The sequence below is a fragment of the Oncorhynchus mykiss genome, chromosome 12, assembly GCF_013265735.2.
Source record: "Oncorhynchus mykiss isolate Arlee chromosome 12, USDA_OmykA_1.1, whole genome shotgun sequence".
NCBI lineage: Eukaryota > Metazoa > Chordata > Actinopteri > Salmoniformes > Salmonidae > Oncorhynchus > Oncorhynchus mykiss.
In genome coordinates this window covers 21428683-21500771 of record NC_048576.1, presented here as the reverse complement: position 1 = coordinate 21500771, position 72089 = coordinate 21428683, and the positions used below count along the sequence as shown (strand labels likewise).

The following is a 72089-nucleotide window of genomic DNA, read 5'->3' as shown; positions in this document are numbered from 1 at the left end:
TCTGAGCCAAGCAGCAATGATCAATCAGTGAAGAGGAACAGTGTGCATTATTTCCTGCCCTGGAAAATGCTATCCACAGATACTGTAGCTAATAATCCCCAGGAATGTCCACCAATTAACAATGGTGTGCGATTGTCAAATTTATGACAGGATTTGTGATAGGTGGTCATAGAGGCCATCTTTAGTTATAATTGATTGAAGTTTACATGTGTTGGACTAGAACGCAGATTATATTTGGTATATTCTGGAATTAATTTAGTTATACTACATCAAGGGTGAAATTCAGAGAACCAATACATAGAACCAAATAAATACTAGTTAGCTTTAGGTGTACTGTATATAGTCCTTGTGAGGACTCTCTATTCCATTTAAGGTATTCTTGCAAAGACTAAAATATGCTAAGTTATGTTTCAGATTCACAAAGAACATTGTTCTACTGTATTTTAAGGTCTATTACTGAGTATGACTAGGATACTCGTCCATGTTGAACGATACAGTACATTTTAATTTTACAGTCGTCTTCCTTCACAGGCCCTCTTGCTTTTCACCCCTGACCGTTCTCTCTGTGGCCTCCGACCCCTGACCCCTGTGTCCAGGTCACCAGGTAGATCCAGGAGCATGAGCAGGACTCTGAGCTGCGGGAGCAGATGTCTGGTTATAAGCGCATGCGGCGGCAGCACCAGAAGCAGCTGATTGCCCTGGAGAACAGGCTGAAGGCGGAGATGGATGAGCTTAGGCTCCGGTTGCAGAAAGAAGTGGAGACCCACGCCAACAACACTTACATAGAACTGGAGAGACTGGCCAAACGTCACGCCGTTCACACAGACAAAGAGGTGAATGATGTACTGTCGCCTGGTAGGACAGTAGGTCCTGATTGGTATGAATGAGGTGTAAACTGAATATGTTCAAACTCCTTGATTAGATAGCATCCTTAGAATTTTGCCATTTCAGCATAATGTCAGAATTTTAAACAGAACATGGAAGGGAGGTGATAAACCTTTAATTCTGGAACATTTAATATGTTCCCGTACAGTTAAAGGCAGCTACAGCAGAGGAGAAGAGGATCCAGCAACAGATCATTGCCCAGCAAAAGAAGGAGCTGACCACCTTCTTAGACAACCAGAAGAGAGAGTACAGGCTCTGTAAAGAGAAGATGAAAGAGGTAAATGTATGAATCATTAACAAATGTTTCCTCTTTGTTTGTGTGAAATTGTTTGCATTTTCCATGCATTCCATTCATTTTCTCCATTAAATTTTTAATTTTACCTTTATATAACTAGGCAAGTCAGTTAAGAACAAATTCATATTTTCAATGACGGCCTAGGAACAGTGGGTTAACTGCCTGTTCAGGGGCAGAACGACAGATTTGTACCTTGTCAGCTCGGGGATTTGAACCACTAGGCTACCCTGCCGCCCCATGACCCACTAAGCCCTGGTTCTTGTCTGGGTGTTGCAGGAGATGAATGAGGACCCCAGTACACCCAAGGAGGAGAAGCAGGAGCGTCTGTCCAGGCACAAGGAGACGGTGCAGCGCTCACAGGCTGATGATGAGGCCCATCTCCTTGACCAGCAGAGGCTGGTCTATGACAGAAGTTGCCGGGCCATGAAACGCAGGACACTGGTCAGGAGGCACGAATTTGAACACGAGCAAATGAGAGAGGTACAGTTGCTCTCTGAGATTTAGTTAGCTAACAGGAACATGCAGGGTCCATGATGCTGATAGATGTGTGCTTTTATATCCCTTCTTTATCAGTCTGTTGTATGATTGCTTTCTTCAACTTTGCCTCATAGTTCCTGGTAAAATAATCATCTCAACCTCTTTTGTTAAATGGCCTAAATTGCACTGTACAAATCTGAAGAACTGTATATTTAAAATGCAATGGAAAGATGAAGAATATGTCCCGTCCCAGGAGCTGAATAAGAAGAAGACCCAGAAGGAGATGGAGCAGGCCCTGATGATCCGACAGGACGAGTCCACTCAGGAGCTGGAGCGCAGGCAGCTGCAGACACTGCAGAGGCTCCGTGTTGAGCTGATCCGCCTGCAGCACCAGACCGAGTTGGAGAACCAGGAGGAGTACAACGGCCGGCGGCAGAGAGAGCTGCACAGGAAGCACGCCCTAGAGCAGAGGCAGCAGCCCCGGAACCTCAAGGTGCATAGAATCTATACTGCAGCTGTTGCACTGTAAATTTGGTACATCTAGTACACCTGTACATCTAGGCAAAGACCCTTTAGTTAAAGTTGTACCCCTGGTCAGACTGAAGCTCAGCCGGCACCCAAAACTGGCAAAATGATTGTTTCTTACTGTATATTTCTTACAATTTTTCTTTCCATTTGTCCTTCTGGAGATGTTGGAGATGCAGATCAAGAAACAGTTCCAGGACACGTGTAAGGTGCAGAACAAGCAGTACAAATCCCTGAGGAACCATCAGCTTGAGGTCTCTCCTAAGAGTGAGCACAAAGCCATCCTAAAGTCACTGAAGGAGGAGCAGACACGCAAGCTCGCCGTGCTGGCCGAGCAGTACGAGCAGAGCATCAACGAGATGATGGCCTCACAAGCGGTAAGGGGACTTACCCTGAACCTCCAAACAGTCACATAATCTCTGCTGGGACATGCATTATATTTTTTGCCAACTCGGTGGCCTTGTGGTTAGAGTGTCCGACTTGAGATGGGAAGGTCGATCCCCGGCCGAGTCATACCGAAGGACCAAATAAATTGGACCTGATGAGTCTGCTTGTCACTCAGCATTAAGGAGATGGATTGGGTTAAGGCCCTGCGATATACTAGTGTCCTGCCCAGTGGTGTATTTGCACATCAAGCTGCCTCACGCTTCAGAAACAGGAGATAAGCTTTTGCTCCTCTGAGTTGTTCCAGCTCGTGCAAGGCTACTTTATTTACATGTATTTTTAACCCCTCTCGCTCTCGTCTCTGTGGTCCTCCAGATGCGTCTGGAGGAGGAGCAGCAAGGAGAGTGCCAGGCATTGAAGCAGCAGCTGCAGCAGGAGATGGAGCTCCTGGATGCCTACCAGAACAAGACCAAGGCCCAGACAGAAGCCCAACACGAGCGGGAGCTGCAGAAGCTGGAGCAGGAAGTCTCCTTGCGCAGGGCCCACCTGGAACAAAAGGTATGTTTTGATTATTTTATAAGTAACACAGACTCTTTAAACTGACCACTTCACTTATTTTATTGTTTAATATTCAACAATTGTGGATTCAGATTGAAGAGGAGCTGGCCTCACTTCAGAAGGAACGCACTGAAAGGATCAAGCACCTGTTTGAACGGCAAGAGAGGGAGATGGACGCTTTCGATGCAGAGAGCGCTAAGCTGGGGTTTGGGAGCTTAGGATCACTGGACTTCCCCAAGGAGGACGACAGATGAAAATGGATGTGTGTGTGGAGGACTCTTCGCTTCTGGTGTATGGTGTAGACACGTGCTTGCACGGTTTCACTGTCGACTTGACCATCGTCAACCTCCACAGTGACAACGCTGGATAACTCTCTCTCTCTCTCTTTTTCTCTCTCTAGTCTTTTAGATACCACATTACAGCATAGTGCTGTCATGTGCCAGGGGAACTACTTTTGTGCAATTTAAAAAAGGGGGAAAATAAAACAAGATTAATTCAAAACACAAGATTAAACCAAGACAAACCAAGAAACTAATTCTTATCAAAAATAAGAACTCTTTCCTCCATGCCATCACAGCTCCTTTTGGTATAAAATTCAGGAAATTTTAGTAAAAATGAGCACTTTGATATGTTTAAGTATTAACCATGTTCATATAATGCTTAATGCGTATGTCACATGGAGGGGCATTGTGGAATGTGAGCTGCGGACTACACCGTGATGTTTAGCGGCTTCATCTTTCTTCTCAGAGAATGTGAATAATACTGGATGTGAATACTGTGAGCTAAAACGAGGGTATGGGGACGGTGTCAGATGTATGTACACAGTTTTATGGAGAGCTTTTACTTAATTCCATATTGAGCTAAAGAATATAGTCCTTCACTTTTTTAAACAATTACGATATTTATGTTCCATTGTTCAGTATTTAGGATTGATTGGCATCAGTTTGATCAAGGTGTGTATTTTATCACAATGATTCAACTCAGTAAAACTGCTTATTGTTGCATGCACTTTAAAGACACATTCAGGTTGTGAAGTAAAGCATGAATCTGTCAAGAGATTTTAGCCGTTTGTAAATAAGTGGTCATAGCATTTATGTTTTAATGCCTATTGATACTGAACATAAGCGCCATATTAGATATGACAATTTCACAAATGCCTTTATTTAAGTTGTGCCTATGAAGCGGTTTTGATTTGTCGTTCGTTCATGTTTGTTTAGCACGGCCAACACCATTGTTTGTTCCATTCCAATTTGTGAATCATTTAATGTTCACTAATCAAAGGTCTTGTAAAGGAAATGGTGAGAATTGTGCTGTATAACTTTTGATATAAATATTTCTATTTGAGAACCTAACTAGGAGATACAGAAGATTTGGTCGATTACTTGATGAAGGAACTTCACATTATAATTTGGAATGTTTTTTTTTTGTCACAAATAAAACTGACATGGTAATACAGTAGATCAACATACTGAAAACGAATCACTGCAGACTTATCAGATTGTATAAAAACAGTTTAATGTTATCACAGAATTACTGTAAATACATATTTTTTAAAGATGTCTGGCAGGTGGTTGCTTTGTTCTGGGTTGCATTCAAGTCATAGCTGTTTAGCTACCAGATGTACAATGTTTTGCAGTGTTCACGGTTGTTATTTCACATAAGGTTGCACAATGTGTCCATTACAGTGACTTGATTTCTACTATCACCATCAGCCTTTGTGATCCTGTGACACAGACAGAAGACCAGATTGAATGTCTGTCTATGGATGTTACAAACTATTTCAAAGTGTCCAGGGTGAACAGTTTCAAAAGATTTCTTGAATGCAACCCTGGTATTTTGACAGTTGCCTCCAAACTCTCCTGTTCCCTATACATTGATAAGTGATGGAAATCATGCTCTTCATAGTGGTGGGCTGGGCAAGTGAGATTGAGAATGGTATAATATCTGACACAAATGCAAGAGAACTAACTATGGAATTCGAAATACATGAATAAACAACTAATATTTCCAATGTGAACAACCCAGTATGGCATTGTTGATACCACCCAGACTTATGGCTCCTTGCAAGAATTCAAGTGTCAAAGTTATTTAGTAGGCCTCATTTTTGGAATGATTTGCTGTAAATTACTCCTTTGAAAGCAAAATATTTTGAGTTTGGAAGGTTTTTCAGATTGTAACTTTTGTTGACAAATGGTTCCATATGATCCATATGCTATTTTCTCTGGGTTGGTTGAAAATGGTTTAAACTTGTTATGAACCAAAGTGTTTATGTGGACTTCAGTTATAAAGAAATATGTATTTAGCTAGAATAAAGGGGACTTTCCTAAACTAAGCCATGCAGCATTTCCTGTGTGGCACAGACAAAATAAAAGAGATTCTCTTGAAACATGATGACTGCATCAACATCCTGCATCCAATTTCAGTGCATGAATGTGCAATTATTTGATTCTTTCCTGTATTGTTACCATATGCGTTATATACAGTATACACCAGGACATGACAAAGTGTTATTGACCAGAACAACCGCATACTGTAAGGAGTCACAAGAAATACAACAAATAATAATAGCATGTCAGGTTCACTAGAAGGGACACTCCATAGTTCCCACAGTGCTGTGTGTTATGTTGGTGAAGGAAGTTACACGGCAGTGCTTCCTGTGTTTCCTCGATGCCCTGTGGTCTACCATTTACCATGCAGACTGTGCATCTCTTTTGATCTGGCTGTAGGGGAGGGACATTCTCACTGTCTTCAAGTCTGTATTCACTGGCAAGAATTCAACTGTAAGTTCCTCGAAGTGTTGACTGGCTGTGGTATCAGCAGCAGCCTTTTAAAAGTTGGCCAAATGGAAAGTACCCTGGGATGAAGGGTAGAGGAGTTGTGGCGGAGGCACTTTACACTTACCTGAGTTGTGCTGACAGGGATGTGGTCGTATGAGTTCCCCCTCACTTTTCTCAAGCAGTCAGTCATCTGATAGAACTAGAGTCCCTGCTGATGTAGATCAGAATAAAATGCTCACCTCCAAAAACATTGCTGAGTTGAAATGGGGACATGTGAATGATAATCATTAAAGGGAATGAGTGTACATAAGTAAATGCATTCTCACGTAACACACACACTGGGCAAAAACTGGTTCAATCAACATTGTTTCCATGTCATTCCAACAAACAAATTCAATGTGATGATGTTGAATCAATGGGGAAAACTGATTGGATTTGAAAAAAGTTGTCAATTGTAAGAAAATGTAGTATTATTTTCACCAAACCTAAACACAATGACAGTGAAGGTTTCACATTGAATTCATATTAGTTGACAACTCAACCAAATATATATCAAAACTAGATGTTGAACTGACGTCTGTGCCCAGCGGGCAGTGACTTAACAGGAACCAGGATTGAGATGTCATGTTATTCATATAGCATAAAGCAATGGTGTAGGTCAGTGGTTCCCAAACTTTTTATAGTCCTGTACCCCTTCAAACATTCAACCTCCAGCTGCATACCCCCTCTAGCGTCAAGGTCAGCGCACTCTCAAATTATGTTTTTTTTGCCATAATTGTAAGCCTGCCACACATACTATATGATACATTTAAACATAACAATGAGTGTGAGTTTTTGTCACAACCTGGCTCGTGGGAAGTGACAAAGAGCTCTTATAGGACCCGGGCACAAATAATAATAATAATCAATCATTTTGCTCTTTATTGAATCATCTTACATATAAAACCTTATTTGTTCATCAAAAATTGTGAATAACTCATCACAGGTTAATGAGAAGGGTGTGCTTGAAAGGATGCACGTAACTCTGCAATGTTGGGTTGTATTGGAGAGTCTCAGTCTTAAATCATTTCAAATCAAATTTTTTAACAATTTCACAACAATTTTCCACACAGTCTGTGCCTGTATTTAGTTTTCATGCTAGTGAGAGCCGAGAATCCACTCTCACTTAGGTACGTGGTTGCAAAGGGCATCAGTGTCTTAACAGCGCGATTTACCAAGGCAGGATACTCTGAGCACAGCCCAATCCAGAAATCTGGCAGTGGCTTCTGATTAAATTACAATTTTCACAGAACCGCTTGTTGCAATTTCGATGAGGCTCTCTTGTTCAGATATGGGTAAGTGGACTGGAGGCAGGGCATGAAAGGGATAACAAATCCAGTTGTTTGTGTCATCCGTTTCAGGAAAGTACCTGCGTAATTGTGCAAACAACTCATTCAGGTGCTTCGCTATATCACATTTGACCTTGTCCGTAAGCTTGAGTTAATTTGCACACAAAATCATACAATGATGGAAAGACCTGTGTGTTGTCCTTGTTAATGCAGAGAGAGAAGAGCTCCAACTTCTTAATCATAGCCACAATTTTGTCCCGCACATTGAATATAGTTGTAGAGAATCCCTGTAATCCTAGATTCAGATCATTGAGCGAGAAAAAATATCACCCAGATAGGCCAGTCGTGTGAGAAACTTGTCATCATGCAAGCTGCCAGACAAGTGAAAATGATGGTCAGTAAGAACTTTAAGCTCGTCTCTCAATTCGAAAAAACATGTCAATACTTTGCCCTGTGAAAACCAGCGTGATTCTGTATGTTGTAAAAGCATTACATGGTCGTTGTCCGTATAGTTGCATAGTGCAGAAAATACATGAGTGTTCAGGGGCCTTGCTTTAATAACACAGTTAACCATTTTCACTTGTATTGTCCAAAATGTCTTTCAAGCTGTCAGACATTCCCTTGGCAGCAAGAGTCTCTTGTGGATGTACAGTGTACCCAAGTGGCGTCGGGAGCAACTGCTTGCACGTGCATTACCACTCCACTATGTCTCACTGTCATGGCTTTTGTGCCATCAGTACAGATACCGACACATCTTGACCACCAAAGTCCATTTGATGTCACAAAGCTGTCCAAAATATTCTCTCCTATTGTCCTGGTTTTAAGTGGTTTGCTTAATTGACCCCCCATAAACGTAACAGACGTATACCAGGAACTGTGCCAGGCCCGCCACGTCTGTTGACTCATCCAGCTGTAACGCATAGAATTCCCTGGCTTTTAAGCGAAGCAGTAATTGTTTCAAAACATCTCCTGCCATGTCACTGATGTATCGTGAAGCAGTGTGGTTTGATGAGGGCATTGTCTATAGTTCCTCCAGAATTGTCCCAGCAATATCCACGGCAGCAGGAAGAATTAAGTCCTCCACAATAGTATGGGGCTTGCCTGTCCTTGCCACTCGGTAACTCACCATATAAGACGCTTCTAGCCCCTTCTCATTAATGGTATTATTGTTGCTTTTATACATGTCTTACTACTCAAAAGCAATCTTCATTATTGCAAAAAAAAATCCTGTGGCTTATTTTTCAAATTGGTATGTTTTGCTTCTATATGTCTGCGCATGAGTGAAGGTTTCATCGACTTGTGAGATAGTACTTTTGCACATAAAACACACCGTGGCTGAGGAAAGGCACTACTCCAAATATACACTACCTTTCAAAAGTTTGGGGCCACTTAGAAATGTCCTTGTTTTTGAAAGAAAAGCTATTTTTTTGGTCCATTAAAATAACATCAAATTGATCAGCAACACAGTGTAGACAATGTTAATGTTGTAAATGACTATTGTAGCTGGAATATCTACATAGGCGTACATAGGCCCATTATTAACAACCATCACTCCTGTGTTCCGATGCCACGTTGTAATAGCTAATCCAAGTTAATCATTTCAAAAAGGATAATTGATTATTAGAAAACCCTTTTGCAATTATGTTAGCACAGCTGAAAACTGTTGTCCTGATTAAAGAAGCAATAAAAATGCCCTTCTTTAAACTAGTTGAGGATCTGGAGCATCAGCATTTGTGTTTTTTTACAGGCTCAAAACAAAGAACTATCTTCTGAAACTCGTCAGTCTATTCTTGTTCTGAGAAATGAAGGCTATTCGATGTGAGAAATTGCAAGAAACAAAAAATCTCATACAACGCTGTGTACTACTCCCTTCACAGAACAGCGCAAACTGGCACTAACCAGAATAGAAAGAGGAGTGGGAGGCCCCGGTGCACAACTGAGCAAGAGGACAAGTACATTAGAGTGTCTAGTTTGAGAAACAGACGCCTCACAAGTCCTCAACTGGCAGCTTCCTTAAATAGTACCCGCAAAACACCAGTCTCAACGTCAACAGTGAAGAGGCGACTCCGGGAGTTCCTCTGTCCAGTGTCTGTGTTCTTTTGCCCATCTTAATCTTTTCTTTTTATTGGCCAGTCTGACATATGGCTTTTTCTTTGCATCTCTGTCTGTGATAAACTTGGATTAGCAACGTGCCATTGGAACACAGGAGTACTGGTTGCTGATAAATGGGCCTCTGTACGCCTATGTAGATATTCCATAAAAAATCTGCCGTTTCCAGCTACAGCTAGTTTCTGATCAATTTTATGTTATTTTAAAATGGACAAAAAAAATGTTTTTCTTTCAGAAACAAGGACCTTCATAAGTGACCCCAAACTTTTGAACGGTAGTGTAAGTGAACCCCAAATCAATGTAGTTCTCATCATATAAGAACCTTTCGATGGTCCAACTCTGTCTGTTGTTCGGTGCTTTCCCGGGTAAGGGGGCAGTAAGTAGCTCTTCGGCTGCATTAGATTCACAACTGTCAGTGTCCATGCTAGCTGGGCTAACAACAAATGTAGAATTACTCATGATAGCATTAGATGTGCTCGTGGAAGCAGAACAACTTGTGTCGTCGACAGGTGCAGGTGTAGTACTGTTGGTAGTAGGAGTACTACACCTGCACCTACTGGTAGTAGAGCTGGTATGTGTCTCTTTGGCCTTACTTTTTTTTAACCATTCATCAATTTTCGAGCAAACGGAATGAGCAGCAGCTACGTTTGGCTACATATGGACCGTTAGTGGAATTCCCGCGAGAGAGTAACGGTTAACGTGATTGGATGTTAATTATTTGACTAGGCTACCTGTATTTGACATTGTGTTGTTATTTCGCTGAACACTAGGTTTAATTTTTGCCAGTGAAACAAGGCTACTCAGGAGAGAACCCTCCCCCCCTCTGTTTGAAAATGTGAGCCACATTTTATTTGGCGTACCCCTGACGGCATTGCTAGGTGATTATGTCACCCCACAGATTTCAAAGTCTGAGTCAAGCGGAAATGAAGCAACATGCATCATTCTTACATTATGTTATGAGTGAGCAAAATGTCTCTCAAAAATAAATGACTGTTTTCAGTACATGTCCCACTTTGGTGATTCATTTCACAAATGTCATCACTGAAAATTCATAATTGTTTGGGTCATGGTTGGTTCATTCAAATATTTGGGGATTGTGGTTGAAAATGGAGAAGCATGCTTTTTTTATTGGCTATAAAGAACAATCTGATAAGTAATTGGACAATCCTCATCTGATGAAAAAAGGGCCTCTCTGAAATGTGATTACCTATAAGGAGTTTCCTGACAAAATAAACTTTTATAGGTTTCAACAGCCTTCGAGGTGTGGCTTGGTTTGGTGCTGGGGACAGAGACCGACACTACAGGTAGAAGAGACAGGGGTTAGTTGCCACTTTGTGTATTTTTCAGCACCAGTATAGCTTACAAAACTATTTATTTATTAATATTTATGGCTCATAACTCCATGTTGAAATAAGATACTCTATGAGGATAAAAAGGGCCCCCATCTCAATCCTGGTTCCTGTTAAGTCACTGCCCATTGGGAACAGAGAACAGTTCAACATCTAGTTTTGATTTAGATTTGGTTGAGTTGTCAACTAATGTGAATTCAATATGAAATCTACGAAAAAGATCACTGTGTTTTTGCATTTAGGTTAAAAGTTGAGTGAAAAAAATACTACATTTTCTGAAGTTGACGACTTTTTCCACGTTGATTCAACACCACCACACTGTATTTTTTGTTGTTGAAATTACGTGGAAACACAGTTTTGACAAGCAGGTCCAGACCGGAACCAATCATAATATAATACTGTTGATTACAGTAAAGAAAATAAAAGTAGTGTATTCAGTACAACACAGTAAAGACACTCAAATTAAAGTATAGTTCTGTACAGTACAGCAAAGTAGGATACAGTACAGTAGAGTAGAGTTCAGTATAATGTACTGTATTGTATCCTTCTGTACTCTACTGAATTAAACTCAACTGTACTCTGTTGAATTCAACTACTGGACTGTACTGTGCTGTCCAAGCATTTGAAACATAGATGTCTTTTCAATGTACACAAAAATAAATATACTAGGAGTCTTTTCAACGTCATTTAGCTTACTTGGTACTTTGTTACAATGGGGATGGTTGTCAGATTGTGACATGCAATCCCAACATCAATGTGACAACTATCCCTCAACCACACCCCCAATGCTAATTATGATGCTAGTTAAACACATGGATTGACCTAGGAACTCACAAATAGGTTTTCAATAAAGCACTCCCTTTACTCTTTCAATAATAGTAATTGTTTATGGATAGTCCCATAATATACCTACAGTGCATTTGGAAAGTATTCAAACCACTTGACTTTTTCCACGTTTTGCTATGTTACAGCCTTATTCTAAAATGGATTTTTTTTTAAATGATTCCCTCAATCTACCCCATAATTATAACGCAAAAAGGAAAATAGTATTTCTAATCAGTATTCAGACCCTTTACTCAGTACTTTGTTTAAACACCTTTGGCAGCGATTACTGCATCGAGTCTTCTTGGGTATGACGCTTCAAGCTTGGCACACCGGTATTTGAGGAGTTTCTCCCATTTGACTGCAGATCCTCTCAAGCTCTGTCAGGTTGGATGGGGAGTGTCACTGCACAGCTATTTTCTGGTCTCCCCAGAGATGTCCGATCAGGTTCAAGTCCGGCCTCTGGCTGGGCCACTCAAGGACATTCAGAGATTTGTCCCGAAGCCACTCCTGCGTTGTTTTGGCTGTGTGCTTAGGGTCATTGTCCTGTTGGGAAGGTGAACCTTCACCCCGGTCTGAGGTCCTGAGTGCCCTGGAGAAGGTTTTCATCAAGGATCTCTCTGTACTTTGCTCCATTCATCTTTCCCTCGATCCTGACTAGTCTCTCAGTCCCTGCTGCTGAAAAACATCCCCACTGCATGATGCTGCCATCACCAAGCTTCATCGTAGGGATGGTGCCAGGTTTGCTCCAGACTTGACGCTTGGTATCCAGGCTTGACGCTTGGTATCCAGGCCAAAATAGTTCAGTCTTGGTTGATCAGACCAGATAATCTGGTTTCTCATGGTCTGAGAGTTCTTTTAGGTGCCTTTTGACAAACTCCAAGCTGGCTGTCATGTGCGTTTTACTGAGGAGTGGCTTCCGTCTGGCCAGTCATCCTTAAAGGCCTGATTGGTGGAGTGCTACAGAGACGGTTGTCTTTCTGGAAGCTTCTCCCATCTCCATAGAGGAACTCTGGAGGAGTCACCATTGGGTTCTTGGTTACCTCCCTGACCATGGCACTTCTCCCCAGATTGTTCTCAGTTTGGCCGGGCAGACAGATCTAGGAAGAATCTTGGTGGTTCCAAACTTCTCCCATTTAAGAATGGATGGAGGCCCATGTGCTCTTGGGGACCTTCAATGCTGCAGAAATGTTTTGATACCTTTCCCCAGATCTGTGCCTCGACACAATCCTGTCTCGGAGCTCAATGGACAATTCCTTCGACCTCATGGTTTGGTTTTTGCTCTGACATGCACTGTCAAATGTGGGATCTTATTACAGACAGGTGTGTGCCTTTCCAAATCATGTCCAATCAATTGAATTTACCACAGGTGGACTCCAACCAAGTTGTAGAAACATCTCAAGGATGATCAATGGAAACAGGATGCATATGAGCTCAATTTTGAGTCTCATAGCAAAGGGTCTGAATACTTAAGGTATTTCTATTTTTTATAAATTTGCAAATAATTCTAAACACCTGTTTTTGCCTTGTCGTTTTGGGGTATTGTGTGTAGATTGATGAGGGGAAAAAAACAATTTAATCCATTTAGAATAAGGCTGTAAAGTCAAGGGGTCTGAATACTCTCCGAATGCACTGTTTTTTGTACTGATATATAGGTTGTTGTGTGACATTTTAAATGTATGTATTTCAGTCCTCCACTAATAATGTTCTGTACTATGTATTGTTTCATGTGGACCCCAGGAAGAGTATATGATGCTTTTGCAGCAGCTAATTGGGATCCTAATTAATACCAAATACCCCTCCTAGATTTTGAGAAATAAGCACTGTGATAACCAACCCCGGGCTGCTCTAACAATCACGATGTGGTAATGTTGTCTCATGGCCTAATTTGGTGACTCTGACCCATTCTTTACTCTGTCTTTTACGCACTGGTGAAAGTCTCCTGTTGAGAAACTCTTCCTGTGCGTTGACAGCTTCCCGTAAGGCCACATGCAAGGGTTTCACATGAACCTGAAAATGGTCTTAACTGACGTAAGCAACCACTGTGCGCTCACTCTGTTTTGTTTCCTCTATTGACAAGAGCACAGCTTTACAGTATTTTCGATACTCCATGCACCTCCTGTGTGTAACTACAAGGTAATCAACAATGTATGATACCCAAACTCAAACTCAGATTGCAACACTGCATGCATCGATTTACTGTAAAACCTCACAACCACTTACTCTAGGTGGCGACAGTACTATCTACAATGAATTGTGTCAGTGGGTTGACCTTTTGTGACTGATATAAAACAAATGACAAACAACCTCACATATGCATAGGTTATTAAATTAATATTTGTTAACTCAGCATTTACAGTACCTCAAATAGTATAATCCATTGACAGTTATGCTGTTTGTAAATGTATGTGCTCAATATACACAACTGAATACACCTGCAATGCATATTTGTTGTAGATAGATCTGGTATTCATTTAGATTTGACATCAGACAGAGAAAATAATTCATGTCTGAAAAAAGAAATTCTGGGGAAATTGGGTTGCTTCACAAAGAAAGAGCCGAGCACGTCATTTCCTCCAATGACAAATGCGTGGTTTCAGTCTTTTAAAAGGTTTTTCAGGGGAGTGATCATGACTAGTTTGTGTCTGACACTTGGCCTATGTCACTGTATGAGAGATGAGTGGTCATGTAAAGAATATGTATCCTCAGCTGTCCATATCACAAGCAGCAAGTAGTAAGTACAATTACATTATACAACCAAGATAACTATATTTCATATTCTCTAATTGTAAATTAAACCATCTGCATACTATACTTTACTGTAATGTCTTCAGTATTTATAGAACATCAATGAGCAGACTTTGAATGTATGATGCTGTGCACATAATTGCATATTGATTTTTGTTTTTGTGCATGAATGACTGTACTCAGTGCACAGGTGCAAGCTTAGTACAGATGTAGGATCTTAAATTTGAGCCAGTTTGATACAACAGGGGTTGAAACAAATTCTCAGCAACAAAAAAGCGATCAAATTAAGATCCTACATCTGTATATGTACACTCAACTTTTGGGTCCTTTGCTCATGTATACATTTTTCATATTGTAACCGTTACCACAGCTACTTATCACAACATATCTATTTCAGAACTTCATACTTCTAATTTAGATTTTCATGTAACACTGCTAAGGTAGCATGATTAAGTGTCTGTGGTAGAGGTGTTGGCGTCAAATCACATCTATTTATCTAAGTTGTCACAAAATGCTTAAACAGAAACCCAGCCTAAAACCCCAAAGAGCAAGCAATGCAGACGTAGATTTCAAATTGTGTCATTTCTTGCTCCTCAGCATTGCTCTCCCTGTTACTGGTGGCTGCCATTGATTCAATGAATGCTGGAATAGCATGTAGAAACCAACAATGTGAGAGTCACATACAAAGAAGTTTCAAGCTAACCAGACTCATACATATGGAATCTGTGGACCTCTTAAAAATATATGTAAGTAGAAAATCAATGCCATAACATTTATCCAGAATTATAGCCTAGTGTAACATGCATACATTGTCCACAGTCTAATGGGAAATGTAAAACTGCTTTAAAGCTACATTATTGACAAATCATAACGCATTATACTTGTGCTTCCAACAACTTCCTGATCTCCAGAAGGCCAGTCAGGGAGACCTGTCAGAGCTGTTCTGCCAGATGCCAAACAACATTGTTCCTGACCCAAACATCTCTGGCCTGGACCCCTCAGAGCGGATGCTGAGCATCTATTCCCACTGTAAGGCTTTCCTACCACACCTGAAGAGAGTCACTGAGCAACAGAGGGACTTACAGCCACCCTCCAGCCCCCTGCTAAACAACCTCACCACTGCCCAGTACCGCACTAGTGGTCTGGCCAACCAAATAAACTGCATTTACCAAACCCTCTTTCCAAACCTGCCCATCCCACTTGAACCTGTAGACGGACCGACATCAATACACCCCTCCCAAAACGTGTTCCAACAGAAGGTCTATGGTTGTGTGGTTCTGAAGAATTTCAAGGAGCTGCTGTCACAGATCAGACATGAACTAAGGACCATAAAGAACCAAATGTGCAAAAGTAGGACATTTGCATACACAAATGCACTGTTCTGAGGCCACCTTTCTATTCTATTTTATTTATTATTTATTTGTACACGTGTTCAGAAGTTACGGAAGCTTATTGCTGCCACTGAAAAAAAAACTGTCCGCACAAATGTTCGACTTTGAATAACTTAAATATATTTTGTTTGTGTTGAGAATGAATTAACTTAACTTGTGTGTTAAAATTGCCCTGCAGTATTCTTGTAGACTACTGTGAGATTTTAAAATGAACGTCTTTTGTCAAATCTGAGTCACTTTGATAGTTTTGTCCATTTTAAGTTTTGTGAGCAAATTAAAAATAAGTATTCTCGCAGCCTGTGCTCAAGTGAAGTCTATGACGTTAGCCTTAGACTGCAGAACTTCCACACAGTGGTCCCAACATGAGATATGCCAGGGAGCAATTGAGACACAGTCTGTGATCTCATCTCACAGTGACACGTCTTGAAGACTAAACAGCATCTGATAGGAAATATTTTGTGAAAGTGGCGGGCTTCTGTCTGGCCAGTCACAAGGTGTGGGTGTGTATGGGTCAGATTGTGTGTGTGTTCTGGGGTGATGCGTTCATAGATGTAATGGTTCTCTTCATCACTCCCTATAAGGCAGACCTGTACTGGGACGAAATTCAAGCGTTTCATGATTTTACATTCCATAAAAAACGAATTATCAATAGATTGTCAGTTTACTTTATCAAATGTCAATTACAACCAAGTCTGTTGCATGAGCGTTGCTTGGGAGGAAAAAGGTAGTAAGTAAACTTTTTGCAGTTGACACAATGAATGTAACTGATAGTTTGTAATAGTGTGCACATCTGTAGATATACTATCCAAATAAGCAACAGACAAATGCCATCAGAAATATTCTAAGCTTTCCTTAGATCACAAGCTCATGCAAAACTGGAAATTGAGGAGGGATACACTCTAGGTCATGAATCAAGTTCCCTGTTTCAACCCATAACTTTATTTAAAACCAAGAGACAATGGGGTAAGTCTGGGCAACAACTGAAACCATAAAACATTTACTGGAATGAAAGGTCATTGACACAGATTCCATTTGTGATTGAAACAGACTTGATAATCATAAGTCTTCAGGTGAACCAAAGCACTAACTGGCTTTCTCTTTATCATGTTGTTTTCTATATCCATGAAAATGTGAAAAGTCATATACATACAGGAAAAATGGGAGGATGATAAAAGCTGCTATAAATCAGCTAAAAGTCTGTCTGCCCATGAGGGACAAACAGAAAAAAACTCCCTTCAGATAAATTGAGCACATTTTATGGGAGTACCAGGAACTCTACAATAACATGCTACTTTGGCAGTTAATTATGTAAATATTGCATGTTAACTGTACTGTACTGAAAACTACAAGTGAAATCAAATTACAGGCAACTGTGCTAATCCACCACTCATTTACAATAAAATAGAATAACATTTGATCAACTGGCTAAAAAGTAACCTTTATTTAACTAGGCAAGTCAGTGAAAAACAAATTCTTATTTACAATGACAGCCTACCGGGGTACATTTTTACCTTGTCAGCCAGTAGCTCTGAAAGTAGTGCCCACGAGCCAAAAGTGGTCCCTGAAAATTGCTTAATACGTCACATTTATGAAGAGATGATTGTGGACTACAGGAAAAAGAGGATCGAGCACGCCCCCATTCTCATCGACGGGGCTGTAGTGGAGCAGGTTGAGAGCTTCAAGTTTCTTGGCGTCCACATCACCAAACAAACAAACAAACATGGTCCAAGCACACCAAGACAGTCATGAAGAGTGCACAACAGAACCTATTCCCCCTCAGGGGACTGAAAAGATTTGGCATGGGTCCTCTAAAAGGTTTTACAGCTGCACCATCGAGAGCATCCTGACGGGTTGCATCAGCCTCCGACCACAAGGCACTACAGAGGGTAGTGCGTACGGCCCAGTACATCACCGGGGCCAAGCTTCCTGCCATCCAGGACCTCTATACCAGGCGGTGTCAGAGGAAGGTCTTAAAAATTGCCAAAGACTCAAGCCACCCTAGTCATATACTGTTCTCTCTGCTACCACATGGCAAACTGTACCAGAGCTCCAAGTCTAGGTCCAAGAGGCTTCTAACCAGCTTCTACCCCCAAGCCATAAGTCTCCTGAACAGCTACCAAGACTATTTGCATTGTCCCCCCCCCCCCCCTACATGTATACATGTATATATTACCTCAATACCGGTGTCCCCGCACATTGACTCTGTACTGGTACCCCTGTATATAATGTAACCCCGCTATTGTTATTTACTGCTGCACTTTAATTATTTGTTATTCTTATCTCTTACTTTTTGGGGGGTATTTTTTTTAAACTGCATTGTTGGTTAAGAGCTTGTAAGTAAGCACTTCACTGTAAGGATTGCCAGTGTGTGCGTGTTGTATTCTGAAAATAAAATTTGATTTGAGCACCACATCAGTACTCTCTCGCGCCGCTGTGTGGCGAGGGTCTGAAGCTCATCGGCCAGAACTCAAATTGCTTGTGGGCTAGCCCACATGGGGGTAAATGTAGGGAAAATGGCACAGCATAGCTTCCAGAAAAACAGTTGATTTCAAACTAGGGATTTCTGTGGCTTGTGAGTTAAGACAGTAATTCTGCTCATATGAACAAAACATTGACACATTCAGCCCAAAGCGGAAAGTTTTAAAAAGTACAGAGTCACCAAAGATACAGAGAATGTCTTTAAAGGTTTTTTAGAAGGTAATTACATAAATTCACTATGATTAATATCACTTTATTGGTCAATTCCAAACAAGGTCCAACTAATATAATATATAAAGCTTCCAGAAAAACAGTCGATTTCAAATGAACAAAACATTGACACATTCAGCCCAAAGCGGAACCCCCCCCCCCCTCCAAAACATTGACACATTCAGCCCAAAGCGGAACCCCCCCCCCCCTCCAAAACATTGACACATTCAGCCCAAAGCGGAACCCCCCCCCCCCCCCCCCGGTTGCTGGCTCACGCCTCTAGCCCCAAGGCTATGTGCTGCCCCCACTTGATTACAAAGCAAATTCAAGTTTCATTATAGATCCTTCTCCAAGGCTGTCTGATAATACAATTATTTTCTTAAAAGCAAAACTAAACACTCCAATTCCTACAGTACATAATCATTCAAAAATGATACACTTTTGGTGAGCGGTTTCCTATTTTAATGTTCTCAATAAAAAGAGAAGGCCACATCATTTACATTATTCCTTGCTACAATAACATCCCAAATCGGAATGAAAATATCGTATTTTACAGTACAAATATACAGTGTGTATGGAAATTCAAACACCAAGACATGCTAAAAATCTGTAGATGCAACAAGATATCGGCAGGCTGCAGTATTTGCTGGTGCCTACTTAAAATACATTTGATCTGCAACGGATTAAGGCCAAATTAATTCAATGAATGCATGCCATTTAGTCCACAGGAGGCTGCTGAGGGGAGGACGGCTCATAATAAATGGCAGGAATGGAGCAAATGGAATGGCATCAAACACATGCAAACCAAAAAATAAAATAGGCAGTATAGAGATGATTAAATGTGGGAATGGGATAGACTTCACATTCTTTGGTCTCTAGAGGGCAGCACAGACAAGTTGCATATCATTGTTCCCATTTCTAACAGTCAACAAATGCGTGTTTGTGTGGGCTTGATTCTTAAAACATTTGCACAAGTCTAACGCACATTTTACTTGAAACTACTATCTCAATATGAGGAGGGTCTTGCCACAGGACATGTGCAGTATGCTATACTGCTAGGCTGGTCAGTTAAACTTTGGAAATAAGTACTTTGTTTCTATTGGTCAGTGACTTTTTAATGAACATGGAAATTCTAACCTGTTTTGATTCCAAACAGCAAAACAGTTTAGGTGTGCATGACGGTATAGAAGAGACGTGCAAATGTTTGTAGCTTATTCCACACAGTGCCCTAGATATACTAGGAGGTAAATTGCATTCACTTCAATCATGGAGCTGCTATCGCTTTATTACTGGCTTATTACATTGTTATTACTGGATTGTTGCATTATTATTGAATTTATTATTGATTCATGGCATTTAGAGCATTGTGAATACTCTTGCATAAAATATGATAGATACAGGCATGCTAAATTCATAACATACCTACTGCTAATCTGTGTATATTTGCATAGTTGCACATAAATATTTTTTTAGCCAATAAATTTGTAAAAACATAAAGTGTGTGTTAGAGGCTAATAAATAGTAGAAGCTCAAACCGTCACCCAAAACTATTAAACAGAGCTTTGTAATAGTTGGTCTGAGAAGGTAAAGTATGCCCTAACTGGCCACTAAATAAAAAGACCATAGAAGAGTGCTTGTGCATCATAGTAATAAAATCAAGTGGAAGATCCTCACTTGCACAGGGTCGTCGTGTCCATATTCAAAAAGCGAATGTTCATTTTCGTCTCGATCTCAATATCTTTCAGTATCTGAAAAGAAAATGTTGTTTTACTACCAGTATAGTACTTAGTTACTAAACTCTGACAATACCTTAAACTATTGTGTACTTTAATAACAAGAACAACAATTTTGCTGCTATTGTTTGTGTTAAAGGGACAATCTGCAGTCTTGTCAAACAGCAGAGAGATAGGGCTGGAGAAATGTAACCACTTTAGATTTTCAAAGACAGAGCTATAGATGCAAGGACTGACCAGCCACCAGAAATTAAAATTATAGTTTTAACCATGTTTTGATGCTATACAGTATTTGTTTACAAACAATGGTGTAAAACAAGCTTATATTTTGGGTTCTAATGGGATGTGAGAGTTGAACTAAGGTCATGAGGCATTTAAAAGTTATAATTAAGCAATAAGGCCAATATACCACGGCTAAGAGCTGTTATAACGCAGAGTACCTGGATACAGCCCTTAGCCGTGGTATATTATTGCTATTATAAACTGGTTACCAACGTAGTTAGAGCAGTTTTGTCATACCCATGCTATATGGTCTGATATACAACAGTTGTCAGCCAATCAGCATTCAGTTCTCCAACCACCCAGTTTATAATCTTCATTAATCAATGGGCATATATTGTTAATTTAAAAGTAAAAAAATGGATGTAAGGAGTGCAGATCACGCCTTTAAAGAACAGTGATGATTTAATGGGCTCTCCAGCGAAGCACACTTAAATAATCTATACTTTTAAAAATAAAACTATAGCCATGACTTTTACCCCCAAAAATAAAAATATTATTAGACACAAAATAATATGTTTTATAACAAACCTTTAGAAAATGTTCAAAAGTGATCCCCTCGTAAAACTCATCTGGTTCCTGAGAACGAGATTATTGGATATGGTATTGAATTTTTTTTTAATAATAGTCAGATGTCATATAGCAGCTGATTCCAGATCTAAAACTCAGAGTGAGGAAAACAACATTCACAAGATGTTGTAAAAAACCAGCCGTACCATGTGACCCATGGAAATACTGGCTACCTCCAGCATGGCAGCATCTGCTATTCCTTTTGCCGTTTCCTTTCCCAGGGCTCCACTCCGAGACAGCAGCTCCTCCACTACCTACAGTACACTCAGAGGAAAGGCAGTCATGGTTACAATTCATAGTGATAGGCAGATAAAGTATTTGAAAGACAGGGCTGGGCAATGGCTTACATGTCGATACTCCTCCAGAGTGATTGTTCCATCGTTGTCTGTGTCGTGCATGTTAAACAGGACTGGGAAAGAAAACAAGGAAAATCTTACACAAACTCTTTACAATTTGCTTACCAAAGGCTTACCTGCATGTGTCATGAGGCATCACTGTCAAGCATTTGCTGAATAATGCTGTAAATGGGATACAGATCTGTTGTATGCGTACCTGCTATCCCAGCAGAACGTTTACAGATAATGGATTCCTTTTCTGGATTCCAGTCAAAGAGCGAGCCATAGTACACATCAAACCGTGTACAGTGTTCTGAATGTCATTGTAGAAAGTACACAAGCTAATAAGGAATTAACAAGGAACTGAATCCACATGTGCTGTCTGCTGTAGTTATTGCTTGTGATTCATGTATGTATTTACGCACCTGTTGTGTGTCCCGAAAGAGACACACAAAGAATTATTATATCCATTTCATTTTTAGATATTATTATATCAATTTCAGCACAGTGTTACATTTGGTAGTGAAACTATAATATAATGCAAAACATCCATCTTAACACCAGTCCACACTGTAACATTTTAATAACGGTACTCACAGCGGAGTTTCTCCCTCCTGACCTTCTCTCTCTGTTCCTCTGTCATGTTCAGTGCTGGAGGTCTGAAGTGGGACATCACCACAAGGAACTCCTCAAAGCTGATCTCCTCGACCGTCCCGTCACCATTCTGATGGAAGTTTCTATAGAGGTATAAAAAAGCAAGGAACATAAATATCTCCATCTTGTGGACAGATGAGTTCACTGCCTGACATCCTAGTCACATCATGGATACTGTACGCAATATGGTAGTAGCTCGACTCCGCCTATTGCTAGCTAAGGTTGTATTATTGTCATATAGATTATAAACTCAGCAACAACAAAAAAACGTCCCTTTTTCAGGACCCTGTCTTTCAAAGACAATTCGTAAAAATCCAAATAACTTCACAGATCTTCACTGATAAGGGTTTAAACACTGTTTCCCATGCTTATTCAATGAACAATAAACAATTAATGAACATGCACCTGTGGAACGGTCGTTTTTTGCCTAGCGTCTGTAAGCTGTTAGTGTCTTAAGGTCACAGTTATGAAAACTTAGGACACTAAAGAGGCCTTCTACTGACTCCGAAAAACACCAAAAGAAAGGTGCCCAGGGTCCCTGCTCATCTGCGTGAACGTGCCTTAGGCATGCTGCAGATGTGGCCAGAGCAATAAATGTCAATGTCCGTACTGTGAGATGCCTAAGACAGCGCTACAGGGAGACAGAACGGACAGCTGATCGTCCTTGCAGTGGCAGGCCACGTGTAACAACATCTGCACAGGATCGGTACATCTGAAGAGCACACCTGCGGGACAGGTACAGAATTGCAACAACAACTGCCCGAGTTACACCAGGAACAATCTCTCCATCAGTGCTCAGACTGTCCGCAATAGGCTGAGAGAGGCTGGACTGAGGGCTTGTAGGCCTGTTGTAAGGCAGGTTCTCACCAGACATCACTGGCAACAACGTCACCTATGGGCACAAACCCACCGTCGCTGGCAGGACTGGCAAAAAGTGCTCTTCACTAACGAGTCGTGGTTTTGTCTCACCAGGGGTGTCGGTCAGATACTCGTTTATCATCAAAGGAATGAGAGTTAAACCGTGGCCTGTACTCTGAAGCGGGATCGATTTGGATGTGGAGGGTCCGCCATGGTCTGGGGCGGTGTGTCACAGCATCATCGGACTGAGCTTGTTGTCATTGCAGGCAATCTTAACGCTGTGCGTTACAGGTAAGACAACCTCCTCCCTCATGTGATACCCTTCCTGCAGGCTCATCCTGACATGACCCTCCAGCATGACAATGCCACCAGCCATACTGCTCGTTCTGTGTGTGATTTCCTGCAAGACAGGAATGTCAGTGTTCTGCCATGGCCAGCGAAGAGCCCGGATCTCAATCCCATTGAGCACATCTGGAACCTGTTGGATCGGAGGGTGAGGGCTAGGCCCATTCCCCCCAGAAATGTCCGGGAACTTGCAGGTGCCTTGGGTGGAAGAGTGGGGTAACATCTCACAGCAATTGGCACATCTGGTGCAGTCCATGAGGAGGAGATGCACTGCAGTACTTAAGCAGGGCACCTTTCATCCAAGCTACTCAATACTGCCCTTGCCGCTACAGCCATAAGAAGTTTGGAACCACCAAGACTCTTCCAACAGCTAGCCGCCTGGCCAAACTGAGCAATTGGAGGAGAAGGGCCATGGTCAGGGAGGTGACCAAGAACCCAATGGTTACTCTGACAGAGCTCCAGAGTTCCTCTGTGGAGATGGGAGAACCTTCCAGAAGGATAACCAGCCATGCAGCACTCCACCAATCAGGCCTTTATGGTAGAGTGGCAAAACAGAAGCCACTCCTCAGTAAAAGGCACCTGACAGCCCGCTTAGAGAGTTTGCCAAAGGCACATAAAGGACTCTCAGAACATAAGATACAAGATTCTCTGGTCTGATGAAACCAAGATTGAACTCTTTGGCCTGAATGCCAAGTGTCACGTCTTGAGGAAACCTGGCACCATCCCTACGGTAATGCATGGTGGTGGCAGCATCGAATCAAATAAAATTGTATGTCACATGCGCCGAATACAACAGGCGTAATACTTACAGTGAAATTCTTACTTACAAGCCCTTAACACTTATTTTTCTTAGAACTGCATTGTTGGTTAAGTAAAAAAAATGGATAAATAGAAAATAAAAGTAACAAATAATTAAAAAGCAGCAGTAAAACAACAATAGCGAGGCTGTATACAGGGGGTACCGGCACTGGTTAGTCAATGTAATTCAGGTAATATGTACATGTAGGTAGAGTTAAAGTGACTATGCATAGATAATGAACAGAGAGTAGCAGCAGTGTAAAAGAGGGGTCTGGGTAGACCTTTGTTGTGGGGATGTTTTTCAGAGGCAGGAACTGGGAGACTAGTCAGGATATAATGATATATAGGTTCCGGAGGGGATGGCTGCCGTTTTAAGGGCTCCTAACCAACTGTGCTGTTGTGTTTATTCGCATTGTTTGTAACTTATTTGTACATAAAGTTGCTGCTACAGTCTCTTACGACTGAAAAGAGCTTCCAGACATCAAAACAGTGATTACTCACCTCGAATTGGACGAAAATGTTTTCTTTAATGAGTCTGACGCGAAGGATATGCTACTTTCTGGAGACCAGGCCCAAATCCCTGTCATTCGCGTGAAGGCAGAGATACAGAGGGAGGAGGTGGGGGTGCCTTGTGAGGATTCAGAGGAGAGTGAGTAAATCACCACTACCATCGTTTCAAATCAAATCAAAGTTTATCTGTCAAGTGCGCCGAATACAACAGGTGTACCTTACACTGAAATGCTTACTTACAGGCTCTAACTAACAGTGCAAAAAAGGTATTAGGTGAACAATAGGTAAGTAAGGTAAGGTAAGAAATAAAAACAGTAAAAATACAGTGAAAAATAACAGTAGCAAGGCTACATATAGAGACCGGTTAGTCGCGCTGATTGAGGTAGTAGGACCATGTAGATATGGTTAAAGTGACTATGCATATATGAGGAACAAAGAGTAGCAGTAGCGTAAAGGGGGGTTGGCGGGTCGTGGGACACAATGCAGATAACCCGGTTAACCAATGTGCGGGAGCACTGGTTGGTCGGGCCAATTGAGGTAGTATGTACATGAATGTATAGTTAAAGTGACTATGTATATATGATAAACAGAGTAGCAGCAGCATAAAAGAGGGGTTTGTGGGAGGCACACAATGCAAATAGTCCGGGTAGCCATTTGATTACCTGTTCAGGAGTCTAATTGACCAACGATCAATCACAAGCAATCACTGGAAAACAGACTTGATGAACTATGGTCGAGACTATCCTACCAACGGGGCATTAAAAACGCTAATATCTTATGTTCCAGTTGAATCCGGTTAATGAATGGTGTGGCTGTTGAACAAGTTGAGGACACTAAATTACTTGGCATTACCTTAGATTGTAAACTGTCATGGTCAAAACATATAGATTCAATGGTTGTAAAGATGGGGAGAGGTCTGTCCGTAATAAAGAGATGCTCTGCTTTTTTGACACCACACTCCAAAAAGCAAGTTCTGCAGGCTCTAGTTTAGTCTAATCTTGATTATTGTCCAGTCGTGTGGTCCAGTGCTGCAAGGAAAGACCTAGTTAAGCTGCAGTTGGCCCAGAACAGAGCGGCATGTTTTGCTCTTCATTGTAATCAGAGGGCTGATATAAATACTATGCTGCCAGTCTCTCTTAGCTAAGAGTTGAGGAGAGACTGACTGCATCACTTCTTATTTTTGTAAGAAACATTCATGTGTGGAAAATCCCAAATTGTTTGCATAGTCATCTTACACAGCTTTGACACACACACTTATCCCACCCGACATGCCACCAGGGGTCTTTTCATAGTCCCCAAATCCAGAACAAATTCAAGAAAGCATACAGTATTATATAGAGCCCTTATTGCATGGAACTTCCGTCCATCTCATATTGCTGAAACAAACAGTAAACCTGGTTTAATAAAACAGATAAAGCAACACCTCGCGGCACAACGACTCTCCTCTATTTGACCTAGATAGTTTGTGTGGATGCATTGATATGTAGGCTACGTGTGCCTTTTTAAAAATGTATGTAGTTCTGTCCTTGAGCTGTTCTTGTCTAATGATGTTCTGTATTATGTTGTTCTGTATTATGTCATATGTTTTGTGTGGACCCCAGGAAGAGTAGCTGCTGCTTAGGCAATAGCTAATGGGGAACCTAATAAAATACCAAATACCACCAACACAAATAATATTGAGCTGGCTGGGTTTTCCGTGCATCAGCAGGATGGTAAGACAAGGGGCGAGGGTGATTGTCCATTTGTCAATAACTGCTGGAGCGCGATGTCTAATACTAAAGAAGTCTCGAGGTATTGCTTGCCTGAGGTAGAGTACATCATGATAAACTGTAGACCACACTATCTACCAAGAGAGTTATCATCTATATTATTAGTAGCTGTCTATTAACCACCCCAAACCGATGCTGGCACTAACACCACACTCAACGGGCTGTATAAGGCCATAAACGAACAAGAAAATCCTCATTCAGAAGCGGCACTCCTAGTGGCCAGGGAATTTAATGCAGGCAAACTTAAATCCATTTTACCTAATTTATACCAGCATATCTGACCACAATTATATCCTCCTAATTCGTATTTACAAGCAAAAACTAAAGAAGTACCAGTGACTCGCTCAATACGGAAGTGGTCAGATGACATGGATGCTACGCTACAGGACTGTTTTGCTAGCACAGACTGGAATACGTTCCGTGATTCATCCAATGGCATTGAGGAGTATACCACCACAGTCACTGGCATCATCAGTAAGTGCTTCGACGACATCGTCCCCACAGTGACTGTACATCAGTGAGGGAAAAAAGTATTTGATCCCCTGCTGATTTTGTACGTTTACCCACTGACAAAGAAATGATCAGTCTATAATTTTAATGGTAGGTTTACTTGAACAGTGAGAGACAGAAAAACAACAATGAAATCCAGAAAAACGCATGTCAAAAATGTTATAAATTAATTTAAATTTTAATGAGGGAAATAAGTATTTGACCCCCTCTCAATCAGAAATATCTCTGGCTCCCAGGTGTCTTTTATACAGGTAACAAGCTGTGATTAGGAGCACACTCAAAGGGAGTGCTCCTAATCTCAGCTTGTTACCTGTATAAAAGACAACTGTCCACAGAAGCAATCAATCAATCAGATTCCAAACTCTCCACCATGGCCAAGACCAAAGAGCGCTCCAAGGACGTCAGGGACAAGATTGTAGACAGACACAAGGCTGGAATGGGCTACAAGACCATCGCCAAGCAGCTTGGTGAGAAGGTGACAACAGTTGGTGCGATTATTCGCAAATGGAAGAAACACAAAATAATTGTCAATCTCCCTCGGCCTGGGGCTCCATGCAAGATCTCATCTTGTGGAGTTGCAATGATCATGAGAACGGTGAGTAATCAGCCCAGAACTACACGGGAGGATCTTGTCAATGATCTCAAGGCAGCTGGGACCATAGTCACCAAGAAAACAATTGGTAACACACTACGCCATGAAGGACTGAAATCCTGCAGCGCCCGCAAGGTCCCCCTGCTCAAGAAAGCACATATACATGGCCGTCTGAAGTTTGCCAATGAACATCTGAATGATTCAGTTGACAACTGGGTGAAAGTGTTGTGGTCAGATGAGACCAAAATGGATCTCTTTGGCATCAACTCAACTCGCCGTGTTTGGAGGAGGAGGAATGCTGCCTATGACCCCAAGAACACCATCCCCACCGTCAAACATGGAGGTGGAAACATTATGCATGGGGGGTGTTTTTCTGCTAAGGGGACAGGACAACTTCACCGCATCAAAGGGACGATGGACGGGGCCATGTACCGTCAATTCTTGGGTGAGAACCTCCTTCCCTCAGCCAGGGCATTGAAAATGGGTCGTGGATGGGTATTCCAGCATGACAATGACCCAAAACACATGGCCAAGGCAACAAAGGAGTGGCTCAAGAAGAAGCACATTAAGGACCTGGAGTGGCCTAGCCAGTCTTCAGACCGTAATCCCATAGAAAATCTGTGTAGGGAGCTGAAGGTTCGAGTTGCCAAACGTCAGCCTCGAAACCTTAATGACTTGGAGAAGATCTGCAAAGAGGAGTGGGACAAAATCCCTCCTGTGATGTGTGCAAACCTGGTGGCCAACTACAAGAAACATCTGACCTCTGAATGCCAGCAAGGGTTTTGCCACCAAGTACTAAGTCATGTTTTGCAGAGGGGTCAAATACTTATTTCCCTCTTTAAAATTCAAATCAATTTATAACAATTTTGACATGTGTTTTCCTGGATTTTTTTGTTGTTATCCTGTCTCTCATTGTTCAAATAAACCTACCATTAAAATGATAGACGGATAATTTCTTTGTCAGTGGGCAAACGTACAAAATCAGCAGCAAAATACTTTTTTCCCTCACTGTACATATCCCAACCAGAAGTTATGGATTACAGGCATCATCTGCACCGAGCTAAAGGCTAGAGCTGCCACTTTCAAGGAGTGGGAGACTAATCCGGACGCTTATTATAAATCCCACTATGCCCTCAGACGAACCATCAAACATGCAAAGCATCAATACAGGACTAAGTTTGAATCATACTACACACTGGCTCTGAAGCTCGTCGGATGTGGCAGGGCTTGCAAACTATTACGGACTTCAAAGGGAAACCCAGCCGCGAGATGCCCAGTAACACAAGCCTACCAGACGAGCTAAATGCCTTTTATGCTCGCTTCGAGGCAAGCAACACTGAAGCGTGCACGAGAGCACCAATTGTTCCGGATGACTGTGTGATCCCACTTTTCATAGCTTACGTGTGCAACATTCAAAAGGCTGTGGGGCCAGATGGATTACCAGGGCGTGTACTCAGAGCATAAGCAGACCAACTGGCAAGTGTCTTTACTGACATGTTCAACCTCTCTCTGACCGAGTCTGTAATACCTACATGTTTCAGGCAGACCACCATAGTCCCTGTGCCCAAGGAAGCGAAGGTAACCTGCCTAAATTGCTACAGCCCGTAGCACTCACGGCAGTAGCCATGAAGTGCTTTGAAAGGCTGGTTATGGCTCACGTCAACACCATCATCCCGGAAACACTAGACCCACTCCAATTCGTATACCACCTAAAACAGATCCACATATGATGCAATCTAAATCGCACTCCACACTGTCCTTTCACACCTGGACAAAAGAAACACCTACAGTATTTGAGAATGCTATGCATTGACTACAGTTCAGCGTTCAACACCATAGTGCCCTCAAAGCTCATCACTAAGCTAAGGACCCTGGGACTAAACACCTCCCTCTGCAACTGGATCCTGAACTTCCTGACGTGCCACCCCTACGTAGTAAGGGTAGGCAACAACACATCTGCCACGCTGATCTTCAACACCGGGGCCCCTCAGAGGTGCATGCCTAGTTCCCTCCTGTACTCTCCGTTCACCCACGACTGCGTGGCCAAACACGACTCCAACACCATCATTAAGTTTGCTGACGACACAACAGTGGTAGTCCTGATCATCAACAGTGATGAGACAGCCTATAGGGAGGAGGTCAGAGACCTGGCAGTGTGGTGTCAAGACAAGAACCTCTCCCTCAATGTGAGCAAGACAAAGGAGCTGATCGTGGACTACAGGACAAGAAGGGCCGAACAGACCCTCATTAACATTGTTGCGCTGTATTGTAGAGGTGGAGTTTCAAGTTCACCAACAAACTATCATGGTCCAAACACACCAAGACAATCGTGAAGAGGGCATGACAACACATATTGCCCCTCAGGAGACTGAAAAGATTTGTCATGGATCCTCAGATCCTCAAAAAGATCCACAGCAGCACCAGAGAGCATCCTGACCGGTTGGCTTGATGTCCTTTGGGTGGTGGACCATTCTTGATACACACAGGAAAATGTTGAGCATGAAAAACCCAGCAGCATTGCAATTCCTGACACATACCAGTGTGCCTGACCCCTACTACCATACCCCGTTCAAAGGCACTTACATTTTTGGTCTTTCCCATTCACCCTCTGAATGGCACACATACACAATCCATTTCTCAATTGTTTCAATGCTTACAAATCTTTCTTTAACCTGTCTCCTTCACTTAAATCTACACTGACTGAAGTGGATTTAACAAGTGACAATCAATAAGGGATCATAGCTTTCACCTGGATTCACCTGGTCAGTCTGTCATGGAAAGAGGAATATTTATTAATATTTTGTATACTTTTCGTTTAGCTGAAAAAACATTATTTGTCTCTCTGAAATGAAACCATCAAGTGATTGAAAATAAATACATCCCTATCTGTCATTGAGCAACACTATGCCGTGATGAGATTGGTGTTTTTTTCACTCTTTCATAAGTTCTTTAAAACAATAAAAGCTAATTTATCAAGATTTCTGAAAATGGATATATATCATTTTAGAAAGAAACGTAATATTCAAACCTTTCCGGTCTACACAAGTCCTAGGTGGTAGTGGTTAACGGCTAGGGGTTGTTTCTAGATGAGGCTGACATTTGACATCTCTGTGAGGCACCACCAAACCTACTGTTTAATGAAAATCACACTAGGTAGATAGGAGCATCTTGAGAGAAGTTCACTTTTTGGGCTCTATTTTCGACTGGTGTTAAGCCAGCCCAATTGTCAAACGCACGCTCGTTAGCAATTTCAATTTGTTAAAGCCAGCGCACTGCTATTTTCCAAACCTTGCCCCAGGATTGGTAATTGACGTGTCTAATATCAGCTCGCTTGCGTTGAGGTGGGAGGGTAATAAATATCTGAGGTGTGCCCTTAAAAAACATGTGCCAAAGGGCACATTTCAGGCAACGCTAGTGGGGATATTTATTTAGTTGGTTATGGCATGGATCTTGCCAGCAGAGGAACACAGTAGACTAATCAATAGAATAGCCTATGCCCAATGTTATATTCAAATAGCATTTTTGGGAGCAGCAAAAACAGTCAACACCCTTTTCTTCTTTTACTTGTCCATTCGGACAACTTAAATCTATATTCTTCTTGTCCTATATTCTTCTTGTTCTTGCGTTAATGTCAAGCCCTGAATGCGTCTAAAAAAACCTAAATGTGTCTTGAAACCCCAAAGTCTCATTATAGGCTATGGATATTATTTATATCCAGCTCCTGTGAAACTTGATGCCCACTGAATGAAATATGCCTATTTAGCAACATCATATTGTTAAAGTCTAATTATTGTTTTTCATTTATATAAAAAGAAAAAGCATTTTCCACTGTCATCTGTTGGATCTGAATGTCAAATTGCAGGAAATCCAATCGCTGACCGTGGTGTTGAATCAACTATTGATTGCCTGTTTCTTTGCCTTTACCATTCTACTTCGCCATATCAACGTCGAAGGTAGACTAATTAGAACATTTACAAATCTTGTTACAAGTTGAAGCAACCACATAAAAAGCGTTAGAGCAGGTTTTCATTGGCCAGTGAGTGATCAAGCCCTCGTCACACCAACAACTTATATTAATTCAAAGAAAATTCTGCCTCTTTACGCTTAACGCCAGGTGTTACGGCCATTGTTCCTGCTGTCAAAATAGCCCAAATATTTCAGACACACCACCACTCAACTGCTAAGATTTACTTTGCGTTTGTTAAAATAGAGCCCTTAGTTGTGTACTTATTGAGGTACTTAACGGGAACACGATAATCTACCTTTTGTCAAAGAAGGCCTCTATAATTTGGGTGCGGATTGGATTGCATGCCAGGTCTGGAATTGTGTCGAGGTCAGCTCTCCTACAAGTGAAAAGACAAGGAGATAATTAAAAAAGGTGTGCACCAGGAAGCTGGTCACTTATAACATCTTGCTAAACAAAAGCCAAACCAAAACCTGTTAGGCTAGTTTATTATAAAGAAATGGGAAGAACCACTTCACCAGAAATGTATCATGCCAGGATACACCCATGTGTCCCCATAGTAACAGCACAAGTTAAAAAATAAAGTGTGTTAGAATGGGCCTTTACAGAGTGTATGAATGTCAAACATTATTAGGGAGTCCTACCTCAGCATGTCTTCATTGTGGCTCAACTGCTTGAATCTTTTGTGCAGGATTCCAATCTGCTCGAAGGAAACTGAGGAACAAAAAAAGGACTGTCATGAGTCCAAGACAGAGAGGGACATCCTGGCAGCCTACCACAGCAGGTTAAATACATAGATGTATGAAGGAGAACTCAAATGTATCTTCAAGAGGCCTCTTATTAGCAAAATGCCAGGCAGCACATCAGTTAACATAGAATGAGCAGGAAACCATGACGGACTGCAGAGTAATGATGTTAACGGAACACAATTGTTTTTTAACTTTTGCCAACTACAATTTATGTTTGTGTCTTGAAGTTATGTCTAATTTATCATTCAGTTTGCCTGATTTGACATCCTCAGGACTAACACCGTATACACACATAGTATAAGCAGAGAGTAGGGCTGAATGTTTATTCTGCATCTATTTTTAGTTGATGCCAGTGGATTTGTTTATTCAAATGTAAAAACGATTTCACATTGCATTCTCATTGTAGTTTAGAGAAAGACAGTAATAAATGTGTTTTAAACTGTGTATTATATGTAATGACGAGCTCAAATTATTCACATGCATTCAAACAAGGACTGATATCTAATATCTATCTATCTATCTATCTATCTATCTATCTAATTGCCACAATACTTCAATTAAGAGTTTGTGTGTGAGTGAGTGAGTGCGAGTGTTTCAGTGTCTGAAAAAGAGGCTGCCCAGGGAAGGACAGCTCATAATAATGGCTGGAACAGAGTGAATGGATTGGTATCAACCATATCTTGGATGAGTTATTTACCATTCCATTGAATCCATTCTAGCCATTACTATGAGTCCGTCCTCCCCAATTATGGGGCGACCAGCCGCATGTGATACATTCCTAGGTATATTGTACGGGCATACCAGTATGTGAAGATCTAATGTTGGATTACCAGTGGTATGAGGAGACTCACTGAGGGTGGGGATTTCAGACAATAGAGATGGTGAAGAAAACCGGTCTGTTCACGGCCTCATTGCTTGCATGTTTTTCTGAAGCTATACACAAAGTATCTAATCTATTACTCATGGTGGCTCATTCAGGCCTACACTGTTATTTGTTTATTTGGATCCCCATTAACTTTGGCAGAAGCAGCAGCTACTCTTCCTGGGGTTCACAAAAAATAAACAAAATCAAAAAGGGTACTTTGATATATTGAAACTTCTTATGGCTGGGGGCAGTATTGAGTAGCTTGGATGAATAAGGTGCCCAGAGGTGCCCAGAGTAAACTGCCTGCTACTCAGTCCCAGTTGCTAATATATGCATATTATTGGTATATTTGAATAGAAAACACTCAGAAGTTTCTAAAACTGTTTAAATGATGTCTGTGAGTGTAACATAACTCATATGGCAGGCAAAAACCTGAGAAAAAATCCAACCAGGAAGTGGGAAATCTGAGGTTGGTCGTTTTTCAACTCATTCCCTATTGAAGATACAGTGGGACATTGGTCATGTTGCACTTCATAAGGCTTCCACTAGATGGCAACCGTCTTTAGATCCATGTTTGAGGCTTCTACTGTGAAGTGGGAGCAAATAAGAGGGGAATGAGTCAGGGGTCTGCCAGAATGCCATGAGCTCGTGGCGCTCGTTCACATGAGAGCGAGCTCTGTTCCATTGCATTTCTACAGACAAAGGAATTCTCCGGTTGGAAAATGATTGTACATTTATGTTAAAAACATCCTAAAGATTGATTCTATAATTCGTTTGACATGTTTCTACGGACTGTAACGGAACTTTTTGACTTTTCGTCTGCTCCTAGTGCATGCGCGTCATGAATTTGGATTTGTGAACTGAACGCGCTAACAAAAGGAGGTATTTGGACATAAATTATGGACATTATCGAACAAAACAAACATTTATAGTGGAACTGGGATTCCTGGGAGTGCCTTCTGATGAAGATCATCAAAGGTAAGTGAATCTTTATAATGTTATTTCTGACTTCTGTTGACTGCACAATATGGCGGATATCTGTTTGGCTGTTTTGGTCTCTGAGCGCCGTACTCAGATTATTGCATGGTTTGCTTTTTCCGTAAAGATTTTTTGAAATCTGACACAGCGGTTGCATTAAGGGGAAGTGTATCTAAAGTTCCATGTATAACACTTGTATTTTCAACAACATTTACAATGAGTATTTACGTAAATTGATGTGGCTCTCTGCAAAATCACTGGATGTTTTTGGAACTACTGAACATAGTTCCAAAAATATACTCCATATTTTAGAGCACACTATAAAAAGTATAATGACACCAAGATAATGACACCAAGATGTTATTACAGGAGACATGTATAGGTCTTAATCCACAAATGGTTTGCGATACAAATGTAAAAAGCATGTCAAACATCCAATGAAGTTTCTATGTGAAAATTGCCAGAACAATCAAAGACACCAAAAATATTTTCAGCTACACTGGCGTGGAATCGCCCTTTTAAGATTTAATCGTTTTAGCAACCATTTCCAGGTTGCTAAAATTCTGATAGTTCACCTAATTTCAGGTTGTGTGACAAAACAAGCAAGTATACATTTGCTGTGAAATATATTTTCCATAACCAAAAATATTGTATTTTCAGCTGTTTGAAGATTGTGTAATGAAACAGGCAGGGAGCAGGTCTCGAACCCTTGACCTTCTAGCCCGAAGTCCAGTGCGCTATCGACTGTGCCACAAAAGCATGCTCGTGCGGCAGTGACTTGGCTCGTTCCAATAGTGTACAAAACTGAAAGTAAAATATGCAAAAACTAAACTTAAGAATGGGAAGCATAGAAATAGCGCACATAGAACCGATCTACCGCTTCTTAGACTTGCTTTCAATGAGAAAGAAATGTGAGTTATCCGTTAATGTGAATTTGGTCAGGTAGCCCAAAAAGTTACATATTGCAGCTTTAAAAAAATATAGGCGATTAATCTAGTCTAATACGATTATCAAGTCTCATTTCTTTCATCTGACTTTAGTCACAAGGACATTCCATATTTGATCAAACAGTCTTCTCATTGTTCTGCTTTTAATTTGGACATGGTAGCTCATCTCATTGCAGGGTATCAGGAAAGACACTGCAGTAGGCCTACTAGATGCCTGACAATCATCAGACTAATACCTCAGGTTCACAGTCTGAGATTAATGCCATACGTTTGATTTGAAAATGTCCTCTCACAAGCCAGAATGCTGAATACAATTGAATTTTAATGTATTCTACCAGTAGTCTGTGCGGGTTTTCCTTTTGTGGGTAGGAATTTGAGCAGAAATATCCACAGGAAAGTAATAAAGTATTATTAAACTGACTTTCCAAACACTGGTACCTCCATTGATATTTATATCCCCTGGCACATGCGCAAAACAATGTAAACAAACGTCTACAGGAGGCCTCTAGGCAAGTATGCATGCATTGCCTGCGCATGCTGCAGGTGATCTGAACGCACTACCAGGCTTTTAAAAGTTAGTTGAATTATACTTTCATGTGAATATTGTCTCAAATTCCGAACTATACAAGAACCAACCCGACAGACAATCAGCAGAGTAAGTTCAAATTGAATTTTATTCAACATTCGTGACACAGTGGACATGAAACTAGCTTTCCGGTTATGTCAAAGCCTTTTGCGCGCTGATGTCCAAGAGGGATAGCATCGGCGCCAACTAGCAGGAAAGATACTCATACTAGTGCTGTAGCCTACAGCAATATATAACTCATGCTGTTCTGCTATAGAAATAGCCCCCAGAACACTTACCGCTACACTTGATGACGTGTATTATGAAGATACTCATTATTGAGAATGGGGTTACGTATTGTGGTGTCGTTTCATTTCACAATAATGATACATTTTAGCGCAGGATTACATAGACCCATAACAATGCGTATTCTCAACAATTGTACTCGTATACTACAAGAAACAAACGTAATACTCACAGCCCGTCTTCTCTGCCAATTCTCTATATTCTGGTTCATCAGATAATGACTGTAATGCGCCCATAACTCGAGAAATTTGCCAGCCGACCAATCCAGACGCATGGAAATACCGATTGGTCTCGCTCAGGACAACGCTGGTAACTACTGAAATCGAAACAGCGTCAGTTCAGTGGAACAGATATTTTTTCATTAGCACATCCCCTACTCCAACTCATGTTATTGGTCGATACCGGCTGCGCTCATAATTAAGTAATAAGCCAGTTTCTTCAAGGTCCTAATGCATTTCAAGGTGTCATTCTCTGCAGACAGAGCGCGCACTTCCGCAACTTGGCAGTCTCCTTTGATGTAGTTGTCTCACTACTTCTTCTTCGTCTGCTTTTCTGGCAGACTACACAGGCGCTTTGTTGTGTATTGCTGCTTTTCAGTTTGGAAAGTGCACTGTCCACAGAAAAGGGAAATAAAAAAATAGGAAATTGCATCCCCATCTATATATATATATACCACTATCTCCAACACACCCATCCACCCCTGCCCAATACTTTGGCCTCAACAGATCCTACAGCAGGTCATCAGCCTGGGAAGCTGGAACCCCTTCTCTGAAAAACCCCTGTAAGTTTTTCTGCAATAAAGTCTCTGATACCCAAACACATCTATGCTTCTGCTACTACCAATTCAATCTTCTGGGATTTCCTTTCCATCTGTGCGATAAAATTAATGACCATAGCAATAAATTCCAAGAAGCCAAACTTAATAAAGCACAAACTGTTCTGGTCACTCTGTACTGACCTACTTTCCCATTCCTTTAGCACATATCATCCTCTACTTTCCTCACTGCCTCGGCATGTCACACTTTCTGTGCTCCTTTCACCCTGGAAACTTCAATCTGTCTCACTCGCACAGGACATTTCTGAACCCCAGCAACATGGCCACCACCACAATTGAAACACCCAACCGCTTCCCTGAAACTACATGCTCTTTTGTCACAAGCCCTCCTGCACACTTCTCACATCTTTGAATCTCCCTCCTACGTACTGTTGCAACATGACCAGAAACTTGGCACCGGAAACACCGTAGTGGGTTCCGAATGTTCTCTTATTACTGTCAGCAGTGGCCTACTTAGGCTACAGTGTAGTAGCTTATAAGTGTAGTAGCTTGTAAGACTGTTAGAATTTTAGTGAGGTCCGATGTTTTTTTATTGTATAGAAGTGTAGTAAATTAGCTTCAACTTGTACATTTGTATACAAATAAAAAAGTTATATTTGGAGAACAGAAAAAAAAGCAAAAATGACCCCAGCCATTATCACCTTGGCTGCTGTACACAACCGTTCAAAAGTTTGGGCTGCCTAGAAGGCCAGCATCCCGGAGTCGCCTCTTCATTGTTGACGTTGTGACTGGTGTTTTGCTGGTACTATTTAAGGAAGCTACCAGTTGAGAACTTGTGAGGCGTCTGTCTCTCAATCTAGACACTCTAATGTACTTGTCCTCTTGCTCAGTTGTGCACCGTGGCCTCCCACTCCTCTTTCTATTCTGGTTAGAGCCAGTTTGTGCTGTTCTGTGAAGGGAGTAGTACACAGCGTTGTACGAGATCCTCAATTTCTTGGCATTTTCTCACATGGAATATCCTTAATTTCTCAGAACAAGAATAGACTGACGAGTTTCAGAAGAAAGTTATTTGTTTCTGGCCATTTTAGGGCTGTAATCGAACTCACAAATTCTGCTGCTCCAGATACTCAACTAGTCTAAAGAAGGCCCGTTATATTGTTCCTTTAATCAGCACAACAGTTTTCAGCTGTGCTAGCATAATTGCAAAAGGGTTTTATAATGATCAATTCGCCTTTTAAAATGATACAGTTGGACAACGTGCCATTGGAACATAGGAGTGATGTTTGCTGCAATAGTAAATTAGAGCATTCCACACTGATGAAATCACTTTTGCATAAGTATTCAGACCATTTACTCAGTACTTTGTTGAAGCACCTTTGGCAGCGATTACAGCCTCGAGTCTTTTTGGGTATGACTTTAGAATACGTTTCTCCCATTCTTCTCTGCAGATATTCTCAGGCTCTGTCAGGTTGGATGGGGAGCGTCGCTGCACAGCTATTTTCAGGTCTCTCCAAAGATGTTAGATTGGGTTCAGGTCCAGGCTCTGGCTCTGGCTGGGCCACTCAAGGACATTCAGAGACTTGTCCTGATGCCACTCCTGCGTTGTTTTGGCTGTGTGCTTGGGGTCGTTGTCTTGTTGGAAGGTGAACCTTCGCCACAGTCTTAGGTCCTAAGCGCTCTGGAGCATTTTTTTCATCAAGGATCTCTCTGTACTTGTTCATCTTTCCCTGTTCCCTGTTCATCTTTCCCTCGATCCTGACTAGTCTTCCAGTCCCTGCCACTTAAAAACATCCCCACAGCATGAAGCTGCCACAACCATTTGTGATGCTTGGCATTCAGGCCACAGAGTTCCATTTTCGTTTTATCAAACCAGAGAATCTTGTTTCTCATGGTCTGAGAGTCTTTAGGTGCCTTTTGGCAAACTCCAAGCGGGCTGTCATGTGCCTTTTACTGAGGAGTGGCTTCCATCTACCCACTCAACCATTAGGGCCTGATTGGTGGAGTGCTGAGAGATGGTTGTCCTTCTGGAAGGTTCTCCCATCTCCACAGAGGAACTCTGGAGCTCTGTCAGAGTGACCATTGGGTTCTTGGTCACCTCCCTGACCATGGCCCTTCTCCTCCAATTGCTCAGTTTGGCCAGGCAGTTAGCTGTTGGAAGAGTCTTGGTGGTTCCAAACTTTTCCATTTATGAATGATGGAGGCCACTGGGTTCTTGGGGATCTTCAATGCTGCAGAAATGCTTTGTTACCATTCCCCAGATCTGTGCCTTGACACAATACTATCTCTGAGGTCTACGGACAATTCCTTCAACCTCAAGGTTTGGTTTTTGCTCTGACATGCACTGTCAACTGTGGGACATTATATAGACAGGTGTGTGCCTTTTCAAATTTCAAATTTAATTTACCACAGGTGGACTCCAATCAAGTTGTAGAAACATCTCAAGGATGATCAACGGAAACAGGATGCACCTTAGCTGAATTTTGAGTCTCAAAGTAAAGGTTATTTTATTTTAAATAAATTTGCTAACATTTATAAAAACTTGTTTTCGCTTTGTCATTATGGGGTATTGTGTGTAGATTGATGAAAGTTTTTTATTTAATACATTTTAGAATAAGTCTGCAACGTAACAAAATGTGGAAAAGGGGAAGGGGTCTGAATACTTTCTGAATGCACTGTATATTTATATATAGATATAAAGGCTACAAAATAAACTTTCTAGTGACACTGACTCACCCACTGATGAAAATGAAACAGGCTACTCACTAGTGATGGCCAATGTGCTCGTGCTAATATCTCAAGAAAAGCTACTTTGAAAAACAGTCCTGTTCAGTTTTAATCACTCCAAAGCTGTTGAGAAAAATAGTGTTAGCTTCTGCAGACATACACTACATGAACAAAAACATTTTCACGAGTAAATAGAAAAATAAGTAGGCCTAGGCCTAATTGAAGGATTCATGAGTAAAAAACTTCACATTGTCATCTACACAGTATTTGGTAGGTTGACACTTGAATTGACTGATAGCCTAGTTGCTTGAGTATTTGGGGTGCAATAGGCAATAACCATCATATGGCCTATACTTTAGCATTTAGGCCCTAGGACGTTTGATAAATGGCCAATATACCATGGCTAAGGGCTGTTTTTAGGCAGTGCCTGGATACAGTCCTTAGCAGGGGTGTGTTGGCCATTTACCACAACCCCCCCAGGTGCCTTATTGCTATTATAAACTGGTTATCAAGGTATATTTCAGCATTCAGAGCTTGAACGATTGATGATTATTAATTTCATGTTACCACTTTTGAACAAAATCTGATGAGTTGGTTTATCCATGTGAAACTACAAATTATTCTATTGCTCAGGCTTCACACCACTCAAAATGCACTGTCACAGTGAATGAGGATCTGGGAACTGCGGTGACCCTGATATACTGCAGTCATCATTGACAATGTATCATATTTGGAACAGATACACTTGTGAGATTAGTTTATTAAATAATCTAGTAACCCCTTTATAACATAATCCTTTATTTTAGAAGGATACAAAATAGATGTTTAGTGTTTTTCAAAAATATATGTTTTTTACTCTTTAATAATAGGGAGAAACAAAATAACCACACTTTTTCTCTGTATTTCTCTGTACTTCCCCTATCTGAGATATCTACTGCAGCCCTCATCCTCCACATACAACACCCGTTCTGCCAGTCACATTCTGTTGAAGGTCCCCAAAGCACAGTTTTATCTCAGTCTCTTTATTCAAAGACTAAATCACGGACACTCTTACTGACACGTGTGGCTGCATTGTGTTTTGTGTTATTGTCTCTACCTCCCTTTGTGCTGTTGTCTGTGCCCAATAATGTTTGTAACATGTTTTGTGCTGCTACCATGTTGTGTTGCTACCATGGTGATGTTATTTTGTGTTGCTACCATGCTGTGTTGTTATGTGTTGCTGCCTTGCAATGTTGTTGTCTTAGGTCTCTCTTTATGTAGTGTTGTCTCTCTTGTCGTGATGTGTGTTTTGTCCTATATTTATATATATTTTATTTTTTATATCAGCAGGAGGCCTTTTGCCTTTTGGAAGGCCGTCATTGCAAATAATTATTTATTCTTAACTGACTTGCCTAGTTGAATAAAGATTAAATTTAATCAAATAAAAATTCTCTGTTTCAAGTTGTATTTATTGAAGGATACCACATGGTGGCAGCAGGTATTTAACTATAAAAAAAACATTTCCTGAGACCCATTGCTTACCGAATATCTGTAGATGGCATTGTTGGACTGTCAGACCTTTTTCAAATCAAATTAAGTTTATTAGTCGGGTACACAGATCGGCAGATGTTATCGCAGGTGCAGTGAAATGCTTATGTTTCTAGCTCCCACAATGCAGTAATATCTCAAATAAAAAATGTTATATGAAAAAAATATATTTTTTTATCAGAACGAGCAATATCAGCATGAGCAATGTCAGAGCTATATATATGATGGATTGTGTATGTATGCCATTCAGAGGGTAAATTGACAAGACAAAATATTTAAGTGCCTTTGAACGAGGTACAGCTCAACAGTTTCCCGTTTATATCAAGAATGTTCCACCACCCTAAGGACATCCAGCCAACTTGACACAACTGTGGGAAGCATTAGAGTCAACATGGGCCAGCATCCCTGTAGAAAGGTTTTGACACCGCGTCAATATTAGGAAGGTGTTCCAAATGATTGGGATACTCGGTGTATATACTGTACATAGTGTGTATGTGAATAAAAAAGGTGTGTACAACTGTAGTTATATAGGATGAGCCATGACTATGAAACAGTATATTCATAAACAGTGGGTAAAACAGTATGTAAATATTAAAGTGACCAGTGTTTAATGACTCTATGTACAGTGCATTCAGACCCCTTGACTTTTTCCACATTGTTTTATGTTGCAGCCTTATTCTAAAATTGATTAAATATATTACGTTTTTTATTAAATAAATAAAAAACCTCAGCAATCTACACACTATATCCCATGATGACATAGCGAAAACAGGTTTTTAGAAGTGTTTACAAAAGTATTAAAAATAAAAAACAGAACTACCTTATTTACATAAGTATTCAGACCCTTTGCTATGAGACTCAAAATTCAGCTCAGGTGCATCCTGTTTCCATTGATCATCCTTGAGATGTTTCTATAACTTTATTGGAGTCCACCTGTGGTAAATTCAATTGATTGGACATGCTTTGGAAAGGCACACACCTGTCTATATAAGGTCCCACAGTTGACAGTGCATGTCAGAGCAAAAACCAAGCCATGAGGTTGAAAGAATTGTCCATTGAGCTCCAAGACAGGATTGTGTCAAGGCACAGATCTGGGGAAGGCTACCAAAAAATGTCTGCAGCATTGAAGGTCCCCAAGAACATGGTGGCCTTCATCATTCTGAATGGAAGAAGTTTGGAACCACCAAGACTCTTCCTAGAACTGGTTGCTCGGCCAAACTGAGCAGTCGGGGGAGGTGGGCCTTGGTCAGAGAGGTGACCAAGAACCCGATGGTCACTGACAGAACTCCAGAGTTCCTCTCTGGAGATGGAAGAACCTTCCAGAAAGAACCATCTCTGCAGCACTCCACCAATCAGGCCTTTATGGTAGAGAGGCCAGACGTAAACCATTCCTCAGTAAAAGGCATCTAAAGGACTCTCAGACCATGAGAAACTGGTTTGATGAAACCAGGATTGAACTCTTTGGCCTGAATGCCAAGCATCACATCTGGGGAAACCTGGCACCATCCCTACGGTGAAGTATGGTGGTGGCAGCATCATGCTGTGGGTATGTTTTTCAGTGGGAGGGACTGGGAGACTAATCAGGATAGAGGGAAAGATGAACGGAGCAAAGTACAGAGAGATCCTTGATGAAAACCTGCTCCAGAGTGCTCAGCACCTCAGACTGCGGTGAAGGTTTACCATCTATCAAGACATCGACCCTAAGCACACAGCCAAGACAACTCAGGAGTGGCATCGGGACAAGTCTCTGAATGTCCTTGAGTGGCCCAGCCAGAGCCTGGATTTGAACCCGATAGTCCGTGCCATTTAAATTGGTACCATGGAGACTGGAGAATAGTTTGACACTGCCTAATTCTCCTCTTTGCAAATGGCTTCTGACAGCTGAGGGTAGCCGAGAGCATTACAAGCTTCACAGGTTAATCAGTTTAGGACATGTTCATTCATTTTCTTATATAGGGAAATGTATTAAAGGTGCTGCCTAATACACAATCAATCTGGTCTGCTAAATGAGTGGTACAGTGCCTTGGAGAGAGCTGAGAATAGCTGTGCAGCGACGCTCCCCATCAACCTGACAGAGCTTGAAAGGATCTGTAGAGAAGAATGTGAGAAACTCCCCAAATACAGGTGTGCCAAGCATGTAGCGTCATACCCAAGAAGACTCGAGGCTGTAATAGCTGCCAAAGGTGCTTCAACAAAGTATTGAGTAGGGTCTGAATACTTATCTAATTGTGATATTTCAGTTTTTTTTAAAACCTGTTTTTGCTTTGTCATTATTTAATCAATTTTAGAATAAGGCTGTAATGTAACATAATGTGGAAAATGTCAAGGGGTCTGAATACTTCCCGAATGCACTGTACATAGGCCAGCAGTCTTTAAGGTGCAGGGTAGCGTACCGGGTGGTAGCCGGCTAGTGACAGTGTCTAAGGTCCAGGGCAGGGTACCGGTGTGGAGGACAGCTAGTGATGACTGTTTAACAGTCTGATGGCCTGGAGATAGAAGCTGTTTCAAAGTCTCTCGGTCCCAGCTTTGATGCACCTGTCCTGTCTCTGCCTTCTAGATGGTAGCGGGGTGAACAAGCCGTGGCTCAGGTGGCTGACGTCCTTGATGATCTTCTTGGCCTTCCTGTGACACCAGATGCTGTAGATGTCCAGGAGGGCAGGCAGTGTGCCCCCGGTGATGCGTTGGACTGACCGCACCACCCTCTGGAGATCCCTGCGGATCTAGGTGGTGCCATTGCCGTATCAGACGGTGAAACAGCCTGCCAGAATGCTCTGGTCCTTAACTAGCCTCTCAAACGCTTCATGATGACAGAAGTGAGTGTTACATGGCGATCAAATCAAATAAAAGTTTATTTGTCACGTGCGCCGAATACAACCTTACAGTGAAATGCTTACTTACAGGCTCTAACCAATAGTGCAAAACAGGTATTAGGTGAACAATAGGTAAGTGAAGAAATAAAAACAAGAGTAAAAGACAATGGAAAATAACAGTAGCGAGGCTATTTACAGGCACCGGTTAGTCGGGCTGATTGAGGTAGTATGTACATGTAGATATGCTTAAAGTGACTATGCATATATGATAAACAGAGAGTAGCAGTAGCGTAAAAGAGGGGTTGGCGGGTGGTGGGTGGCGGGTCACAATTCAGATAGCCCGGTTAGCCAATGTGCGGGGGCACTGGTTGGTCAGCCCAATTGAGGTATTATCTACATGAATGTATAGTTAAAGTGACTATGCATATATAATAAACATAGTCATTTAGTTCAGTTCCATTCGCTTTCTTGGGTACAGGAACATTGGTTGACATCTTGAAACAAGTGGGGACAACAGACTGAGATAAGGAGAGATTTAGTATGACCGTTCAATAAGACCATTTTCACAGAGGCACACCAGGCCCTGTGTATGTTCTTTATAACATTTGACATTTTTGCTTAACATTTGAGTCATTTAGCAGACACTCTCTATCCAGAGCGACTTACAGTGGTGCATATATTTTTGTATTGGTCCCCCATGTGAATCGAACCAACAACTCTGGCGATGCAAGCGCCATGCTCTATCAAAGACAATGTTTGTTGTACAGGAGCACTGTACACATGTTGTGTTGTAAGCATGTTATGGGCTGTAGTTGTGGGGTGGCAGGTACCCTAGTGGTTGGAGCGTTGGGCCAGTAACCAAAAGGTTGTTGGATCGAATCCCCGAGCTGACAAGGTGAAAATCTGTCGCTGTGTGTGTCTACCATCTTTTTAGGAATGCACATGGGTTTTACATAATGGCTACATATGCTGGTGGTTTTAGTCACTGACACATCCAGCTTAACCTGACACTTGTTTCTCATACACATTAAAATGGTCTCAAATTAATTAGTCAAGCTGCCACTTAACTGACTAAGAAACAGGTGCACACTTAGTGCCGTGTTGTGTCTAGCTTAATTGGCAACAGTTTCTCCACAGGGAAAGATATGATTTTAATTCTTTATGAATTAGATTTTGAACACTTAATTTTTTTTTGACAGGATATGTTGTACAAATAACAAACAGCAAGCAACAGTGGGAGTGCATTGTAAATGTAGTGGTTCTGGCAAAGATAACGCTATCTAAAATCTCATACACTTGGATTTAAAAAAGCCAATCTGAAAACTCTATAGTGGGAGCTATTACACAATGTCACGGTCCTGAGATTACAGCCTGACTCAAGACTGTGATCTTCTCAGCAGACAGGCACCCAACCCAGACACATCTGGTAGGTTATCAGAAAGTTCACAAGTACCTGTGTTTACCCTCTTCCATCTCATTCTGGGACAGCACAGGGCTTCCATTGAGATATTGAACTCCTGTGTCCTGAGGAGAGCTCTGAACACATCCAACCTCGTGAAATCAGATGAGTTCATATTCTACTACAACTACCCCACTTTTTGCTGACAGTGACTTTATACAGCATTCCTAACCAATTTCATGCAGTACCTTATCACTTGTATGGAGAAGCACAGTATAAAAAACAAGAACAGAAAAGTCCCCAAATGTGTAAAACAAATGGTGAAATGAACACAAGTAATATCTGGTGTCTTGTATTTTAACTTCATACATATGCATGACTGGTGGAGTCCGTGCCATTTAAATTGGTACCATGGAGACTGGAGAATAGTTTGACACTGCCTAATTCTCCTCTTTGCAAATGGCTTCTGACAGCTGAGGGTAGCCGAGAGCATTACAGGCTTCACAGGTTAATCAGTTTAGGACATGTTCATTCATTTTCTTATATAGGGAAATGTATTAAAGGTGCTGCCTAATACACAATCAATCTGGTCTGCTAAATGAGTGGTACAGTGCCTTGGAGAGAGCTGAGAATAGCTGTGCATTACAACCTGTAATTGAAATGTATTGTTATTTGGATTTCATGTAATGGACATATACAAAATAGTCCAAATTGGAGAAGTCGAATTAAAAAAATAACTTGTTTAAAAAAATTCTCTAAAATTTAAAACAGAAAAGTGGTGGGTGCATATTTATTTATTGATTTATTTATTTCACCTTTATTTAACCAGGTAGGCTAGTTGAGAACAAGTTCTCATTTGCAACTGCGACCTGGCCAAGATAAAGCATAGCAGTTCGACACATACAACAACACAGAGTTACACATGGAAAGAACAAAACATACAGTCAATAATACAGTAGAAAAAAAATAAAAGTCTATATACAGTGAGTGCAAATAAGGTCAAATAAGGGAGTTAAGGCAAGAAATAGGCCATGGTGTAATTACAATATGACAATTAAACACTGGAATGGTAGATGTGCAAAAGATGGATGTGTAAGTAGAGATACTGTGGTGCAAAAGGAACTAAATAAATAAATACAGTATGGGGATGAGGTAGATAGATGGGCTGTATACAGATGGGCTATGAACAGGTCCATTGATCTGTGAGCTGCTCTGACAGATGGTTCTTAAAGCTAGTGAGGGAGATGGTAATCTCCAGCTTCAGTGATTTTTGCAGTTCGTTCCAGTCAGTGGCCGCAGAGAACTGGAAGGAAAGGCGACCAAAGGAGGAATTGGCTTTGGGGGTGACCAGTGAGATATACCTGCTGGAGCGTGTACTACGAGTGGGTACCGCTATGGTGACCAGCGAGCTGAGATAGGGCGGGGCTTTACCTAGCAGAGACTTGTAGATAACCTGTAGCCAGTGGGTTTGGCGACGAGTATGAAGCGAGGGCCAGCCAACGAGAGCGTACAGGTCGCAGTGGTGGGTAGTATATGGGGCTTTGGTGACAAAACGGTTGGCACTGTGATAGACTACATCCAGTTTGCTGAGTAGAGTGTTGGAGGCTATTTTATAGATGACATCGCCGAAGTCAAGGATCGGTAGGATGGTCAGTTTTACAAGGGTATGTTTGGCAGCATGAGTGAAGGAAGCTTTGTTGCGAAATAGGAAGCCAATTCTAGATTTCATTTTTGATTGGAGATGCTTAATGTGAGTTTACAGTCTAGCCAGACACCTAGGTATTTGTAGTTATCCACGTATTCTAAGTCAGAGCCATCCAGAGTAGTGATGCTGGATGGGCGGGCAGGTGCGGGCAATGATCGGTTGAATAGCATGCATTTAGTTTTATTTGCGTTTAAGAGCAGTTGGAGGCCACGGAAGGAGAGTTGTGTGGCATTGAAGCTCGTCTGGAGGTTAGTTAACACAGTGTCCAAAGAAGGGCCAGAAGTATACAGAATGGTGTCGTCTGCGTAGAGGTGGATTAGAGAATCACCAGCAGCAAGAGCGACATCATTGATGTATACAGAGAAAAGAGTCGGCCCGAGAATTGCACCCTGTGGCACCCCCATAGAGACTGCCAGAGGTCCGGACAACAGGCCCTCCTATCAGAGAAGTAGTTGGTGAACCAGGCGAGGCAATCATTTGAGAAACCAAGGCTGTTGAGTCTGCCAATAAGAATGTGGTGATTGACAGAGTCGAAAGCCTTGGCGAGGTCGATGAATACAGCTGCACAGTAATGTCTCTTATCGATGGCGGTTATGATATCGTTAAGGACCTATGTAATATATGTATATATATGTATTATTAATATATGTACTATATATGTATTCACCCCCTTTGCTATGAAGCCCCTAAGTAAGATCTGTTGCAACGAATTACCTTCCAAAGTCACATAATTAGTTAAATAAAGTCCACCTGTGTGTAATCTAAGTGTCACATGATCTGTCACATGAGCTCAGTATATATACACACACCTGTTCTGAAAGTCCCCAGAGTCTGCAACACCAAATTGTATCCTTTGTTCGTACCTCCCATGGAAATTGAATTTATCCCAGAGGCTGCTCCAAGTCGCCGCCGACGGAGAAGAAGTTTTCGGAGTTGACTTCTAGTCTAACTCAGGAGGCGTGCACACCATCCACCACTTCCGAGTATTTTACTCGCTAATTTTCAGTCCTTGGACAATAAAGTAGTTAATCTCAGGGCGAGGATTTGCTTCCAGAGAGACATCAGGGACTGTAACATACTCTGTTTCACGGATTCATGGCTCTCTCTGGATATACGGTCCGATCAATACAGCCTTCTGGGTTCTCAGTACATTGCACTAACAGTATTAAAGAACCCCCCCCCCCCCCCCCGGAAAGAAGGGGGAGTGTATGTTTCATTATTAACTACTCATGGTGTGATTGCGATAACGTACAGGAACTCAAGTCCTTTTGTTCACCCAACAAAGAATATCTCACAATAAAATGTTGACCATATTACCTCCCAAGAGAATTCTCTTCGGTTTTAGTCACAGCCGTGTATATTCCCCCTCAAGCCGATACCACGACGGCCCTCAAGGAACTACACTAGACTTTATGCCATCTGGAAACCACATATTCTGAGGACGCATGTATTGTAGCTGGGGATTTTAACAAAGCAAATTTGAGGAAAACGCTACCGAAGTTCTATCAACATTGCCTGTAGTACTCGCGCTACAAGAACTCTAGACCATTGTTACTCTCCCTTCCGGGATGGCTACAAGGCCTTCCCCCACCCTCCCTTTGGCAAATCAGATCAGATCAGATCACGACTCCTTTCTGCTTCTCTCTTCCTATAGGCAGAAACTCAAACAGGAAGTACCCGTGCTAAGGTCTATTCAACATTGGTCTGACCAATCAGAATCTATGCTTCAAGATTGTTTTGATCACGTGGACTGGGATATGTTTCAGGTTGCCTCTGAGAATAACACTGACATGGTGACTGAGTTCATCAGGAAGTGTATAGGGGATGTTATTCCCACTATGACTATTAAAACCTACCCAAACCAAAAACCATGGATAGATGGCAGCATTTGCACAAAACTGAAAGCACAAACCACCGCATAATTACAGTGTAATTATGGCAATAAAAAAGGGAAAATGTCAGTACAGAGACAAAGTGGAGTCGCAATTCAACGGCTCAGACACACAACGTATGTGGCGGGGTCTACAGACAATCACGGATTACAAAGGGATAACCAGCCACGTCGCAGACTCCGACATCTTGCCCCTGGACAAGCTAAACACCTTCTTCGCCCGCTTTGAGGATAACACAGTGCCACCGACGCGGTCTGCTCCCAAGGACTGTGGGTTCTCGTTCTCCGTGGCCGACATGAGTAAGACATTTAAACAAGTTATCACTCGCAAGGCTGCTCGTCCAGGCAGTATCCCTAGCCGTGTCCTCAGAACATGTGCAGACCAGCTGGCTGGAGTGTTCACGGACATATTCAGTCTCTCCCTATCCCAGTCTGCTGTACCCACTTGCTTCAAGATGTCCACAATTGTTCCTCTACCCAAGAAAGCAAAGGTAACTGGACTAAATCACTATCGCCTCGTAGCACTCACTTCTGTCGTCATGAAGTGCTTTGACAGGCTAGTTAAGGATTATATCACCCCTACCTCACCCTACCTACCTCACCCACACTAGATCCACTTCAATTTGCATACCACCCCAATAGATCTGGAGATGATGACATCGCCATTGCACTGCACACTGCCCTATCCCATCTGGACAAGAGGAATACCTATGTAAGAATGCTGTTAATTGAGTATAGCTCAGCCTTCAACACCATAGTACTCTCCAAGTTCATCATTAAGCTCGGGGCCCTGGGTCTGAACCATGCCATGTGTCCTGGACGTCTGAACCCCGCCCTGGGTCCTGGACTTCCTGAAGGGCTGCCCTCAGGTGGTGAACGTATGAAACAACACCTCCACTACGCTGCCCCTCAACACAGGGGCCCCACAAAGGTACGTGCTCAGCCCCCTCCTGTACTACCTGTTCACCCATGACTACAAGGCCAGGCACGCCTCCAACTCATCAAGTTTGCAGACGACATAACAGTAGTAGGCCTGATTTACCAACAATGACTAGACAGCCTACAGGGAGAAGGTGAGGGCCCTGGTGGAGTGGTACCAGGAAAATAACCTCTCCCTCAACGTCAACAAAACAAAAGAGCTGATCGTGGATTTCAGAAAACAACAGAGAGCATGCCCCTATTCACATCAACGGGACCGCAGGGAAGGGGAAAAGCTTCAAGTTCCTTGGCGTACACATCACTGACAATCTTAAATGGTCCACCCACACAGACAGTGTGGTGAAGAAGGCGCAACAGCGCCTCTTCAACCTCAGGAGGCTCAAGTAATTTGTCTTGACCCCTAAGACCCTCGCAAACATTTACAGATATACAACTGATGGGCTGTATCACCGCCGGGTACAGCAACTGCACCACCGCAACCCCAGGACATCTACAGTACCCAATGTCACAGGAAGGCCAAAAAGATCATCAAGGACATCAACCACCCGAGCCAAGGCCTGTTCACCCCGCTATCATCCAGAAAGCGAGGTCAGTATAAGTGCATCAAAGCTGGGTCTGAGAGACTGAAAAACAGCTTCTATCTCAAGGCCATCAGACTGTTAAATAGCAATCACAAGCCGGCTACCACCCGGTTACTCAACCCTGCACCTTAGAAGCTGCTGCCTATGTACATAGACATGGAATCACTGGTCACTTTAAATGGAACGTTAGTCACTTTAATAATTTTTATATAGTGTTTTACTCATTTCATATGTATGTACTGTACTCTACTGTATTTTAGTCAATACCACTCAGACATTGCTCGTCCTAATATTTATATATTTCTTAATTCCATTATTTTACTTTTAGATTTGTCGTGTATTGTTGTAAATTGTTAGATACTACTGCACTGTTGGAGCTAGGAACACAAGCATTTGCTACAAACGCAATAACATATGTTAAATATGTGTATGTGCCCAATACCATTAGATTTGATTTGATTTGCGGTCTATAAATTATTTGTAATTGTGTTCCGGCCCCCTGACCATCCGTTCAAGAAAAAAATCGGCCCGCGGCTGAATCTAGTTGATGATCCTTGTCAAATGTTTTGTTCAAATCAAAATCAAACTTTATTTGCCACATGCGCCGAATACAACAAGTGTAGACTTTATAGTAAAATGCTTACTTACAAGCCCTTAACCAACAGTGCAGTTCAAGAAGAAGAAAAAATGTACCAAGTAGGCTAAAATAAAAAGTAATAATAAAAAGTAACACAATAAGAATAACAATAACGAGGCTATATACAGGGTGCACCGGTACCGAGTCAGTGTGCAGGGATACAGGCTAGTTGAGGTAATCTGTACGTGTAGGTTGCGGCGAAGTAGTACAATTGGTACTTACAAAATAGTACAATTGGTTGGGAGAATGTAAAATGTCAGCCATGTTCTTTGGCAAGATGGCGCTGTCTGTGTCTATAATGAGAGAATGGGAACTCATGGAATGTGACCAGAGAGAGATATGAGAAGATTGTTTAAAAGTTGGCACAGAGACCATGCTTATGCAATATAAAGTGGAGGTGCACATATTAAGAGACAAGTTTCAAGTTTTCTTAGTACAGGATACACATGGTATACAGTACACCATCCCAAAAATATTTGAATATGAACATAAAGTAAATGGCTCAGTAGAATAGAATACACATTTTAGCGTAAGTATAATACAGGAAGGCACAATTTATAGTATTTACAATATTTACACATGTATCAGAGGAATGTTGGAATGGGGGGCAAGTGTTTAAATTCTGCAATATTTGCAATAGTAAAAAAGTTTGATAGCAGCAATTGTGATGTGTGTGTGTAGCATTAATGTATTGTGTGTGCGTGAGTGAGTGCATGTGTGCTAAGATCCAAAGCCTAGGACCAAGAGGCATGGAGAGGCAGCCTTCAGTTACTATGCCCTCAGCCTCTGGAACAGCCTACCAGAGAACCTGAAGGGGGCCGAAACTGTGGACATATTTAAAAAGAGATCTTAAGCGATCTTTTTAGCTTTGCTTTTCCTTAGGGTACTTTTTAATCTGTCAGTTTTTATTGTTATTCTTTTGTTTTTAATCCTCTTATGTTTGTTGTGTGGTACATTTCTGTTTTTATTTTCATTGTTTTTATGAGTTTTTTCCTGTGAAGCACATTACGTTGCATTCAGGTCTGAAATGTGCTACAGAAATAAAGCTTGATTGTATTAGATTTGAAGGTGCGGAGCATTAAAGAGGAGGGTGAGAGAGAGCGAGTGAGTGAGTGAGACGGAGAGAGAGAGGGAGGGAGGTAGTGAAAGACGGAGAGAGAGATGTAAGGGGGAGAGAGTGACGGAGGTAGAGAGCGAGAGGGCAGCGTGTAACTGTTTGGCATGCACAAGGCTTTCACAGGAGAAGGAGTTGACAGGACACCGCAGTGTTGCCTCTAGCTCTCAGACAACAGCTGTTCAGAGATAGCGGACGTCCTGGGGGTGATGAGACATAGAACCTGTCTCTCTCTTTCTGTCGGTCTCTTTCTAACTCTCACTGTTGTTCACCTTGTCTCATACAGGGACAGATGTGGTGTGAGATGCATGGCAAGTTGACCGATTGCCCGCTGTCAAACAGAACAACCAAAATGAGTCCGGTTGAGCAACTTATGGTTTTATAATTGAGGTAAAATGCTCAGTTTGTTCTTCAGCTTGGGAAATACATTTTTGGATAAAGGCATGAAATATCTTCTATCCAGAGTAATGATTGCAGGCAATGACAAAACCATTTCAAACAAGATTCATTTCCCCTTGTGTACGGTTAGGTGGAGTCTGTCCAATTCATAAACTCTGCTGGGTTGTGATATTTATGTTTTGACTACTAACTGAATGAGTTGAGGGGGGGGGGGGGGCTACAAAACATTGGATCTCATCATGAGTTAAATAAAGGTTCAATGTAAAAAAATAAATGCTGCTTACCCCACTCTGCGAGTAAAACATTTTAGCGGCCCCCCTCGTTACAGCGAAGAGTCACCCTCTAGATCAGCGATGGGGGTGGGGGCCACATCGAATATATATTTTTTTTCAAGTTAATTTCCTGGAATTCTGCACGTTTTGCCATAGAGAAAATGTTTACATTTTAAAGCAAGTTTGCTGCAATTCTACAAATTTTTCCAATGGGGTGGAGAGAAAAATCCGTAGTTTTACAGCTGAGTTTGCTGTTTTTAATATGATAGCTGATGATCAATGGGCCACAGCCCGGTCGGTAATTCGACCATGCTTATGACAAGTTTTGATTGCTGGCCGCTAGACGAACTTACGAATAAATAAATACAATTTGCTGACATGGGCTAATTGAGTGACTGCTGATGCACAACCACGTTTTTTAATTGCACATTGTGTGAACTATTATAATAACTCTCAACAGTAAGTTGAGACCCCGACTAAGTTCCTCAAAATACCCCTCAAAATATATATTTTTTTTAGTTCCCAGAGATTTTTTAAATATTGATTTCTTGTTGAGTTCATGTTAGTTGACAACTCAATCAAATGTAAATCAAACTAGACATTGAACTGACGACTGTGCCCAGTGGGTAGTGCCCTTAATGGAGATGACATCACCAAATAAGAGAAAAGTGCAGGACATAAGATTAGGCTGCAGAGAACTGTAAGTTATGAAGGAATGGCTAAGTAGCTGGCTAGCTAACTACACCGTACACTGTACAATTCATTCTTGTCACATATACTCCCTCTCCGGCCTCTAGGTCATCAGGTTGCTGATTATCCCGCACACCTGTCACCATCGTCAAGCGCACCTGCGCCTCATGACACTCACCTGGACTCCATCACCTCCCTGATTATCTTCCCCATATCTGTCACTCCCCCTGTTTCTTTCCTCAGCTGTTATTGACTGTTTCATATCGGTGCGTTGTTTGTGTTTTGTGTTTATTTATTAAAACACTCACTCCCTGTACATGCTTCCCGATTCTCAGTGCACTCATTACAATAATGGTGTCATCAGCTAGCTAGCTATACATATCGCCAGCCAGTAAATAAATAATTATGCTAATAAAAGCAGAATTGAATTCATGTTAATAAGCTAACACCATAATTAAGGCTAGCCATTTTTGTCAGATGATAATGGTAGTTGTTCATATGATTATTGCAGGGGTCAAAGACAGGAAGTAGAGAGAGGGAGAGAGTGGGCAGGGAGAGGACGAACAGGTCATCAGGTGATAATTTGATTTATATGGCACTATCTTTTCAACTCCTCATCTTTTCTGACTGTAGCCCAAGTGATATAACAAATGGTATTGCCTCCATTCGGATTGAATTTGATTGTCATGGCAGGGGCCAGAGACACGCAGCAGAGAGAGGTAGAGGGAGAACACAACCCATGTTGAAGCAAGGAGAGGACGAACAGGACATCAGGTGAGAATTTGAGTTATAAGGCAAATGTGTATAAATCAAAATCTCCCATGGAACACTAGAGGATAGAGTTATATAAGGTAGGAGATGCGGTCGATTAACAGTTTAATGAGAGGTTTCAACAAGATGGTCTACTGACCCTTGAAACTGGAGAACACTACTCACTGGACAGATTGAATCTATGGTTGCTCAATATCCAGATGTTAATACCCGCTCTCTTGCAGTGCAACTGCCCATGTTTTTACCCAACTACCCAGTTCTAGTGCAGAGGCTGCAGAAATTCTTAAAGGACTGCCAGTAGAAGTTCATGGTTTATTTACAGATGTTGAAGCTCTGGTCAGGTTGCTCCTTGTCGTACGTGTATTTTCCTCTGAAGCAGAAAGGAGCTTTAGTGCCCTCAGGAGGTTGAAGACGTGGCTGCGCTCAACAATGACAAAGCAGACCATGTTGCTTTCTGTCATATTCACCAGGAGAAGCTGGATAGCATAGATATGAAAACAATATGCCAGAATGTTATTGCTGCCAGTGACAGGCGTAAAATGGTATTGTTGCATTTAAGTTAATTGAGACTGAAGATCTGACCCCTCTATGTACCATGTATAAGGTTGCAACCGGTTATTGACTGTTATTGAATGTGTATGTTTTTTCACTTGATGGTGAATGACAATGAGCTGTTGCTATGTCTTTTTTACATCTATTTCTTGAGCTTGATGCCATATTGATTAGTTTATTTTGAAGTCTATTTTCCTATAGCATTTTATTCCATATTGAATAATTATATTTTGAATGGCACTGAATTATTTTATGAATTAAATACTACAATTAAATTGTGTAACCAAGTAAGACATTTCTGGTTACACTGATTGCCTCGACTCCTTTTAAGTTAATTGGGTATGCATTTTCTATTCAAGACCATGTACGAGCCAAGCATGGTGAAGGGTACACAAATAGAATAATAGGTTATGGCATTTAAATGTAGTTAAATAAGGGGTGTGGTGGTGAGTATCTGAACTGTTAAGAGTAAAGTTTAAAGAAATCTATAAAACATATTGCTATTTCAGTTATGATTAGGGTATATTTACAAAATTATCAGTACATTTTTTTACGTGTTTTCCCTTCAAAAATAACCATCTGCTCCCATACTGCATTTACCTTGACCCCCCCAAAATGTGCAGCACAATATGGTATAAGATCGCAACAGACAAATGCCCCTCTCACTTGTGGTTGAAAAGTCGGGAAGATATCAGGTTTGATTATTCAAGGTTTTCAGGGCAAAGTAGTTCACTCAAACATACACAATCAATGGTGTTGATCAAAATAAAAAAATAAAAAATGTAATCAAAGGTTATTGTTCACGTACACAGATTTGCCGATGTTAACGCAGGTGCGGCGAAATGTTTGTGTTTCTAGCTCCAACTGTAAGGACCGATGCTGGGAGACGAGAAGAAAGTACAGGGAGTGAATATTTAATGAGTAATAGACAAGAAACAAACAAGGACAGCGTCTGGACTGGGGAAAACGTAAGTCCAATATTGTGCAGATGCACGTAATGATGGCGTCCCACATGGGCAAGCCTGACGGGCTGGCCGAGGCATGACGTGGGGATGGGAGCCTGATGAGCCGGCCGAGGCATGGGAGCCCGACGAGCTGGCCGAGGCATGACGTGGGATGGGAGCCCGATGAGCCGGCTGAGGCGTGGGAGCCCGACAAGCCGGCTGAGGCATGACGTGGGATGGGAGCCTGCCGAGCCAACCGAGGCAAGGAAATCTCTCGAGCCAAATGAGGCATAGAAGTCAGCTGAGGCATCCCCGGACCCGACGTCACCAACAAAACAAAAAACACAAAACTCCCTGATGCTTCAAATTGTGGTGTCGGCATTCTGTAAGGACTGACACTGGGAGACGAGAAGCAAGTACAGGGAGTGAACATTTAATGGATAATAGACAAGAAACAAACAAGGACAGCGTCTGGACAGGGGTAAACATAACAACATCAATGCTGACACGGGGAACAAACTGAGGAGCAGACAGATATAGAGGGACAATCAATAAAGTAACAGAGTCAGTCCAGGTGAGTCCTATATTGCGCAGATGCGTGTAATGAGGGCACGACAATACCTATTTCCACGCAGATTTGGCATGGGTCTATTGGAGCAGTATGCAAATTGGAGTGGCTCTAGGGTTTCGTGGATAATGGTGTTGATGTTAGCCATGACCAGCCTTTCAAAGCACTTCATGGCTACAGACGTGAGTGCCACGGGTCAGTAGTGATTTAGGCAGGTTACCCTAGTGTTCTTGGGCACAGTTAATATGGTGGTCTGCTTGAAACATGTTGGTATTACAGACTCAGTCAGGGACAGGTTGAAAATGGCACCTTTTGACAAACTCCAAGCTTGCTGTCGTGTCTTTTACTGAGGAGTGGCTTCCATCTGGCCACTCTACCATAAAGGCCTGATTGGTGGAGTGCTGCAGAGATGGTTGTCCTTCTGGAAGGTTCTACCATATTCTATCATCGGGTTCTTGGTCCCCTCCCTGACTTAGGCCCTTCTCTCCCGATTTCTCAGTTTGGCCAGGCGGCCAGCTCTAGGAAGAGTCTTGGTGGGTCAAGAATGATAGAGGCCACTGTGTTCTTGGGGAACTTCAGTGCTGCAGAATTTTTTTGGGTACGCACGATCCTCTCTCTGAGCTTTATGGACAATTCCTTCAACCTCATGGCTTGGTTTTTGTTCTGACATGCACTGTTAACTGTGGGACCTTATATAGACAGGTGTGTGCTTTCCAAATCATGTCCAATAAATTGAATTTACCACAGGTGGACTCCAATCAAGTTGTAGAAACATCTCAAGGATAATCAATGGAAACAGGATGCACCTGAGCTCAATTTCAAGTCTCACAGCAAAGGATCTGAATACTTATGTAAATAAGGTTTATTTTGAAAACCTTTACTAAAATGTCTAAAAACCTGTTTTTGCTTTGACATTATGGGTTATTGTGTATAGATTGATAAGGATTTATTTATTTTTAATCAATTTTAGAATAAGGCTGTAACGTAACAAAATGTGGAAAAGGGGAAGGGGTCTGAATACTTTCCGAATGCACTGCATATACATAGAATGATAGAAAGGTATGTACAGCAGTAGTTATATAGGATAAGCAATGACTATAATACAGTATATACAGTGCCTTCAGAAAGTATTTAATATATTTATATTATATATTTATATTGGACTATTGGAGTCCAATTTTTTGTGTTACAGCCTGAATTCAAAATTAATTTAAAACATTATAATTCTCTCACCCATCTACACACAATAACCCATAACCACAAAGTGAAAACATGTTTTTAGATATTTTAGCAAATGTTTTGAACAATAAATACAGAAATATCTAATTTATATAAGTATTAAAACCCCTGAGTCAATACTTTATAGAAGCACCTTTAGCAACAATTACAGCTGTGAATCTTTCTCTAAGAGCTTTCCACACCAGGATAGTGCAACATTTGTCCATTATTCTTTTCAAAATTCTTTAAGCGTTATCAAATTGGTTGTTGTTCATTGCTGGACAAACATTTTCAGGTCATGCCATAGATTTCAAGTAGATTTATGTCAAAACTGTAACTCGGCTACTCAGGAACATTACTGTCTTCTTGGTAAACAACTCCAGTGTAGATTTGGCCTTTTAGATTATTGTGCTGCTATTCAAAAGGCACACGCACATCTGAGCTGTCATTTTTCCGGAGCATGTTAACAGTTGAATAAGATGAGAAAAAAGAAGAAACTTGCACAGTGCGGTTTCTTATTTTTTCTCAGGTTATTGTCCTGCTGAAAGGTGAATTCACCCAGTGTCTGGTGGAAAGCAGACTGAACCAGCTTTTCCTCTAGGATTTTGGCTTTTGCTTTGCTCCATTCCGTTTCTTTTTTATACTCAAAAACTCCCCTACTATGCACATAGGGCAGCAATCTCTAAGGTAGCCGGGTAGAACATTGACTAAGGTTCAGGGCAGTGTCGGGGCGGGGAATGTTTAACAGTCTGATATCCTGGAGTCAGAAGTTGCTTCTCAGTTTCTTGGTCCCAGCTTTGATGCACCTGTACGATCACCGCATTTTAGATGTTAGCGGGGTGAACAGGACCTGGCTCGGGTGGCTGAGGTCCTTGATGATTTTCTGGGCCTTCCTGTGACACTTGGTTGCTCCTCCTTCACCACACTGTCTGTGTGAAGGGACTAATTCAGGTTGTCAGTGATGTGCACGCGATGAACTTGAAGCTTTTGACCCTCTCCATTGCGGCCCCTTCGATGTAGATGGGGACATGCTCTATCTGCTGTCTCCTGTAGTCCACGGCCAGTTCTTTCATTTTTTGGACATTGAGGGAGATCTTATTTTCCTGGCACCACTACGCCAGGGATCAGCGTGGCGGAGGTGTTGTTGCCCCAGTTCCACAGGTAGGGGTTTAGATCCGGGGCCCTGTGTTTAGTGATGAGCTTGGAGGCCACTGTGGTGTGGAAAGGCTGAGCTGTAGTTGAAGTTGATGAACAGCATTCGTACATAAGTATATCTCTTGTCCAGGTGGGATAGGGCAGTGTGCAGTGCGATGGCGATTGCATCGTCCGTGGATCTGTTAGGGCTTTATGCAAATTGTTGTGGGTCTAGGGTGTTTGGTAAGGTAGGGTGATATGGTCCTTAACTAGCCTCTCAAAGCACTTCATGATGACAGAAGTGAGTACTACGGAGCGATAGTCATTTAGTTCAGTTACCTTCGCTTTCTTGAGTACAGGAATAATGGTGGACATTTTGAAACAAGTGGGGACAACAGACTGGTATATGGAGAGATTGAGTATGGAAGTAAACATTCCAGTCAGCTGGTTTACCCATGCTCTGATGGACGCGGCTTGGGATGCCGTCTGGGCCAGCAGCATTGAGAAGGTTAACAGTTACAGTATATCGGCCACGGAGAACGAGAGCACACACGTGAGCGTTGGGGTCCCACGTCGGCGGCTCAATGTTGTTTTCCTCTAAGCGGGCAAAGAATGTGTCTAGCTCGTCCAGGAGCGAGGCGTCAGTGTCCACGACATAACTGGCTTTCCCTTTATAATCTGTGATTGTCTGTAGACCCTGCCACATATGTCTCAAGTCTGAGCCGTTGAATTGCTACTCCACTTTGTCCCTGTACTATCGTTCTGCCTTACAGAGGTCTTAGCTGGTCTGTTTGTACACGTCCATGTTCCCAGTCACCTTGCCATGGTTAAATGCAGTGGTTTGCGCTTTCAGTTTTGATCTTGTTCTACAAACTGCAGTGCACCCAGCTGAGCTCTGGACATACTAGTGTTTTCTAAATGCCAATTTTATTCAACTCGACAACAATATCAGAGGGGGGGAAATGTTTACAGAATTGATGGTTCGACAATGATTAATGTATTTGCTTTGGAAATGCATTTATAGAGGGTTAAAAATGTACATACTATTTACGTACTACATTACTAATAGTGCTTTAGTAGAGTATGTCAACTGCTTGACTTAGTCAGAAAACAATCAAATCTATAGAAATCCCCTTCACAACCTGTTGACTATTTGTAGGCAGAGAGGACACGAAAGAGAGGACATTGTCTCATCAAAGAGAGGACATGAAAAAGACTAAATCCAAAGGCTGTTTGTGTTATGCAAATACTTTGCATGGCTCCACAGCTTGTTGGTAATAACAGGGAGAGAGAAACAGATTCCATTATGGCTGCCAGCAATGGTCCCCTAACCATTGGATTAAATAGCTGTATTTCAACAATGGCTTGATTGTGAGAATAGACCCAACGATGCGCAGAGGGAACCCACAGTCTGTAAAACATGACTCATGGTAGCTTGCGTGCCTCCGTGTGCAGCAATGTACAGACGGATAAACACTTCCTGAGTCTGTAACTGGCATATTTCATTCTAAACATCATGCTTTAGTTCACATTTTATACAGAAAGAAGTGGAATTCTTACAATGCAAGACAGATTTGGAGAAGCGGGACGTGGGGGAAAAATCTGACTCTTATTTTTCATTAGACTTAGAAACGCTATGTTGCTCAGGCTAATCCAATCTATGAAGGAAAGGATTTTCTCTCCAGATGCTGCCAATGGAAACATGAAAACAGTGGGAATGGCATCATTTTTCTCCATAAACAGCCACATTAGGGATATGTCACATTACCATATTCACATATTCAATCTGGCCAACACATTTGGAGCACGTTGTCTGTGTACTAAAATAATATATTGCAGTTAAATTACAGGTGTGACTATTCCCAAAACTTTGTAGTGGTCTTCTGTGGGTGTTTTACTGTAGCATCATGTCCAGTATATTACTGACAGGACAATATAATTAGGAAGTCTAACTCTGGGAAAGAACAGAGTTAGTGGATTCTCATCGATAACAGCTCATCATTAACAAATTAGCAATAATATCTGAATAATTTTCAAGCATTAAATGAAAATCGAGGCAAGCAGTTAGTGATCGTCATTGCCATCATCGATGAATTAAAGCATGGGGCATTGTTGAGGAACTGTTATCTATTTATTGTGATGCAGGTTTGACATCCCCATATAATATCTTAAATGGATACTTCAAGATTTTGCCAATGAAGCCCTTTATCTACTTCCCCAGAGTCAGATTAACTTGTGGATACCATTTGTATGTCTCTGCGTGCAGTTTGAAGGAAGTTGCTAACGAGAGTTAATGCAATTGCTAAGTAGTGTTAGCGAAATGACTGGATGTCTATGGTAACTGCTAGCATGCTAGTATACAGCGCCTTGCGAAAGTATTCGGCCCCCTTGAACTTTGCGACCTTTTGCCACATTTCAGGCTTCAAACATAAAGATATAAAACTGTATTGGGAAGTGGGACACAATCTTGAAGTGGAACGACATTTATTGGATATTTCAAACTTTTTTAACAAATCAAAAACTGAAAAATTGGGCGTGCAAAATTATTCAGCCCCCTTAAGTTAATACTTTGTAGCGCCACCTTTTGCTGCGATACAGCTGTCAGTCGCTTGGGGTATGTCTCTATCAGTTTTGCATATCGAGAGACTGACATTTTTTCCCATTCCTCCTTGCAAACAGCTCGAGCTCAGTGAGGTTGGATGGAGAGGATTTGTGAACAGCAGTTTTCAGTTCTTTCCACAGATTCTCGATTGGATTCAGGTCTGGACTTTGACTTGGCCATTCTAACACCTGGATATGTTTATTTTTGAACCATTCCATTGTAGATTTTGCTTTATGTTTTGGATCATTGTCTTGTTGGAAGACAAATCTCCATCCCAGTCTCAGGTCTTTTGCAGACTCCATCAGGTTTTCTTCCAGAATGGTCCTGTATTTGGCTCCATCCATCTTCCCATCAATTTTAACCATCTTCCCTGTCCCTGCTGAAGAAAAGCAGAACCAAACCATGATGCTGCCACCACCATGTTTGACAGTGGGGATGGTGTGTTCAGGGTGATGAGCTGTGTTGCTTTACGCTTTACGCCAAACATAACGTTTTGCATTGTTGCCAAAAAGTTCAATTTTGGTTTCATCTGATCAGAGCACCTTCTTCCACATGTATGGTGTGTCTCCCAGGTGGCTTGTGGCAAACTTTAAACAACACTTTTTATGGATATCTTTAAGAAATGGCTTTCTTCTTGCCACTCTTCCATAAAGGCCAGATTTGTGCAATATACGACTGATTGTTGTCCTATGGACAGAGTCTCCCACCTCAGCTGTAGATCTCTGCAGTTCATCCAGAGTGATCATGGGCCTCTTGGCTGCATCTCTGATCAGTCTTCTCCTTGTATGAGCTGAAAGTTTAGAGGGACGGCCAGGTCTTGGTAGATTTGCAGTGGTCTGATACTCCTTCCATTTCAATATTATCGCTTGCACAGTGCTCCTTCGGATGTTTAAAGTTTGGGAAATATTTTGTATCCAAATCCGGCTTTAAACTTCTTCACAACAGTATCTCGGACCTGCCTGGAGTGTTCCTTGTTCTTCATGATGCTCTCTGCACTTTTAACGGACCTCTGAGACTATCACAGTGCAGGTGCATTTATACGGAGACTTGATTACACACAGGTGGATTGTATTTATCATCATTAGTCATTTAGGTCAACATTGGATCATTCAGAGATCCTCACTGAACTTCTGGAGAGAGTTTGCTGCACTGAAAGTAAAGGGGCTGAATAATTTTGCACTCCCAATTTTTCAGTTTTTGATTTGTTAAAAAAGTTTGAAATATCCAATCAATGTCGTTCCACTTCATGATTGTGTCCCACTTGTTGTTGATTCTTCACAAAAAAATACAGTTTTATATCTTTATGTTTGAAGCCTGAGATGTGGCAAAAGGTCGCAAAGTTCAAGGGGGCCGAATACTTTCGCAAGGCACTGTATACCAAGACTTCCAGTCATTGCGCTAATGTTAGTTAGCATTGGCCCGTGAAACTACCTCTAACGTCCTTCATACTGGACACAGAGACGTAACATTTTTATCCACAAGTTCATCTGACTCTGGGGAAGGAGATAAAGGGATTCATTGCAAATATCCTTGAAACACTTCTAATTAATGAGAAATACTATCATCAACTATGATTGAATCATGTCAATGTCAATGTATTCAGTAGCACTGATTAAATGTTTTGCACTGCAAGTGATGATAAATGACAGTAAAATGTGCTTAAAGTGAAAGATAGGGGAAGATGCATTTGTTCTGTGCTAAAATAACACTACAGTATAGGTTACTGCCTAAGGAACCTTTTATTTTTTACCTAACTAGGCAAGTCAGTTTAAGAACAAATTCTTATTTACAATGACGGGGCCTACCCCAGCCAAACCCGGACAACGCTTGTTTTTATTTTTTTGTGCGCTGCCCAATGGGACTCCCAATCACGGCCGGCTTTGATACAGCCTGGATTCAAACCAGGGACTGTAGTGACGCCTCTTGCACTGAGATGCAGAGCCTTAGACGGCTGCGCCACTCGGGAACATACACTGAGTATACCAAACATTAAGAACATCTTATAATAGATACCTCTACATGACTCGAAAGCACATGTTGTGTGTCAAGTTGGCTGGATGTCCTTTGGGTGGTGGACCATTGTTGATACCCATAGGGAACTGTTGAGCGTGAAAAATCCAGCAGCATTGCAGTTGTTGACACAAACTTGTGTGCCTGGCACCTACTACCGTACCCTTTTCAAAGACACTTAAATAGTTTGTCTTGCCCATTCCCCCTCTGAATGGCACACATACACAATCCATGTCTCAATTGTCTTACACATCTTTTTTTACCTGTGTCCTGCCCTGCATCTATACCAGGGGTTCCCAAACCTTTTTGGCCCACAACCCCATTTTCATATCTGAAAATTCTCACGTCCCCAACCATGTAAAAAAAAAAGAAGGTAATTAACAGCCAATGTTTACTTGTTTATTTGGGGCTATGGCAGTCAAATAGAAAAACATTATTTCTGATTGTCTTCTCTACTCACCATCACATACCATCACATACAGTATCTCACCACAACAAATGAAATGTGCTTGATGCATGTTGTGTCAGAGCTTCTCAAAGTCAGGGGGCTTGGTCTACAGTGCGCACCTCATCTCTGTTGTCACGTACAACATGGATGGCTATTTGGTTTTAATGCAGACGAGAGCACTGAATCCTGCTTCATGCAGATATGAGCTGGCGAAGGGTACCTTGAGTTTTATGGTGCTTTCGAGACTGGGAAATCTGAAAAATATTAGGTCAAATGACGTCAGTGATCTTCAAGTCGGAGCTCTACAAAGAGGTCTGAATTCCCAAGTTGGAATTCCGAGTTGCATGACCATTCAAAACGATCTTTCCCAAGTTTCCAGTTGTTTTGAACGCGGCATTAATGCTCAGAGGCAGACGGCAGGGTATTCCCTATGAGTCAGGAACTAAAACTCCTCCGTAGTGACCCGTGAATGCATTGTCACATGACAGCTCAATCAGCTGTTCGATTTCACTTACCGGCATGTCAACTGAGCCAGGATCACAGGCAAACAGATTGGGAATGAGGTCCCAAAGTGCTCTTCCAAGCATTGGAGGTGAGCAGTCATCACTCGTGTGGTACACTTGCTGATGCTGATTTCTGTTAGAAACATGCACAGCCGAGGGAAGAGGGCGTGGTTCACTTTTGAAAGACTCTCTCCAATAAGATTTATTTTCTCTGAATCCCCTGATTCGGTCACTCATCTGTAGAATGTTTTTATATTTCCTCTGCATGTGCTTGTGTTCAGTTCGTTCAGTTTCCGAAATGTGTCTCTTACATGTTTTCTTTTCATTACACAGAAAGACAACAAAATAATTTTTTTTATCCATTGTGAATGACAACAGTTCCTCTCTCAATGCGAAAAAATCTTTCTAACACTCCTCCTTGATATCCACCAAGCCTCGGTATGAAATAAAACATTGTCATGCTCTGATCCCATATCTCCATATTGCGAACGTGTGTGTGTGCAGTAGATGTGGTTTGATGTAGTTTACAATCTAAGTTACCTGCTCCAGTATATCTCAGAGTTCTGTGCTAAGCTCTTTTGCTGCCAGTTGCTCTCGGTGTATCATATAATGCATCCATATGGCAGAGGGAGACACATTCATAACTGGAGTGCAGAGGCCTGCCCACCGTCCCGCCATAGATTGAGCCCCATCTGTGCAAAAGCCCACCATTCGACCCCATGGAATCTATTTTTTGTCAATATAGCCACGCAGCACACTGAACATCCCCTGTGCCCTTTCATGCTCGGGAACTGTGAGACAGAACAATATGTCCTCGTGAATAGCATCCCCCGACATGTATAGAGAATAAAAGTCAATGCATGGGCATCTTGGCCATCACAGCTAACGTCTATTTGGAGAAGTATTGATGTGAGTTTCTTTGCCTCTGCCTCCCCACACATTGTTTTCACCATATCAATTGTGGCCTGTAATATCAAAGTCTCTGCAATAGTGTGTGGATTCATAGCGGGCCTAGTCATTCACCGTGGGAATGATTCAAGTGCAGAATTGGTCAATTACCCATCAGACTATACTCAGTGCTCCCCTCCCAGCTTTAAACAGCTCTACAGGTGCTGCTAACATGGATTAAACTTTTGATGGATTTATGTTATTGTTACACTACTGTCAAGGTACCGTGTTGCCACTTCCTCATACAGGCAGAGGGGTATTGTTAGAAGCAATCTTGTCTCCATCCAACTCAGGCCTGTCAGTAGCGACACGAGGAAGCGTCGCTCATCTAATATTACCTTGAATGCTCCATCTGATATGAGCTCTCGAAACAGTGGCCTTGGAATTATTCATTTGAATGCTAGAAGCTTGATTCAAAAGTTAGATTTAATTGAAATACTGGTCTCACAATTACATGCTAACATTTTTTTTAAATGTATTTATTTAATTTCACCATTATTTAACCAGGTAGTGTCACGGTCGTCCTCCTCTTCATCTGAAGAGGAGAGGCGAGATGGATCGGAAAACCAAAATGCGGCGTGGTAAGTGTCCATGGTAAATCTTTAATCAAGAAAGACTGAACACTATACAAACGAGTAACAAAAACAATAAACCAAATTCGACCGTGAAGCTACAAAATGAGACCTGTGCTGAAACAAGCCATCAACATAGACAATCACCCACAAACAAACAGTGCAACCCAGGCTACCTAAGTATGATTCTCAATCAGAGACAACTAATGACACCTGCCTCTGATTGAGAACCATACTAGGCCGAAAACATAGAAATGCCCCAAAACATAGAAAACCAAACATAGACTGCCCACCCAACTCACGCCCTGACCATACTAAATAAATACAAAACAACGGAAATAGAGGTCAGAACGTGACAGGTAGGCTAGTTGAGAACAAGTTCTCATTTACAACTGCGACCTGGCCAAGATTAACAAAGCAGTGCAACACAAACAACAACACAGAGTTACACATGGAATAAACAAACACACAGTCAATAATACAGTAGAAAAAGTCTACATACAGTGTGTGCAAATGAGTTAGGATAACGGAGGTAAGGCAATAAATTGGCCATAGTGGTGAAATAATTACAATATAGCAATTAAACACTGGAGTGATAGATGTGCAGAAGATGAGTGTGCAAGTAGAGATACTGGGGTGCAAAGGAGCAAAAATAAATAAAATAGATAACAGTATGGGGATGAGGTAGTTGGATGGGCTATTTACAGATAGGCTATGTACAGGTGCAGTGATCTGAGAGCTGCGTCTCCAGCTTCAGTGATTTTTGCAGTTCGTTCCAGTCATTGGCAGCAGAGAACTGGAAGGAAAGGCGGCCGAAGGAGGAATTGGCTTTGGGGGTGACCAGTGAAATATACCTGCTGGAGCGCGTGCTACGGGTGGGTGCTGCTATGGTGACCAGTGAGCTGAGATAAGGCGGGGCTTTACCTAGCAGAGACTGATAGATGACCTGGAGCCAGTGGGTTTGGCGACGAATATGAAGCGAGGGCCAGCCAACGAGAGCATAAAAGTCACAGTGGTGGGTAGTATATGGGGCTTTGGTGACAAAACGGATGGCACTCTGATAGACTGCATCCAATTTGCTGAGTAGAGTGTTGAAGGCTATTTTGTAAATTACATCGCCGAAGTCGAGGATTGGTAGGATAGTCAGGATAGACATATTGATTATATCTGAATCCTGGTTCTGTCTCTGTTCCAGACTCAGATGTTCTGTTAGCTGGGTACAATGTCTAGAGAGCAGACAGAGTGGGTAGAGGTGGAGGTATTGCCATATGTCCATTTCAACTTATTTTCTGAAACAGTATGAATGCTTAGTTCTAAATGTGGTCCTTGGTCATAATTCACTATTAACACTAGTGGGAGTTTATCTCCCACCCTAAGCTCCGGTATCTGTTCTATCGCCCACCTTCAGCTCCGGTATCTGCTCTATTTCCCACCCTCAGCTTCGGTAATAGCTCTATCGCCAACTCTCAGCTTCGGTATCTGCTCTATTGCCCACCCTCAGCTCCGGTATCTGCTCTATCGCCCACCCACAGCTCCGGTATCTGCTCTATTGCCCACCCTCAGCTCCGGTATCTGCTCTATCGCCCACCCACAGCTTCGATATCTGCTCTATCGCCCACCCTCAGCTCCGGTATCTGCTCTATCGCCCACCCACAGCTCCGGTATCTGCTCTATTGCCCACCCTCAGCTCCGGTATCTGCTCTATCTCCCACCCTAAGCTCCGGTATCTGTTCTATCGCCCACCTTCAGCTCCGGTATCTGCTCTATTTCCCACCCTCAGCTTCGGTAATTGCTCTATCGCCAACTCTCAGCTTCGGTATCTGCTCTATTGCCCACCCTCAGCTCCGGTATCTGCTCTATCGCCCACCCTCAGCTCCGGTATCTGCTCTATCGCCCACCCACAGCTTCGATATCTGCTCTATCGCCCACCCTCAGCTCCGGTATCTGCTCTATGCAAATTGTTTGAGTTAATGTCTAATTATGTAAGCTGGGAATGATTGATTATTGGAGATCTCAATCTGGACTGGTTGATGCCAGCATTGCTTAAATTAAAAGACATTTGTAACAAACTAAATCTTACTCAACGAATAACTATACCTACTCGTCCTAATCCAAAAGACCTAGAAAAATCTGCATTAATAGACCTGATTTGAACAAATACACCTTGGTTATTTAGTGGGTTATTTTCAAATGACATCAGTGACCACTGCCCTATTGCATGTATCAGAGACACTAGGCTAAACAAACCTGACTCCCGTATAATTCTAAAGAGAAACTATAAACACTTCTCGGAGCAAGCCTTTATCCATCAAATCAAATTTATTTATAAAGCCCTTCTTACATCAGATGATATCTCAAAGTGTTGTACAGAAACCCAGCCTAAAACAGCAGGCAATGCAGGTGTATAAGCACGGTGGCTAGGAAAAACTCCCTAGAAAGGCCAGAACCTAGGAAGAAAACTAGAGAGCAACCAGGCTATGAGGGGTGGTCCTCTTCTGGCTGTGCTGGGTGGAGATTATAACAGAACATGGCCAAGATGTTCAAATGTTCATAGATGACCAGCAGGGTCAAATAATAATAATCACAGTGGTTGTCGAGGGTGCAACAGGTCAGCACCTCAGGAATAAATGTCAGTTGGCTTTTCATAGCCGATCATTCAGAGTTTCTCTACCACTCCTGCTGTCTCTAGAGAGTCGAAAACAGCAGGTCTGGGACAGGTAGCACGTCCGGTGAACAGGTCAAAGAACAGTTTAAACTGGAGCAGCATCACGGCCAGGCGGACTGGGTACAGCAAGGAGTCATCAGGCCAGGTAGACCTGAGGCAATGTCCGAGTGCTCAGGTCCACCGAGAGAGAGAAAGAAATAATTAGAGAGAGCATACTTAAATTCACACACGACACCAGATAAGACAGGAGAAATACTCCAGACATAACAGACTGACCCTAGCCCCCCCGACACAAACTACTGCAGCATAAATACTGGAGGCTGTGGATCCGTCCGACGATACCCCCGGACAGGGCCAAACAGGCAGGATATAACCCCACCCACTTTGCCAAAGCACAGCCCCCACACCACTAGAGGGATATCTTCAACCACCAACTTACCATCCTGAGACAAGGCCGAATATAGCACACAAAGATCTCCGCCACGGCACAACCCAAGGGGGGCACCAACCCAGACAGGACGATCACGTCAGTGACTCAACCCACTCAATTGACGCACCCCTCCTAGGGATGGCATGGAAGAGCACCAGTAAGTCAGTGACTCAGCCCCTGTAATAGGGTTAGCGGCAGAGAATCCCAGTGGAGAGAGGGGAACCAGGTAGGCAGAGACAGCAAGGGCGGTTCGTTTCTCCAGTGCCTTTCTGTTCACCTTCACACTCCTGGGCCAGAATACACTCAATCATAGGACCTACTGAAGAGATGAGTCTTCAATAAAGACTTAAAAGTTGAGACAGAGTCTGCGTCTCTCACATGGGTAGGCAGACCATTCCATAAAAATGTAGCTCTATAGGAGAAAGCCCTGCCTCCAGCTGTTTGCTGCGTCTTGTGACCATAGCGTACATGTAAGAATGTATGGCAGGACCAAATCTGAAAGATAGGTAGGAGCAAGCCCATGATGCTTTGTAGGTTATCAGTAAACCTTGAAATCAGCCCTTGCCTTAACAGGAAGCCAGTGTAGATAGGCTAGCACTGGAGTAATATGATCAAATGTTTTGATTCTAGTCAGGATTCTAGCAGCTGTGTTTAGCACTAGCTGAAGTTTATTTAGTGCTTTATCCAGGTAGCCGGAAAGTAGAGCATTGCAGTAGTCTAACCTAGAAGTGACAAAAGCATGGATGAACTTTTCTGCATCATTTTTGGAGAGAAAATGTCTGATTTTTGCAATGTTACGTAGATGGAAAAAAGCTGTCCTTGAAACAGTCTTGATATGGTCATCAAGAGAGAGATCAGGGTCCAGAGTAACGCCGAGGTCCTTCACAGTTTTATTTGAGACGACTGTACAACCATCAAGATTAATTGTCAGATTCAACAGAAGATCTCTTTGTTTATTGGGACCTAGAACAAGCATCTCTGTTTTGCCCGAGTTTAAAAGTAGAACATTTGGCCTCCCGGGTGGCGCAGTGGTTAAGGGCGCTGTACTGCATCGCCAGCTGTGCCATCAGAGACTCTGGGTTCGCGCCCTCTAACCAGCCGCGACCGGGAGGTCCGTGGGGCGACGCACAATTGGCCTAGCGTCGTCCGGCTTAGGCAGGGTTTGGCCGGTAGGGATATCCTTGTCCGTGGGGCGCACCAGCGACTCCTGTGGCGTGCACGATAACCAGGTCGCCAGGTGAATGGTGTTTCCTCCAACACATTGGTGCGGCTGGCTTCCGGGTTGGATGCGCGCTGTGTTAAAGAAGCAGTGCGGCTTGGTTGGGTTGTGTTTCGGAGGACGCATGCATGGCTTTCGACCTTCGTCTCTCCCTAGCCCATGCGGGAGTTGTAGCAATGAGACAAGATTACTAACAATTCTAATCGTCATCTTTTCCTCAAAGAAGTTCATGAATTTTTCACTGCTTTAAGTGAAAAATAAAAATAAAAATAAAATGTGGATTGTTCTTATTTTCCTCAAATAAGTTGGAAAAATAGGATGATCGACCGAACTGACATCATATTCATCATATTCATATATCATCATTCAAATTTCACATCAGTAGGGTAGAGAGAGGAAAAAGGGGGGAAGAGGTATTTATGACTGTCATAAACCTACCCCCAGGCCAACGTCATGACAGTGGATATAGATACTTTTGTACCTGTTTCCTCCAGCATCTTCACAAGGTCCTTTGCTGTTGTTCTGGGATTGATTTGCACTTTTCGCACCAAAGTACGTTAATCTCTAGGAGACAGAACGTGTCTCCTTCCTGAGCTGTATGATGGCTGCATGGTCCCGTGGTGTTTATACTTGCATACTATTGTTTGTACAGATGAACGTGGTACCTTCAGGCGTTTGGAAATTGCTCCCAAGGATGAACCAGACTTGTGGAGGTCTACAATTTTTTCCTGAGGTCTTGGCTGATTTCTTAATATTTGACCATGATGTCAAGCAAAGAGGCACTGAGTTTGAAGGTAGGCCTTGAAATACATCCACAGGTACACCTACAATTGACTCAAATTATGTCAATTAGCCTATCAGAAGCTTCTAAAGCCATGACACAATTTTCTGGAATTTTCCAAGCATTTTAAATGCACAGTTAACTTAGTGTATGGTAACTTCTGACCCACTGGAATTGTGATACAGTGAATTATAAGTGAAATAATCTGTCTGTAAACAATTGTTGGAAAAATTACTTGTGTTAAGTCTAACCGACTTGCCAAAACTATAGTTTGTTAACAAGAAATTTGTGGAGTGGTTGAAAAACAAGTTTTAATGACTCCAACCTAAGTGAATGTAAACTTCTGACTTCAACTGTATGTGTAAATGTAACAAACTGCTGTTGTATTTTTTTGGTGTTATCTGTGATCGTTTTGTTCTGTTTGTCTTGTGTAATTTCTTAATCATTGAACATAAACTGTACGTGTAAACATGAATACGCAGGGCCCAGCTGTAAAAGAGACCTTGATCTCAGTTTGTGTTCCTTGTTAAAATAAAGGTGTAATAATAATAGAGTGCAACGGTCATGTGCAGCCTTTTCCAATGACGTAAGGGCGCTCTCTGGTTGAATTATATCTTTTAGATTTGAATAATGTTCATTTACAGTTTTAAGGTTAACCACATTACAATGATTTTGAGATACAAAGACGATATTATAATATTTTATTTTGTATATAGTGTATTTTGATTTGTTTAACACTTTTGAATACTACATGATTCCATATGTTATTTCATAGTTGTGATGTCTTCACTATTATTCTACAATGTAGTAAAAAGTCAAAATAAAGAAAAGCCCTTGAATGAGTAGGTGTGTCCAAACTCTGGGGTGGTACTGCATATTATTTCCTTCAGGATTTTGTCAATTCTCCCTCGACCCCATTTTCATACTAGGCAACCCCACATGGGGTCGCGACCCCTTGTTTGGGAACTGCTGAGCTACACTGTTTGAAGTGGATTTCACAAGTGACGTCAGTAAGGGATGATAGCTTCCACCAGGATAGTATGACATTAATGTTTTGTATACTCAGTGAATACACATTTAACTTCTTCCCTAGATCTGCTCCCTGTATATTTGTTATTGACCAGGCGAGTCAGTTAAGAACAAATTCTTATTTACAATGACGGCCCACCGGGGAACAGTGGGTTAACAGCCTTATTCGGGGGCAGAACAACATATTTTTTCCTTGTCAGCTTGAGGATCCGACCCAGCAACCTTTAAGTTACTTGCCCAACGCTCTAACCACTAGGCTACCTGCCTCTTTGTGCCTCTTTCCTTTACCCTGGCTTCTCACCCTTCCTTAGATTTATACCTGCCTTCTTCCTCTGGATCTGTCACTCCTGTGATGGAGTGAAGGAGGGGTACAGATGGTCGATGAACCCCTGGTGAGTGCTGGGTCCATCTGTAGCCTTCACCTCTTCCCCTCTGCAGCCCTGACTCAGAGCCCCATGGGCAGGCCCAACTGTCAAACCGTTATCAAATCAAAACCGGCCAAACAAAGGTGACCACAATATACGCCACCTGTTCCTTACTCTCCCCCGACTCCATGTCTGTGTTTACTG

The 72089-nt window shown here is 42.0% G+C and overlaps 3 protein-coding genes and 1 long non-coding RNA gene across 6 annotated transcripts in view; 3 read left to right on the top strand and 1 right to left on the bottom strand.

Annotated features, from left to right (window-relative positions):
- LOC110537177 (serine/threonine-protein kinase TAO3) overlaps positions 1–5510 on the top strand; it is a 6734-nt gene extending 1224 nt beyond the window's left edge. Inside the window, exons 2-8 of one of the 2 annotated variants that reach the window (XM_036937183.1) lie at positions 597–833; positions 1034–1162; positions 1457–1660; positions 1911–2150; positions 2347–2559; positions 2942–3124; positions 3217–5510. In XM_036937183.1, the coding sequence (XP_036793078.1) occupies positions 648–833; positions 1034–1162; positions 1457–1660; positions 1911–2150; positions 2347–2559; positions 2942–3124; positions 3217–3378 (1317 nt within the window). In that variant the 5' untranslated portion in view covers positions 597–647 and the 3' untranslated portion in view covers positions 3379–5510. Of the gene's footprint in view, positions 1–531; positions 834–1033; positions 1163–1456; positions 1661–1910; positions 2151–2346; positions 2560–2941; positions 3125–3216 lie in introns of both variants that reach the window. The other variant, XM_036937184.1, reaches the window with a different exon arrangement.
- Positions 5511–14143: 8633 nt separating this feature from the next.
- LOC110537176 lies at positions 14144–15941 on the top strand. Its single transcript, XM_021623013.2, has 3 exons — positions 14144–14243; positions 14855–15003; positions 15169–15941. Exons 1-3 carry the CDS (start codon positions 14186–14188, stop codon positions 15640–15642), a joined length of 681 nt encoding a protein of 226 aa, XP_021478688.2. The 5' UTR covers positions 14144–14185; the 3' UTR covers positions 15643–15941.
- Positions 15942–19655: 3714 nt separating this feature from the next.
- On the bottom strand, positions 19656–36225 carry LOC110537175 (calcineurin B homologous protein 3). 2 transcript variants are annotated; one of them, XM_021623011.2, is made up of 8 exons: positions 35836–36215; positions 31898–31967; positions 31552–31632; positions 21851–21990; positions 21266–21327; positions 21065–21172; positions 20880–20927; positions 19656–20084 (listed from the first exon to the last, which is right to left on the bottom strand). In XM_021623011.2, exons 1-8 carry the CDS (start codon positions 35897–35899, stop codon positions 20007–20009), a joined length of 651 nt encoding a protein of 216 aa, XP_021478686.1. In that variant the 5' UTR covers positions 35900–36215; the 3' UTR covers positions 19656–20006. The 2 variants fall into 2 exon arrangements, with proteins under 2 accessions (XP_021478686.1, XP_036793077.1); XM_036937182.1 differs by lacking the exon at positions 19656–20084 and having other exon boundaries at positions 21065–21182; positions 35836–36225.
- On the top strand, positions 35135–54731 carry LOC118937643. The gene is made up of 4 exons (XR_005034910.1): positions 35135–35447; positions 53638–53701; positions 53820–53900; positions 54277–54731. It is a non-coding gene; the product is annotated as an uncharacterized LOC118937643 (long non-coding RNA).
- The last annotated feature ends 17358 nt before the right edge of the window (positions 54732–72089 follow it).

Bases quoted from the DNA above. Each gene is read 5' to 3' on its own strand.
- LOC110537176 (XM_021623013.2), top strand. From the start codon at position 14,186: ATGAGTGGTCATGTAAAGAATATGTATCCTCAGCTGTCCATATCACAA. The intron at 14,244-14,854 runs GTAAGTACAATT...CTTGCTCCTCAG, and splicing joins CATATCACAAGCAGCAAGTA to CATTGCTCTCCCTGTTACTG. The intron at 15,004-15,168 runs GTAAGTAGAAAA...CCTGATCTCCAG, and splicing joins TGGACCTCTTAAAAATATAT to AAGGCCAGTCAGGGAGACCT.
- LOC110537175 (XM_021623011.2), bottom strand. From the start codon at position 35,899: ATGGGCGCATTACAGTCATTATCTGATGAACCAGAATATAGAGAATTG. The intron at 31,968-35,835 runs GTGAGTATTACG...TTTGTTCCTCAG, and splicing joins ATTGGCAGAGAAGACGGGCT to TTTCCTTCGAGCAGATTGGA. The intron at 20,085-20,879 runs GTTTGTTATAAA...TTTTCTTTTCAG, and splicing joins CTTTTGAACATTTTCTAAAG to ATACTGAAAGATATTGAGAT.